Source organism: Onychostoma macrolepis, chromosome 25, assembly GCF_012432095.1.
Source record: "Onychostoma macrolepis isolate SWU-2019 chromosome 25, ASM1243209v1, whole genome shotgun sequence".
Taxonomy (NCBI): Eukaryota; Metazoa; Chordata; class Actinopteri; order Cypriniformes; family Cyprinidae; genus Onychostoma; species Onychostoma macrolepis.
In genome coordinates this window covers 23,495,245-23,567,333 of record NC_081179.1, presented here as the reverse complement: position 1 = coordinate 23,567,333, position 72,089 = coordinate 23,495,245, and the positions used below count along the sequence as shown (strand labels likewise).

At 36.0% G+C, this 72,089-nt stretch overlaps 1 protein-coding gene, 1 long non-coding RNA gene and 2 pseudogenes across 2 annotated transcripts; 1 reads left to right on the top strand and 3 right to left on the bottom strand.

Moving 5' to 3' along the window:
* Positions 1 to 31,711: 31,711 nt before the first annotated feature.
* On the bottom strand, positions 31,712 to 39,783 carry LOC131534148 (interferon-induced GTP-binding protein Mx-like; the record flags this gene model as incomplete). The annotated part of the gene is given in 7 exon segments (XM_058766820.1): positions 31,712 to 31,760; positions 31,841 to 32,039; positions 32,135 to 32,273; positions 34,158 to 34,312; positions 34,611 to 34,748; positions 34,934 to 34,950; positions 39,611 to 39,783. Coding segments are annotated over 7 exon segments (870 nt in total), but the record flags the coding sequence as incomplete, so codon positions are not given.
* A 3,134-nt stretch (positions 39,784 to 42,917) lies between these two features.
* LOC131534147 (interferon-induced GTP-binding protein Mx-like) lies at positions 42,918 to 48,333 on the top strand (annotated as a pseudogene).
* Positions 48,334 to 49,171: 838 nt separating this feature from the next.
* LOC131533990 (uncharacterized) lies at positions 49,172 to 50,657 on the bottom strand. The gene is made up of 3 exons (XR_009269296.1): positions 50,451 to 50,657; positions 49,871 to 49,959; positions 49,172 to 49,296 (listed from the first exon to the last, which is right to left on the bottom strand). It is a non-coding gene; the product is annotated as an uncharacterized LOC131533990 (long non-coding RNA).
* A 9,696-nt stretch (positions 50,658 to 60,353) lies between these two features.
* On the bottom strand, positions 60,354 to 71,079 carry LOC131534260 (interferon-induced GTP-binding protein Mx-like; annotated as a pseudogene).
* Positions 71,080 to 72,089: the final 1,010 nt, after the last annotated feature.

Below are 72,089 nucleotides of genomic sequence, written 5' to 3'. Positions count from 1 at the left end.
CATATCTTGAAAAAGCTGCAGTAAAACGGTTTCATATGAGGTGTGCATATAGTATGGGACGTCCCCTATAAGAATGGACCATTCATTTCTTCTACTTATTAGAAATGGGGTCTTTATAGCTTTCTAAAATGTAATAATGTACCTTATCTTGAAAACGCTGCAGTAAAATGGTTTCATATGAGGTGTGCATATAGTATGGGACGTCCCCTATAAGAATGGACCATTCATTTCTTCTACTTATTAGAAATGGGGTCTTTATAGCTCTCTAAAATGTAATAATGTACCTTATCTTGAAAAAGCTGCAGTAAAACGGTTTCATGAGAAAGAAACATCTTTCTTTTACTTGAGTTTTGCTCTTAAAATTGTATTGAGCAACTTTCTCTCACTGAGAAAGAAGCTTTTCAGCATCTGTGGCCTAGGATTCTCTTCATTTGCTTAGGTGCACTAACACAGCTTTTAGTGCTCTCAGAAGCTCCAAAACAGCGATTCTGAGCATTGAAGCTCTAACATAACTTTCTCAGCAAAAAAGCTCTAACTCATGAAAATCTGTCTTCTGCATTGCAAATTACATGTCATTTCATGAGAAAGAAACATCTTTCTTGTACTTGAGTTTTGCTCTTGAAATTGCATTGTGCAACTTTCTCTCACTGAGAAAGAAGCTTTTCAGCATCTGTGGCCTTGGATTCTCTTCATTTGCTTAGGTGCACTAACACAGCTTTTAGTGCTCTCAGAAGCTCCAAAACAGCGATTTTGAGCATTGAAGCTCTAACATAACTTTCTCAGCAAAAAAGCTCTAACTCATGAAAATCTCTCTTCTGCATTGCAAATTACATGCCATTTCATGAGAAAGAAACATCTTTCTTGTACTTGAGTTTTGCTCTTAAAATTGTATTGAGCAACTTTGTCTCACTGAGAAAGAAGCTTTTCAGCATCTGTGGCCTTGGATTCTCTTCATTTGCTTAGGTGCACTAACACAGCTTTTAGTGCTCTCAGAAGCTCCAAAACAGCGATTCTGAGCATTGAAGCTCTAACTCATGAAAATCTGCCTTCTGCATTGCAAAATACATGTCATTTCATGAGAAAGAAACACCTTTCTTGTACTTGAGTTTTGCTCTTAAAATTGTATTGAGCAACTTTCTCTCACTGAGAAAGAAGCTTTTCAGCATCTGTGGCCTTGGATTCTCTTCATTTGCTTAGTTGCACTAACACAGCTTTTAGTGCTCTCAGAAGCTCCAAAACAGCGATTCTGAGCATTGAAGCTCTAACATAAGTTTCTCTGCAAAAAAGCTCTAACTCATGAAAATCTGTCTTCTGCATTGCAAATTACATGTCATTTCATGAGAAAGAAACATCTTTCTTTTACTTGAGTTTTGCTCTTAAAATTGTATTGAGCAACTTTCTCTCACTGAGAAAGAAGCTTTTCAGCATCTATGGCCTAGGATTCTCTTCATTTGCTTAGGTGCACTAACACAGCTTTTAGTGCTCTCAGAAGCTCCAAAACAGCGATTCTGAGCATTGAAGCTCTAACATAACTTTCTCAGCAAAAAAGCTCTAACTCATGAAAATCTGTCTTCTGCATTGCAAATTACATGTCATTTCATGAGAAAGAAACATCTTTCTTTTACTTGAGTTTTGCTCTTGAAATTGCATTGTGCAACTTTCTCTCACTGAGAAAGAAGCTTTTCAGCATCTGTGGCCTTGGATTCTCTTCATTTGCTTAGGTGCACTAACACAGCTTTTAGTGCTCTCAGAAGCGCCAAAACAGCGATTCTGAGCATTGAAGCTCTAACATAACTTTCTCAGCAAAAAAGCTCTAACTCATGAAAATCTGTCTTCTGCATTGCAAATTACATGTCATTTCATGAAAGAAACATCTTTCTTTTACTTGAGTTTTGCTCTTGAAATTGCATTGTGCAACTTTCTCTCACTGAGAAAGAAGCTTTTCAGCATCTGTGGCCTTGGATTCTCTTCATTTGCTTAGGTGCACTAACACAGCTTTTAGTGCTCTCAGAAGCGCCAAAACAGCGATTCTGAGCATTGAAGCTCTAACATAACTTTCTCAGCAAAAAAGCTCTAACTCATGAAAATCTGTCTTCTGCATTGCAAATTACATGTCATTTCATGAGAAAGAAACATCTTTCTTGTACTTGAGTTTTGCTCTTAAAATTGTATTGAGCAACTTTCTCTCACTGAGAAAGAAGCTTTTCAGCATCTGTGGCCTTGGATTCTCTTCATTTGCTTAGGTGCACTAACACAGCTTTTAGTGCTCTCAGAAGCTCCAAAACAGCGATTCTGAGCATTGAAGCTCTAACATAACTTTCTCAGCAAAAAAGCTCTAACTCATGAAAATCTCTCTTCTGCATTGCAAATTACATGCCATTTCATGAGAAAGAAACATCTTTCTTGTACTTGAGTTTTGCTCTTAAAATTGTATTGAGCAACTTTGTCTCACTGAGAAAGAAGCTTTTCAGCATCTGTGGCCTTGGATTCTCTTCATTTGCTTAGGTGCACTAACACAGCTTTTAGTGCTCTCAGAAGCTCCAAAACAGCGATTCTGAGCATTGAAGCTCTAACTCATGAAAATCTGCCTTCTGCATTGCAAAATACATGTCATTTCATGAGAAAGAAACACCTTTCTTGTACTTGAGTTTTGCTCTTAAAATTGTATTGAGCAACTTTCTCTCACTGAGAAAGAAGCTTTTCAGCATCTGTGGCCTTGGATTCTCTTCATTTGCTTAGTTGCACTAACACAGCTTTTAGTGCTCTCAGAAGCTCCAAAACAGCGATTCTGAGCATTGAAGCTCTAAGATAAGTTTCTCTGCAAAAAAGCTCTAACTCATGAAAATCTGTCTTCTGCATTGCAAATTACATGCCATTTCATGAGAAAGAAACATCTTTCTTTTACTTGAGTTTTGCTCTTAAAATTGTATTGAGCAACTTTCTCTCACTGAGAAAGAAGCTTTTCAGCATCTATGGCCTAGGATTCTCTTCATTTGCTTAGGTGCACTAACACAGCTTTTAGTGCTCTCAGAAGCTCCAAAACAGCGATTCTGAGCATTGAAGCTCTAACATAACTTTCTCAGCAAAAAAGCTCTAACTCATGAAAATCTGTCTTCTTCATTGCAAATTACATGTCATTTCATGAGAAAGAAACATGTTTCTTGTACTTGAGGTTTGCTCTTGAAATTGCATTGTGCAACTTTCTCTCACTGAGAAAGAAGCTTTTCAGCATCTGTGGCCTTGGATTCTCTTCATTTGCTTAGTTGCACTAACACAGCTTTTAGTGCTCTCAGAAGCTCCAAAACAGCGATTCTGAGCATTGAAGCTCTAACATAACTTTCTCAGCAAAAAAGCTCTAACTCATGAAAATCTGCCTTCTGCATTGCAAAATACATGCAATGCAGAAGTATTTCTATAAAGACCTCATTTTTAATAAGTACTCAAAATGAGCGGTCAGTTATTATATGGGACGTCCAATACTATATGCACACCTCATATGAAACCATTTTACTGCAGTGTTTTCAAGATATGGGACATTATTACATTTTAGAGGGCTATAAAGACCCCATTTCAAATTAGTAGAAGAAATGATTGGTCAGTTTTTATAAGGGACGTCCCATACTATATGCACACTTCATAAGAAACCATTTTAATGCAGCATTTTCAAGATATGCGACATTATTCAAATTAGCGGGGTATTAAGACCCCGTTTCTAATAAGTAGAAGAAATGATTGGTCAGTTCTTATACGGGACATCCCATACTATATGCACACCTCATATGATACCATTTTACTGCAACTATTCATGCTTTTGTCTGGCTTTTTTTTTTTTTTTTGTCATAAGAGTGTTTTGTAAACACAGATTTATAACAGCCAAAGAAAAACTAATGTTATAAATTTAAGGGTCAAGAGCCCAACTAAAGCAAACACTGACCACAGTGATGGTGACGTTTTGTGAAATGAAGCTAACATCTAAACCTCTTTTAATTCTCATTAAGCACTTGTTTCTGAGCAGTGTTAATCCCTGAAGGTCCTCCAAATAACGTCGCCCAACCTTTTAAAGAACTCCACATCATGAGCATCTCGGGAAACATTGTGGGAACGTCATTGACACCGGCGGGACGTCCTGGGAACTTTACCTTTCTAGCAGGGTAGATGTTGTTCATTCTAACAGTGCTTGTGAACTACTTTTGTATTATTAATGTTCAGTATTCAAATCACATGTGAAAATTGACTTGGTGTAAATGTAGCAGTCAAGTTTTAATATATATATATATATATATATGTATTGCATTCATTTTAACTAGTTAAGAATAGCATATCTATGACACAAATCATGTGATTTATGACACATTAGTGTGTTAAATTTTAACACACTGCCTGTGTTAAGAAAACATTTTACTGTATCATTTTTATAGAGCATGCTATTTTTTTTCAATTATAGAATTATAAAACTGTACATTTATGCTTTCTAATAAGTAAAAAAAAAAAAAAAAAAAAATCAACAATTAATTCTTATAAGGGACCTCCCATACTATCTGCACCCTTTATGGGACATTATTTTATGGAACAAACATTTTACTGTAGCAATTTCGAGTTCAAAGTCAAAGAAAAAAAATATCCAGTATTGAAAACTAGAAATATTATTTCAAATAAGTAGAACAAGGCTAATTCTTCCAAAGTACCTCCTACTATTTCAGCACACCTAATGAGAAGTACTGTGGCAGTTTGAAGTTGCATACATTCAAATACAAAAATTCTTAAAGACAGTACATTATTTCTCCAATTTTGAGGCTCATATAAACATCAATTTAAATATGTAGATAAAAATAATGGCCTTTGCATGCAAGGCACCTCCTACTCTATCAGCACAGCTAAAATGAAGTCACACACTGTCAGAACTGTCACACTATACACACTGTCGGAACACCTAATATGGAGTCTTTGCTCTGTAGCAGTTTGGAGCATGGATGGATCATAGAGTATGCCCAGTCTTGCTTCTAGAGATCTCACTAAAAGTTCAGCTCTAAACCTAATCGAATTATGAGTCAGGAACATTAGATAGTTACAGGCAGGTTTGTTGGAGCAGGACTGACACTGAACTCTGCAAGAAGGTATCTACTGAAACAGGATTGGGTACCCCTCATGTATTATGTGCCTTTTAAAAAATAGTCAGTGGATCTACTTATTTGTTTAAATAGCAATTTGTTGTATTTGTTGTATTCAGATGCATGCTATGTCCAGTACACATAGCCTTCTAAATCGAGTGATGTGCCATATCCCGAAAACGCTGCAGTAAAATGGTTTCATATCAGGTGTGCGTATAGTGTGGCATGTCCTCTATAAGAACTGACTGTTCATTTCTTCTACTTATTAGAAATGGGGTCTTTATAGCTCTCTAAAATGCAATAATGTCCCATATCTCAAAAACACTGCAGTAAAATGGTTTCATATCAGGTGTGCGTATAGTGTGGGATGTCCTCTATAAGAACTGACCATTCATTTCTTCTACTTATTAGAAACGGGGTCTTAATACCCCCCTAATTCGAATAATGTCGCATATCTCAAAAACGCTGCAGTAAAATGGTTTCATATCAGGTGTGCATATAGTATGGGACGTCCCCTATAAGAATGGACTATTAATTTCTTCTACTTATTAGAAATGGGGTCTTTAAAGCCCTTTAAAATGCAATAATGTCCCATATCTCAAAAACGCTGCAGTAAAATGGTTTCATATGAGGTGTGCATATAGTATGGGACATCACGTATAAGAACTGACCAATCCTTTTGTGTACTTATTAGAAATGAGTTCTTCATAGCCCTCTAAAATGTAATAATGTACCATATCTAAAAAAAGCTGCAGTAAAACGGTTTCATATGAGGTGTGCATATAGTATGGGACGTCCCCTATAAGAATGGACCATTCATTTCTTCTACTTATTAGAAATGGGGTCTTTATAGCTCTTTAAAATCTAATAATGTACCATATCTTGAAAAAGCTGCAGTAAAACGGTTTCATATGAGGTGTGCATATAGTATGGGACGTCCCCTATAAGAATGGACCATTCATTTCTTCTACTTATTAGAAATGGGGTCTTTATAGCTTTCTAAAATGTAATAATGTACCTTATCTTGAAAACGCTGCAGTAAAATGGTTTCATATGAGGTGTGCATATAGTATGGGACGTCCCCTATAAGAATGGACCATTCATTTCTTCTACTTATTAGAAATGGGGTCTTTATAGCTCTCTAAAATGTAATAATGTACCTTATCTTGAAAAAGCTGCAGTAAAACGGTTTCATGAGAAAGAAACATCTTTCTTTTACTTGAGTTTTGCTCTTAAAATTGTATTCAGCAAATTTCTCTCACTGAGAAAGAAGCTTTTCAGCATCTGTGGCCTAGGATTCTCTTCATTTGCTTAGGTGCACTAACACAGCTTTTAGTGCTCTCAGAAGCTCAAAACAGCGATTCTGAGCATTGAAGCTCTAACATAACTTTCTCTGCAAAAAAGCTCTAACTCATGAAAATCTGTCTTCTGCATTGCAAATTACATGTCATTTCATGAGAAAGAAACATCTTTCTTGTACTTGAGTTTTGCTCTTGAAATTGCATTGTGCAACTTTCTCTCACTGAGAAAGAAGCTTTTCAGCATCTGTGGCCTTGGATTCTCTTCATTTGCTTAGGTGCACTAACACAGCTTTTAGTGCTCTCAGAAGCTCCAAAACAGCGATTCTGAGCATTGAAGCTCTAACATAAGTTTCTCTGCAAAAAAGCTCTAACTCATGAAAATCTGTCTTCTGCATTGCAAATTACATGCCATTTCATGAGAAAGAAACATCTTTCTTGTACTTGAGTTTTGCTCTTAAAATTGTATTGAGCAACTTTGTCTCACTGAGAAAGAAGCTTTTCAGCATCTGTGGCCTTGGATTCTCTTCATTTGCTTAGTTGCACTAACACAGCTTTTAGTGCTCTCAGAAGCTCCAAAACAGCGATTCTGAGCATTGAAGCTCTAACATAACTTTCTCAGCAAAAAAGCTCTAACTCATGAAAATCTGTCTTCTGCATTGCAAATTACATGTCATTTCATGAGAAAGAAACATCTTTCTTGTACTTGAGTTTTGCTCTTGAAATTGCATTGTGCAACTTTCTCTCACTGAGAAAGAAGCTTTTCAGCATCTGTGGCCTTGGATTCTCTTCATTTGCTTAGTTGCACTAACACAGCTTTTAGTGCTCTCAGAAGCTCCAAAACAGCGATTCTGAGCATTGAAGCTCTAACATAAGTTTCTCTGCAAAAAAGCTCTAACTCATGAAAATCTGTCTTCTGCATTGCAAATTACATGTCATTTCATGAGAAAGAAACATCTTTCTTGTACTTGAGTTTTGCTCTTAAAATTGTATTGAGCAACTTTCTCTCACTGAGAAAGAAGCTTTTCAGCATCTGTGGCCTTGGATTCTCTTCATTTGCTTAGGTGCACTAACACAGCTTTTAGTGCTCTCAGAAGCTCCAAAACAGCGATTCTGAGCATTGAAGCTCTAACATAACTTTCTCAGCAAAAAAGCTCTAACTCATGAAAATCTGCCTTCTGCATTGCAAAATACATGTCATTTCATGAGAAAGAAACACCTTTCTTGTACTTGAGTTTTGCTCTTAAAATTGTATTGAGCAACTTTCTCTCACTGAGAAAGAAGCTTTTCAGCATCTGTGGCCTTGGATTCTCTTCATTTGCTTAGTTGCACTAACACAGCTTTTAGTGCTCTCAGAAGCTCCAAAACAGCGATTCTGAGCATTGAAGCTCTAACATAACTTTCTCAGCAAAAAAGCTCTAACTCATGAAAATCTGTCTTCTGCATTGCAAATTACATGTCATTTCATGAGAAAGAAACATCTTTCTTTTACTTGAGTTTTGCTCTTGAAATTGCATTGTGCAACTTTCTCTCACTGAGAAAGAAGCTTTTCAGCATCTGTGGCCTTGGATTCTCTTCATTTGCTTAGGTGCACTAACACAGCTTTTAGTGCTCTCAGAAGCTCCAAAACAGCGATTCTGAGCATTGAAGCTCTAACATAACTTTCTCAGCAAAAAAGCTCTAACTCATGAAAATCTGCCTTCTGCATTGCAAATTACATGTCATTTCATGAGAAAGAAACATCTTTCTTGTACTTGAGTTTTGCTCTTAAAATTGTATTGAGCAACTTTGTCTCACTGAGATAGAAGCTTTTCAGCATTTGTGGCCTTGGATTCTCTTCATTTGCTTAGGTGCACTAACACAGCTTTTAGTGCTCTCAGAAGCTACAAAACAGCGATTCTGAGCATTGAAGCTCTAACATAACTTTCTCAGCAAAAAAGCTCTAACTCATGAAAATCTGCCTTCTGCATTGCAAATTACATGTCATTTCATGAGAAAGAAACATCTTTCTTGTACTTGAGTTTTGCTCTTGAAATTGCATTGTGCAACTTTCTCTCACTGAGAAAGAAGCTTTTCAGCATCTGTGGCCTTGGATTCTCTTCATTTGCTTAGTTGCACTAACACAGCTTTTAGTGCTCTCAGAAGCTCCAAAACAGCGATTCTGAGCATTGAAGCTCTAACTCATGAAAATCTGCCTTCTGCATTGCAAATTACATGTCATTTCATGAGAAAGAAACACCTTTCTTGTACTTGAGTTTTGCTCTTAAAATTGTATTGAGCAACTTTCTCTCACTGAGAAAGAAGCTTTTCAGCATCTGTGGCCTTGGATTCTCTTCATTTGCTTAGTTGCACTAACACAGCTTTTAGTGCTCTCAGAAGCTCCAAAACAGCGATTCTGAGCATTGAAGCTCTAACATAACTTTCTCTGCAAAAAAGCTCTAACTCATGAAAATCTGCCTTCTGCATTGCAAAATACATGTCATTTCATGAAAGAAACATCTTTCTTTTACTTGAGTTTTGCTCTTGAAATTGCATTGTGCAACTTTCTCTCACTGAGAAAGAAGCTTTTCAGCATCTGTAGCCTTGGATTCTCTTCATTTGCTTAGTTGCACTAACACAGCTTTTAGTGCTCTCAGAAGCTCAAAACAGCGATTCTGAGCATTGAAGCTCTAACTCATGAAAATCTCTTCTGCATTGCAAAATACATGTCATTTCATGAAAGAAACATCTTTCTTGTACTTGAGTTTTGCTCTTGAAATTGCATTGTGCAACTTTCTCTCACTGAGAAAGAAGCTTTTCAGCATCTGTAGCCTTGGATTCTCTTCATTTGCTTAGGTGCACTAACACAGCTTTTAGTGCTCTCAGAAGCTCAAAACAGCGATTCTGAGCATTGAAGCTCTAACATAACTTTCTCAGCAAAAAGCTCTAACTCATGAAAATCTGTCTTCTTCATTGCAAATTACATGTCATTTCATGAGAAAGAAACATGTTTCTTGTACTTGAGGTTTGCTCTTGAAATTGCATTGTGCAACTTTCTCTCACTGAGAAAGAAGCTTTTCAGCATCTGTAGCCTTGGATTCTCTTCATTTGCTTAGTTGCACTAACACAGCTTTTAGTGCTCTCAGAAGCTCCAAAACAGCGATTCTGAGCATTGAAGCTCTAACATAACTTTCTCAGCAAAAAAGCTCTAACTCATGAAAATCTGCCTTCTGCATTGCAAAATACATGCAATGCAGAAGTATTTCTATAAAGACCTCATTTTTAATAAGTACTCAAAATGAGCGGTCAGTTATTATATGGGACGTCCAATACTATATGCACACCTCATATGAAACCATTTTACTGCAGTGTTTTCAAGATATGGGACATTATTACATTTTAGAGGGCTATAAAGACCCCATTTCAAATTAGTAGAAGAAATGATTGGTCAGTTTTTATATGGGACGTCCCATACTATATGCACACTTCATAAGAAACCATTTTAATGCAGCATTTTCAAGATATGCGTCATTATTCAAATTAGCGGGGTATTAAGACCCCGTTTCTAATAAGTAGAAGAAATAAAGTAGTAGAATAGTAGAAGAAATTATTGGTCAGTTCTTATACGGGACGTCCCATACTATATGCACACCTGATATGAAACCATTTTACTGCAGCGTTTTCAAGATAATGTAAATTATTACATTTTAGAGAGCTATAAAGACCCCATTTCTAATAAGTAGAAGAAATGAATGGTCCATTCTTATAGGGGACATCCTATATTATATGAACACCTGATATGAAACCATTTTACTGCAGTGTTTTCAAGATATGGGACATTATTACATTTTAGAGGGCTATAAAGAGCCCATTTCTAATAAGTAGAAGAAATGAACGGTCAGTTCTTATAGTGGACATCCCACACTATATGCACACTTCATAAGAAACCATTTTACTGCATAATTTTCAAGAAATGGGGTATTATTGCATTTTGAGGACTATAAAGAGCTCACTTCTAATAAGTACTCAAAATGATTGGTCAGTTCTTATATGGGACATCCCATACTATATGCACACCTCATATGATACCATTTTACTGCAACTATTCATGTTTTTGTCTGGCTTTTTTTTTTTTTTTTTTGTCATAAGAGTGTTTTGTAAACACAGATTTATAACAGCCAAAGAAAAACTAATGTTATAAATTTAAGGGTCAAGAGCCCAACTAAAGCAAACACTGACCACAGTGATGGTGACGTTTTGTGAAATGAAGCTAACATCTAAACCTCTTTTAATTCTCATTAAGCACTTGTTTCTGAGCAGTGTTAATCCCTGAAGGTCCTCCAAATAACGTCGCCCAACCCTTTAAAGAACTCCACATCATGAGCATCTCGGGAAACATTGTGGGAACGTCATTGACACCGGCGGGACGTCCTGGGAACTTTACCTTTCTAGCAGGGTAGATGTTGTTCATTCTAACAGTGCTTGTGAACTACTTTTGTATTATTAATGTTCAGTATTCAAATCACATGTGAAAATTGACTTGGTGTAAATGTAGCAGTCAAGTTTTAATATATATATATATATATATATGTATTGCATTCATTTTAACTAGTTAAGAATAGCATATCTATGACACAAATCATGTGATTTATGACACATTAGTGTGTTAAATTTTAACACACTGCCTGTGTTAAGAAAACATTTTACTGTATCATTTTTAAAGAGCATGCTATTTTTTTTTCAATTATAGAATTATAAAACTGTACATTTATGCTTTCTAATAAGTAAAAAAAAAAAAAAAATCAACAATTAATTCTTATAAGGGACCTCCCATACTATCTGCACCCTTTATGGGACATTATTTTATGGGACAAACATTTTACTGTAGCAATTTCGAGTTCAAAGTCAAAGAAAAAAAATTTCCAGTATTGAAAACTAGAAATATTATTTCAAATAAGTAGAACAAGGCTAATTCTTCCAAAGTACCTCCTACTATTTCAGCACACCTAATGAGAAGTACTGTGGCAGTTTGAAGTTGCATACATTCAAATACAAAAATTCTTAAAGACAGTACATTATTTCTCCAATTTTGAGGCTCATAGAAACATCAATTTAAATATGTAGATAAAAATAATGGCCTTTGCATGCAAGGCACCTCCTACTCTATCAGCACAGCTAAAATGAAGTCACACACTGTCAGAACTGTCACACTATACACACTGTCGGAACACCTAATATGGAGTCTTTGCTCTGTAGCAGTTTGGAGCATGGATGGATCATAGAGTATGCCCAGTCTTGCTTCTAGAGATCTCACTAAAAGTTCAGCTCTAAACCTAATCGAATTATGAGTCAGGAACATTAGATAGTTACAGGCAGGTTTGTTGGAGCAGGACTGACACTGAACTCTGCAAGAAGGTATCTACTGAAACAGGATTGGGTACCCTCATGTATTATGTGCCTTTTAAAAATAGTCAGTGGATCTACTTATTTGTTTAAATAGCAATTTGTTGTATTTGTTGTATTCAGATGCATGCTATGTCCAGTACACATAGTCTTCTAAATCGAGTGATGTGCCATATCCCGAAAACGCTGCAGTAAAATGGTTTCATATCAGGTGTGCGTATAAGTGTGGCATGTCCTCTATAAGAACTGACTGTTCATTTCTTCTACTTATTAGAAATGGGGTCTTTATAGCTCTCTAAAATGCAATAATGTCCCATATCTCAAAAACGCTGCAGTAAAATGGTTTCATATCAGGTGTGCGTATAGTGTGGGATGTCCTCTATAAGAACTGACCATTCATTTCTTCTACTTATTAGAAACGGGGTCTTAATACCCCCCTAATTCGAATAATGTCGCATATCTCAAAAACGCTGCAGTAAAATGGTTTCATATCAGGTGTGCATATAGTATGGGACGTCCCTATAAGAATGGACTATTAATTTCTTCTACTTATTAGAAATGGGGTCTTTAAAGCCCTTTAAAATGCAATAATGTCCCATATCTCAAAAACGCTGCAGTAAAATGGTTTCATATGAGGTGTGCATATAGTATGGGACATCACGTATAAGAACTGACCAATCCTTTTGTGTACTTATTAGAAATGAGGTCTTCATAGCCCTCTAAAATGTAATAATGTACCATATCTTAAAAAGCTGCAGTAAAACGGTTTCATATGAGGTGTGCATATAGTATGGGACGTCCCTATAAGAATGGACCATTCATTTCTTCTACTTATTAGAAATGGGGTCTTTATAGCTCTTTAAAATCTAATAATGTACCATATCTTGAAAAAGCTGCAGTAAAACGGTTTCATATGAGGTGTGCATATAGTATGGGACGTCCCTATAAGAATGGACCATTCATTTCTTCTACTTATTAGAAATGGGGTCTTTATAGCTCTCTAAAATGTAATAATGTACCTTATCTTGAAAACGCTGCAGTAAAATGGTCTCATATGAGGTGTGCATATAGTATGGGACATCACGTATAAGAACTGACCAATCCTTTTGTGTACTTATTAGAAATGAGGTCTTCATAGCCCTCTAAAATGTAATAATGTCCCATATCTTGAAAAAGCTGCAGTAAAACGGTTTCATATGAGGTGTGCATATAGTATGGGACGTCCCCTATAAGAATGGACCATTCATTTCTTCTACTTATTAGAAATGGAGTCTTTATAGCTCTCTAAAATGTAATAATGTACCTTATCTTGAAAACGCTGCAGTAAAATGGTCTCATATGAGGTGTGCATATAGTATGGGACTTCCCATATAAGAACTGACCAATCATTTCTTCTACTTATTAGAAATGGGGTCTTTAAAGCCCTTTAAAATGCAATAATGTCCCATATCTCAAAAACGCTGCAGTAAAATGGTTTCATGTGAGGTGTGCATATAGTATGGAACGTCCCCTATAAGAATGGACTATTCATTTCTTCTAGTTATTAGAAATGGGGTCTTTAAAGCCCTCTAAAATGCAATAATGTCCCATATCTCAAAAACGCTGCAGTAAAATGGTTTCATATGAGGTGTGCATATAGTATGGGACGTCCCATATAAGAACTGACCAATCATTTTGTGTACTTATTAGAAATGAGGTCTTTATAGCCCTCTAAAATTTAATAATATACCATATCTTGAAAAAGCTGCAGTAAAATGGTTTCATATGAGGTGTGTGGGATGTCCCCTATAATAATTGACCATTCATTTCTTCTACTTATTAGAAACGGGGTCTTAATACCCCTCCAAATCGATTAATGACCCATATCTCCTTTTCTACGAATCTTGCAATGATTTGAAAGGTAGAAGAATATAGTAGGCTTAAAACAGAAACGTCAAACAGACCAATAAAAACACGAATATGAAAGTAGATGTACAAAAAACAAAAAAAAATCCCCAAAAATGTAATTATATATCTCAATTCTGGGTGTCTAGAATGAAAAGCGCTCTGAAAGCGCGTTTCCTCTGTGTTAGTCCTGCAATTACCGTAATCATAGTAATACGCGCGCACCACAATTCCATTCGCGGCTGGCTTGACCGTGTTTTTCTGAACTGCGGCTGGCTTGACCGCGGTAAAAATGCAAGTGATTTCCCTGGTGCCTCCGTGTCCTGCAGAGCGCGCTTTAGCTTCCACTCTCCGCGCAAACTTGGATATAGGCTAGCACACATTATTATTATAGTGCAGGTTTAACGTTTAAACATGATTATATGCTTGAACTGTTTTAGTATATCTATAGATTTTATTTTAGGCAAGTCGAGATGATTTGAGAAGGCTAAACTGATCAAACATGAGCTGACCTACACTGTAAAACCTAACAGTTAGGGTAACTCAAACCGATTGAGTAAACCGATTGCCTTAAAAACCTGACAAGTTAGGTTAACTCAAATATTTTAAGACAATAAGTTTCCTCAAACGGTTTAAGTTTTTTAAAACTAATAGTTATGAGTACTCTGAACTTATTTCAGTTGAGTTTACTAAATAAGATATATGCCCAACAAGTCACGGTAACTCAAACCGTTTGAGTAAACCAATTGCCTTAAAAACCCAAGTTAGGATAACTCAAACCATTTGATGAAACTTATTGTCTTAAAACTTTTAAGTTTTTAAAACTAATAGTGATGAGTACTCTGAACTTATTTCAGTTGAGTTCACTAAAATAAGATATACATTGCAGTTAAGTAATTAAGTGACCTGCTTTTAACAAACAGAATCACTGAAGAAAAGAGAAACACAAGAACTACAACTGACTTTAGACACATGCTTAGATGAAATCAACTGAAATAAAATGCATTAAATCTCAGAAGCTCCAAAACAGCGATTCTGAGCATTGAAGCTCTAACATAACTTTCTCAGCAAAAAAGCTCTAACTCATGAAAATCTGTCTTCTGCATTGCAAATTACATGTCATTTCATGAGAAAGAAACATCTTTCTTGTACTTGAGTTTTGCTCTTGAAATTGTATGGAGCAACTTTCTCTCACTGAGAAAGAAGCTTTTCAGCATCTGTGGCCTTGGATTCTCTTCATTTGCTTAGTTGCACTAACACAGCTTTTAGTGCTCTCAGAAGCTCCAAAACAGCGATTCTGAGCATTGAAGCTCTAACATAACTTTCTCAGCAAAAAAGCTCTAACTCATGAAAATCTGTCTTCTGCATTGCAAATTACATGTCATTTCATGAGAAAGAAACATCTTTCTTGTACTTGAGTTTTGCTCTTGAAATTGCATTGTGCAACTTTCTCTCACTGAGAAAGAAGCTTTTCAGCATCTGTGGCCTTGGATTCTCTTCATTTGCTTAGTTGCACTAACACAGCTTTTAGTGCTCTCAGAAGCTCCAAAACAGCGATTCTGAGCATTGAAGCTCTAACTCATGAAAATCTGCCTTCTGCATTGCAAAATACATGTCATTTCATGAGAAAGAAACACCTTTCTTGTACTTGAGTTTTGCTCTTAAAATTGTATTGAGCAACTTTCTCTCACTGAGAAAGAAGCTTTTCAGCATCTGTGGCCTTGGATTCTCTTCATTTGCTTAGTTGCACTAACACAGCTTTTAGTGCTCTCAGAAGCTCCAAAACAGCGATTCTGAGCATTGAAGCTCTAAGATAAGTTTCTCTGCAAAAAAGCTCTAACTCATGAAAATCTGTCTTCTGCATTGCAAATTACATGCCATTTCATGAGAAAGAAACATCTTTCTTTTACTTGAGTTTTGCTCTTAAAATTGTATTGAGCAACTTTCTCTCACTGAGAAAGAAGCTTTTCAGCATCTATGGCCTAGGATTCTCTTCATTTGCTTAGGTGCACTAACACAGCTTTTAGTGCTCTCAGAAGCTCCAAAACAGCGATTCTGAGCATTGAAGCTCTAACATAACTTTCTCAGCAAAAAAGCTCTAACTCATGAAAATCTGTCTTCTGCATTGCAAATTACATGTCATTTCATGAGAAAGAAACATCTTTCTTGTACTTGAGTTTTGCTCTTGAAATTGCATTGTGCAACTTTCTCTCACTGAGAAAGAAGCTTTTCAGCATCTGTGGCCTTGGATTCTCTTCATTTGCTTAGTTGCACTAACACAGCTTTTAGTGCTCTCAGAAGCTCCAAAACAGCGATTCTGAGCATTGAAGCTCTAACATAACTTTCTCAGCAAAAAAGCTCTAACTCATGAAAATCTGCCTTCTGCATTGCAAAATACATGCAATGCAGAAGTATTTCTATAAAGACCTCATTTTTAATAAGTACTCAAAATGAGCGGTCAGTTATTATATGGGACGTCCAATACTATATGCACACCTCATATGAAACCATTTTACTGCAGTGTTTTCAAGATATGGGACATTATTACATTTTAGAGGGCTATAAAGACCCCATTTCAAATTAGTAGAAGAAATGATTGGTCAGTTTTTATAAGGGACGTCCCATACTATATGCACACTTCATAAGAAACCATTTTAATGCAGCATTTTCAAGATATGCGACATTATTCAAATTAGCGGGGTATTAAGACCCCGTTTCTAATAAGTAGAAGAAATGATTGGTCAGTTCTTATACGGGACATCCCATACTATATGCACACCTCATATGATACCATTTTACTGCAACTATTCATGCTTTTGTCTGGCTTTTTTTTTTTTTTTTTGTCATAAGAGTGTTTTGTAAACACAGATTTATAACAGCCAAAGAAAAACTAATGTTATAAATTTAAGGGTCAAGAGCCCAACTAAAGCAAACACTGACCACAGTGATGGTGACGTTTTGTGAAATGAAGCTAACATCTAAACCTCTTTTAATTCTCATTAAGCACTTGTTTCTGAGCAGTGTTAATCCCTGAAGGTCCTCCAAATAACGTCGCCCAACCTTTTAAAGAACTCCACATCATGAGCATCTCGGGAAACATTGTGGGAACGTCATTGACACCGGCGGGACGTCCTGGGAACTTTACCTTTCTAGCAGGGTAGATGTTGTTCATTCTAACAGTGCTTGTGAACTACTTTTTGTATTATTAATGTTCAGTATTCAAATCACATGTGAAAATTGACTTGGTGTAAATGTAGCAGTCAAGTTTTAATATATATATATATATATATATGTATTGCATTCATTTTAACTAGTTAAGAATAGCATATCTATGACACAAATCATGTGATTTATGACACATTAGTGTGTTAAATTTTAACACACTGCCTGTGTTAAGAAAACATTTTACTGTATCATTTTTATAGAGCATGCTATTTTTTTTCAATTATAGAATTATAAAACTGTACATTTATGCTTTCTAATAAGTAAAAAAAAAAAAAAATCAACAATTAATTCTTATAAGGGACCTCCCATACTATCTGCACCCTTTATGGGACATTATTTTATGGAACAAACATTTTACTGTAGCAATTTCGAGTTCAAAGTCAAAGAAAAAAAATATCCAGTATTGAAAACTAGAAATATTATTTCAAATAAGTAGAACAAGGCTAATTCTTCCAAAGTACCTCCTACTATTTCAGCACACCTAATGAGAAGTACTGTGGCAGTTTGAAGTTGCATACATTCAAATACAAAAATTCTTAAAGACAGTACATTATTTCTCCAATTTTGAGGCTCATATAAACATCAATTTAAATATGTAGATAAAAATAATGGCCTTTGCATGCAAGGCACCTCCTACTCTATCAGCACAGCTAAAATGAAGTCACACACTGTCAGAACTGTCACACTATACACACTGTCGGAACACCTAATATGGAGTCTTTGCTCTGTAGCAGTTTGGAGCATGGATGGATCATAGAGTATGCCCAGTCTTGCTTCTAGAGATCTCACTAAAAGTTCAGCTCTAAACCTAATCGAATTATGAGTCAGGAACATTAGATAGTTACAGGCAGGTTTGTTGGAGCAGGACTGACACTGAACTCTGCAAGAAGGTATCTACTGAAACAGGATTGGGTACCCCTCATGTATTATGTGCCTTTTAAAAAATAGTCAGTGGATCTACTTATTTGTTTAAATAGCAATTTGTTGTATTTGTTGTATTCAGATGCATGCTATGTCCAGTACACATAGCCTTCTAAATCGAGTGATGTGCCATATCCCGAAAACGCTGCAGTAAAATGGTTTCATATCAGGTGTGCGTATAGTGTGGCATGTCCTCTATAAGAACTGACTGTTCATTTCTTCTACTTATTAGAAATGGGGTCTTTATAGCTCTCTAAAATGCAATAATGTCCCATATCTCAAAAACACTGCAGTAAAATGGTTTCATATCAGGTGTGCGTATAGTGTGGGATGTCCTCTATAAGAACTGACCATTCATTTCTTCTACTTATTAGAAACGGGGTCTTAATACCCCCCTAATTCGAATAATGTCGCATATCTCAAAAACGCTGCAGTAAAATGGTTTCATATCAGGTGTGCATATAGTATGGGACGTCCCCTATAAGAATGGACTATTAATTTCTTCTACTTATTAGAAATGGGGTCTTTAAAGCCCTTTAAAATGCAATAATGTCCCATATCTCAAAAACGCTGCAGTAAAATGGTTTCATATGAGGTGTGCATATAGTATGGGACATCACGTATAAGAACTGACCAATCCTTTTGTGTACTTATTAGAAATGAGTTCTTCATAGCCCTCTAAAATGTAATAATGTACCATATCTAAAAAAAGCTGCAGTAAAACGGTTTCATATGAGGTGTGCATATAGTATGGGACGTCCCCTATAAGAATGGACCATTCATTTCTTCTACTTATTAGAAATGGGGTCTTTATAGCTCTTTAAAATCTAATAATGTACCATATCTTGAAAAAGCTGCAGTAAAACGGTTTCATATGAGGTGTGCATATAGTATGGGACGTCCCCTATAAGAATGGACCATTCATTTCTTCTACTTATTAGAAATGGGGTCTTTATAGCTTTCTAAAATGTAATAATGTACCTTATCTTGAAAACGCTGCAGTAAAATGGTTTCATATGAGGTGTGCATATAGTATGGGACGTCCCCTATAAGAATGGACCATTCATTTCTTCTACTTATTAGAAATGGGGTCTTTATAGCTCTCTAAAATGTAATAATGTACCTTATCTTGAAAAAGCTGCAGTAAAACGGTTTCATGAGAAAGAAACATCTTTCTTTTACTTGAGTTTTGCTCTTAAAATTGTATTCAGCAAATTTCTCTCACTGAGAAAGAAGCTTTTCAGCATCTGTGGCCTAGGATTCTCTTCATTTGCTTAGGTGCACTAACACAGCTTTTAGTGCTCTCAGAAGCTCCAAAACAGCGATTCTGAGCATTGAAGCTCTAACATAACTTTCTCAGCAAAAAAGCTCTAACTCATGAAAATCTGTCTTCTGCATTGCAAATTACATGTCATTTCATGAGAAAGAAACATCTTTCTTGTACTTGAGTTTTGCTCTTGAAATTGCATTGTGCAACTTTCTCTCACTGAGAAAGAAGCTTTTCAGCATCTGTGGCCTTGGATTCTCTTCATTTGCTTAGGTGCACTAACACAGCTTTTAGTGCTCTCAGAAGCTCCAAAACAGCGATTCTGAGCATTGAAGCTCTAACATAAGTTTCTCTGCAAAAAAGCTCTAACTCATGAAAATCTGTCTTCTGCATTGCAATTTACATGCCATTTCATGACAAAGAAACATCTTTCTTGTACTTGAGTTTTGCTCTTAAAATTGTATTGAGCAACTTTGTCTCACTGAGAAAGAAGCTTTTCAGCATCTGTGGCCTTGGATTCTCTTCATTTGCTTAGGTGCACTAACACAGCTTTTAGTGCTCTCAGAAGCTCCAAAACAGCGATTCTGAGCATTGAAGCTCTAACATAACTTTCTCAGCAAAAAAGCTCTAACTCATGAAAATCTGTCTTCTGCATTGCAAATTACATGTCATTTCATGAGAAAGAAACATCTTTCTTGTACTTGAGTTTTGCTCTTGAAATTGCATTGTGCAACTTTCTCTCACTGAGAAAGAAGCTTTTCAGCATCTGTGGCCTTGGATTCTCTTCATTTGCTTAGTTGCACTAACACAGCTTTTAGTGCTCTCAGAAGCTCCAAAACAGCGATTCTGAGCATTGAAGCTCTAACATAAGTTTCTCTGCAAAAAAGCTCTAACTCATGAAAATCTGTCTTCTGCATTGCAAATTACATGCCATTTCATGAGAAAGAAACATCTTTCTTGTACTTGAGTTTTGCTCTTAAAATTGTATTGAGCAACTTTCTCTCACTGAGAAAGAAGCTTTTCAGCATCTGTGGCCTTGGATTCTCTTCATTTGCTTAGTTGCACTAACACAGCTTTTAGTGCTCTCAGAAGCTCCAAAACAGCGATTCTGAGCATTGAAGCTCTAACATAACTTTCTCAGCAAAAAAGCTCTAACTCATGAAAATCTGTCTTCTGCATTGCAAATTACATGTCATTTCATGAGAAAGAAACACCTTTCTTGTACTTGAGTTTTGCTCTTAAAATTGTATTGAGCAACTTTCTCTCACTGAGAAAGAAGCTTTTCAGCATCTGTGTCCTTGGATTCTCTTCATTTGCTTAGTTGCACTAACACAGCTTTTAGTGCTCTCAGAAGCTCCAAAACAGCGATTCTGAGCATTGAAGCTCTAACATAACTTTCTCTTTAAAAAAGCTCTAACTCATGAAAATCTGTCTTCTGCATTGCAAATTACATGTCATTTCATGAGAAAGAAACATCTTTCTTGTACTTGAGTTTTGCTCTTAAAATTGTATTGAGCAACTTTCTCTCACTGAGAAAGAAGCTTTTCAGCATCTGTGGCCTTGGATTCTCTTCATTTGCTTAGGTGCACTAACACAGCTTTTAGTGCTCTCAGAAGCTCCAAAACAGCGATTCTGAGCATTGAAGCTCTAACATAACTTTCTCAGCAAAAAAGCTCTAACTCATGAAAATCTGCCTTCTGCATTGCAAAATACATGTCATTTCATGAGAAAGAAACATCTTTCTTGTACTTGAGTTTTGCTCTTAAAATTGTATTGAGCAACTTTCTCTCACTGAGAAAGAAGCTTTTCAGCATCTGTGGCCTTGGATTCTCTTCATTTGCTTAGGTGCACTAACACAGCTTTTAGTGCTCTCAGAAGCTCCAAAACAGCGATTCTGAGCATTGAAGCTCTAACATAACTTTCTCAGCAAAAAAGCTCTAACTCATGAAAATCTGCCTTCTGCATTGCAAATTACATGTCATTTCATGAGAAAGAAACATCTTTCTTGTACTTGAGTTTTGCTCTTAAAATTGTATTGAGCAACTTTCTCTCACTGAGAAAGAAGCTTTTCAGCATCTGTGGCCTTGGATTCTCTTCATTTGCTTAGGTGCACTAACACAGCTTTTAGTGCTCTCAGAAGCTCCAAAACAGCGATTCTGAGCATTGAAGCTCTAACTCATGAAAATCTGTCTTCTGCATTGCAAATTACATGTCATTTCATGAGAAAGAAACACCTTTCTTGTACTTGAGTTTTGCTCTTAAAATGTTATTGAGCAACTTTCTCTCACTGAGAAAGAAGCTTTTCAGCATCTGTGGCCTTGGATTCTCTTCATTTGCTTAGTTGCACTAACACAGCTTTTAGTGCTCTCAGAAGCTCCAAAACAGCGATTCTGAGCTCATGAAGCTCATGAACTCATGAAGCTCTAACATAACTTTCTCAGCAAAAAAGCTCTAACTCATGAAAATCTGTCTTCTGCATTGCAAATTACATGTCATTTCATGAGAAAGAAACATCTTTCTTTTACTTGAGTTTTGCTCTTGAAATTGCATTGTGCAACTTTCTCTCACTGAGAAAGAAGCTTTTCAGCATCTGTGGCCTTGGATTCTCTTCATTTGCTTAGGTGCACTAACACAGCTTTTAGTGCTCTCAGAAGCTCCAAAACAGCGATTCTGAGCATTGAAGCTCTAACATAACTTTCTCAGCAAAAAAGCTCTAACTCATGAAAATCTGTCTTCTTCATTGCAAATTACATGTCATTTCATGAGAAAGAAACATGTTTCTTGTACTTGAGGTTTGCTCTTGAAATTGCATTGTGCAACTTTCTCTCACTGAGAAAGAAGCTTTTCAGCATCTGTGGCCTTGGATTCTCTTCATTTGCTTAGTTGCACTAACACAGCTTTTAGTGCTCTCAGAAGCTCCAAAACAGCGATTCTGAGCATTGAAGCTCTAACATAACTTTCTCAGCAAAAAAGCTCTAACTCATGAAAATCTGCCTTCTGCATTGCAAAATACATGCAATGCAGAAGTATTTCTATAAAGACCTCATTTTTAATAAGTACTCAAAATGAGCGGTCAGTTATTATATGGGACGTCCCATACTATATGCACACCTCATATGAAACCATTTTACTGCAGTGTTTTCAAGATATGGGACATTATTACATTTTAGAGGGCTATAAAGACCCCATTTCTAATAAGTAGAAGAAATGATTGGTCAGTTTTTATATGGGACGTCCCATACTATATGCACACTTCATAAGAAACCATTTTAATGCAGCATTTTCAAGATATGCGTCATTATTCAAATTAGCGGGGTATTAAGACCCCGTTTCTAATAAGTAGAAGAAATAAAGTAGTAGAATAGTAGAAGAAATTATTGGTCAGTTCTTATACGGGACGTCCCATACTATATGCACACCTGATATGAAACCATTTTACTGCAGCGTTTTCAAGATAATGTAAATTATTACATTTTAGAGAGCTATAAAGACCCCATTTCTAATAAGTAGAAGAAATGAATGGTCCATTCTTATAGGGGACATCCTATATTATATGAACACCTGATATGAAACCATTTTACTGCAGTGTTTTCAAGATATGGGACATTATTACATTTTAGAGGGCTATAAAGAGCCCATTTCTAATAAGTAGAAGAAATGAACGGTCAGTTCTTATAGTGGACATCCCACACTATATGCACACTTCATAAGAAACCATTTTACTGCATAATTTTCAAGAAATGGGGTATTATTGCATTTTGAGGACTATAAAGAGCTCACTTCTAATAAGTACTCAAAATGATTGGTCAGTTCTTATATGGGACATCCCATACTATATGCACACCTCATATGATACCATTTTACTGCAACTATTCATGTTTTTGTCTGGCTTTTTTTTTTTTTTTTGTCATAAGAGTGTTTTGTAAACACAGATTTATAACAGCCAAAGAAAAACTAATGTTATAAATTTAAGGGTCAAGAGCCCAACTAAAGCAAACACTGACCACAGTGATGGTGACGTTTTGTGAAATGAAGCTAACATCTAAACCTCTTTTAATTCTCATTAAGCACTTGTTTCTGAGCAGTGTTAATCCCTGAAGGTCCTCCAAATAACGTCGCCCAACCCTTTAAAGAACTCCACATCATGAGCATCTCGGGAAACATTGTGGGAACGTCATTGACACCGGCGGACGTCCTGGGAACTTTACCTTTCTAGCAGGGTAGATGTTGTTCATTCTAACAGTGCTTGTGAACTACTTTTGTATTATTAATGTTCAGTATTCAAATCACATGTGAAAATTGACTTGGTGTAAATGTAGCAGTCAAGTTTTAATATATATATATATATATATATATGTATTGCATTCATTTTAACTAGTTAAGAATAGCATATCTATGACACAAATCATGTGATTTATGACACATTAGTGTGTTAAATTTTAACACACTGCCTGTGTTAAGAAAACATTTTACTGTATCATTTTTAAAGAGCATGCTATTTTTTTTCAATTATAGAATTATAAAACTGTACATTTATGCTTTCTAATAAGTAAAAAAAAAAAAATCAACAATTAATTCTTATAAGGGACCTCCCATACTATCTGCACCCTTTATGGGACATTATTTTATGGAACAAACATTTTACTGTAGCAATTTCGAGTTCAAAGTCAAAGAAAAAAAAAATCCAGTATTGAAAACTAGAAATATTATTTCAAATAAGTAGAACAAGGCTAATTCTTCCAAAGTACCTCCTACTATTTCAGCACACCTAATGAGAAGTACTGTGGCAGTTTGAAGTTGCATACATTCAAATACAAAAATTCTTAAAGACAGTACATTATTTCTCCAATTTTGAGGCTCATATAAACATCAATTTAAATATGTAGATAAAAATAATGGCCTTTGCATGCAAGGCACCTCCTACTCTATCAGCACAGCTAAAATGAAGTCACACACTGTCAGAACTGTCACACTATACACACTGTCGGAACACCTAATATGGAGTCTTTGCTCTGTAGCAGTTTGGAGCATGGATGGATCATAGAGTATGCCCAGTCTTGCTTCTAGAGATCTCACTAAAAGTTCAGCTCTAAACCTAATCGAATTATGAGTCAGGAACATTAGATAGTTACAGGCAGGTTTGTTGGAGCAGGACTGACACTGAACTCTGCAAGAAGGTATCTACTGAAACAGGATTGGGTACCCTCATGTATTATGTGCCTTTTAAAAATAGTCAGTGGATCTACTTATTTGTTTAAATAGCAATTTGTTGTATTTGTTGTATTCAGATGCATGCTATGTCCAGTACACATAGTCTTCTAAATCGAGTGATGTGCCATATCCCGAAAACGCTGCAGTAAAATGGTTTCATATCAGGTGTGCGTATAAGTGTGGCATGTCCTCTATAAGAACTGACTGTTCATTTCTTCTACTTATTAGAAATGGGGTCTTTATAGCTCTCTAAAATGCAATAATGTCCCATATCTCAAAAACACTGCAGTAAAATGGTTTCATATCAGGTGTGCGTATAGTGTGGGATGTCCTCTATAAGAACTGACCATTCATTTCTTCTACTTATTAGAAACGGGGTCTTAATACCCCCCTAATTCGAATAATGTCGCATATCTCAAAAACGCTGCAGTAAAATGGTTTCATATCAGGTGTGCATATAGTATGGGACGTCCCTATAAGAATGGACTATTAATTTCTTCTACTTATTAGAAATGGGGTCTTTAAAGCCCTTTAAAATGCAATAATGTCCCATATCTCAAAAACGCTGCAGTAAAATGGTTTCATATGAGGTGTGCATATAGTATGGGACATCACGTATAAGAACTGACCAATCCTTTTGTGTACTTATTAGAAATGAGGTCTTCATAGCCCTCTAAAATGTAATAATGTACCATATCTTAAAAAGCTGCAGTAAAACGGTTTCATATGAGGTGTGCATATAGTATGGGACGTCCCTATAAGAATGGACCATTCATTTCTTCTACTTATTAGAAATGGGGTCTTTATAGCTCTTTAAAATCTAATAATGTACCATATCTTGAAAAAGCTGCAGTAAAACGGTTTCATATGAGGTGTGCATATAGTATGGGACGTCCCCTATAAGAATGGACCATTCATTTCTTCTACTTATTAGAAATGGGGTCTTTATAGCTCTCTAAAATGTAATAATGTACCTTATCTTGAAAACGCTGCAGTAAAATGGTCTCATATGAGGTGTGCATATAGTATGGGACATCACGTATAAGAACTGACCAATCCTTTTGTGTACTTATTAGAAATGAGGTCTTCATAGCCCTCTAAAATGTAATAATGTCCCATATCTTGAAAAAGCTGCAGTAAAACGGTTTCATATGAGGTGTGCATATAGTATGGGACGTCCCCTATAAGAATGGACCATTCATTTCTTCTACTTATTAGAAATGGAGTCTTTATAGCTCTCTAAAATGTAATAATGTACCTTATCTTGAAAACGCTGCAGTAAAATGGTCTCATATGAGGTGTGCATATAGTATGGGACTTCCCATATAAGAACTGACCAATCATTTCTTCTACTTATTAGAAATGGGGTCTTTAAAGCCCTTTAAAATGCAATAATGTCCCATATCTCAAAAACGCTGCAGTAAAATGGTTTCATGTGAGGTGTGCATATAGTATGGAACGTCCCTATAAGAATGGACTATTCATTTCTTCTAGTTATTAGAAATGAGGTCTTTATAGCCCTCTAAAATGCAATAATGTCCCATATCTCAAAAACGCTGCAGTAAAATGGTTTCATATGAGGTGTGCATATAGTATGGGACGTCCCTATAAGAATGGACCATTCATTTCTTCTACTTATTAGAAATGAGGTCTTTATAGCTCTCTAAAATGTAATAATGTACCATATCTTGAAAAAGCTGCAGTAAAATGGTTTCATATGAGGTGTGTGGGATGTCCCCTATAATAATTGACCATTCATTTCTTCTACTTATTAGAAACGGGTCTTAATACCCCTCCAAATCGATTAATGACCCATATCTCCTTTTCTACGAATCTTGCAATGATTTGAAAGGTAGAAGAATATAGTAGGCTTAAAACAGAAACGTCAAACAGACCAATAAAAACACGAATATGAAAGCAGATGTACAAAAACAAAAAAATCCCCAAAATGTAATTATATATCTCAATTCTGGGTGTCTAGAATGAAAAGCGCTCTGAAAGCGTTTCCTCTGTGTTAGTCCTGCAATTACCGTAATCATAGTAATACGCGCGCACCACAATTCCATTCGCGGCTGGCTTGACCGTGTTTTTCTGAACTGCGGCTGGCTTGACCGCGGTAAAAATGCAAGTGATTTCCCTGGTGCCTCCGTGTCCTGCAGAGCGCTTTAGCTTCCACTCTCCGCAAACTTGGATATAGGCTAGCACACATTATTATTATAGTGCAGGTTTAACGTTTAAACATGATTATATGCTTGAACTGTTTTAGTATATCTATAGATTTTATTTTAGGCAAGTCGAGATGATTTGAGAAGGCTAAACTGATCAAACATGAGCTGACCTACACTGTAAAACCTAACAGTTAGGGTAACTCAAACCGATTGAGTAAACCGATTGCCTTAAAAACCTGACAAGTTAGGTTAACTCAAATATTTTAAGACAATAAGTTTCCTCAAACGGTTTAAGTTTTTAAAACTAATAGTTATGAGTACTCTGAACTTATTTCAGTTGAGTTTACTAAATAAGATATATGCCCAACAAGTCACGGTAACTCAAACCGTTTGAGTAAACCAATTGCCTTAAAAACCCAAGTTAGGATAACTCAAACCATTTGATGAAACTTATTGTCTTAAAACTTTTAAGTTTTTAAAACTAATAGTGATGAGTACTCTGAACTTATTTCAGTTGAGTTCACTAAAATAAGATATACATTGCAGTTAAGTAATTAAGTGACCTGCTTTTAACAAACAGAATCACTGAAGAAAAGAGAAACACAAGAACTACAACTGACTTTAGACACATGCTTAGATGAAATCAACTGAAATAAAATGCATTAAATCTCAGAATCTGATTAAACAACCCCACAAACAGCATCACCAGCTCCACTTATTAATAACCAGACTGATATCTACAGAAGATCTTATTGAGAATTAACTAAGGTTTAGATGTTGATTTATTGTTTCAATTGAAGTAACCATGTTAGAGATCAGTGTCTGATTTAGTTGGGCTCTTGACCCTTGACTTCTGTGTTAGTAGTTCTGTTTCTTCTTTTTCTCTGGCTGTTGTAACCACGTGTTCTTCAAACATGTTTGTTATAACTCAAAAGCCCGGAGGAAATGATCAGTAGTTGGTTGTTATATATTTATAATGACAATCATCTATTAGTGAGCTGATCTCATAGAGATTTAACATAGATTCATCGTGTCTAATTTCTGATTGAATGAGCATATTGATTATAGTAAAAGCAATTCTAAGAGCCACTGTTTCTGTGATAGTCAGTTAATATAAAGGACTTTCCAAACAGTTTGTCCACAAAAAGTTTTAATCTATGGTAGCAATTAGACTCACACAGACATCAAGAACCAGCTTGTGAACCTCAACAATGGTGACCATTAAAAATGTTTTTTTTTTTAAATCATGCAGCTATGCATGCTGGGAGCCATGGATGAGTTTTGTACTATGCTAGTACCCAGCATGCATTGTAAAATTATTATTATTTGTTTTAATGGTCACCATTGTTGAGGTTCATAAGCTGATTCTTGATGTCTGTGTGAGTCTAATTGCTTCCGTAAATTAAAACTTTTTGTGGACAAACTGTTTAGAAAGTCCTTTATATTAACTGACGGTCACAGAACCAGTGGCTCTTAGAATCGCTTTTACTGTAATCAATACATTAATTTAACCAGAGATTAAACACACAATGAGTTGTGTTTATTCTCAATGAGATCAGCTCACTAATAGATGACTGTCATTATAAATATATAACAACCAACTACTGATCACTTTCTCTGGGCTTTTGAGTTGTAACAAATAAGTTTGAAAAACACATGGTCACAACAACCAAAAGAGAAAACAAAAAAAACTACCAACACAGAAGTCAAGGCTCAAGAGCCCAACTAAAGCAGACACTGATCTCTAACATGGTTACTTCAAATGAAACAATAAATCAACATCTAAACCTTAGTTAATTCTCAATAAGATCTTCTGTAGATGTCTGACAGAAATAAAGTCAGTCTGGTTATTAATAAGTGGAGCTGCTGATGCTGTTTGTGGGGTTGTTTAATCAGATTTTGAGATTTAATGCATTTTATTTCAGTTGATTTCATCTAAGCATGTGTCTAAAGTCAGTTGTAGTTCTTGTGTTTCTCTTTCTGTCAGTGATTCTGTTTGTTAACAGCAGGTGTTCATCACTAATGCTCAATCAGCACTTAATTAATCACTTAATTACTTAACTGCAATGTATATCTTATTTTAGTGAACTCAACTGAAATAAGTTCAGAGTACTCATCACTATTAGTTTTAAAAAACTTAAATGTTTTAAGGCAATCAGTTTCCTCAAACTTTTGAGTTACCCTAACTTGTTGGGTTTTACAGTGTAGTTGGGCTTTTCATGAACATCTTACCAAACTGAAATGTATTGTTTAACTTTTAAGCTTTTTTGTTATTCAGATATTTTGCAGAGCATTTATATTTGTTAACCAAAGAAGGTTAACATTTTTTATAAAAATGTTTAAGTATTAAAGTTGTGTTAAATCTAAAAGGCTAAACTATTCTATGTTTGACTCAAATTGGCTTGACTTGAATTGACTTATTGTATAACTAAGTTACTTTTCAGAAAGAGTAATCAATAAAGTAATTTAAATACAATATTGATGATGTAATTAGTAACTATAATTAATTACTTTTTGAAAGTAACTTACCCAATACTGCACAGAAATCAAGGGTCAAGAGCCCAACTAAAGCAGACACTGATCTCTAACATGGTTACTTCAATTGAAAATAAATCAACATCTAAACCTTAGTTAATTCTCAATAAGATCTTCTGTAGATGTCTGACTGAAATAAGTTCAGAGCACTCATAATTGTTAGTTTTAAAAACTTAAATGTTTTAAGGTTATTGGTTTACTCAAAAGGTTTGTTACCCTAACTTGTTGGGTTTTACAGTGATGAACTGTTTCCTACTAACAATAGAGTTAATGCAGAGGTGGACAATCCAGGGGTCAGAAAGTAAAAGTCCTGCCATATGTTTATTCCACCCATGAACTCAGCAGCTGATTTTACCAGAGGAAGAGCCAATTCATTCCTTTCAAGTCACAAGCAAGTCAAATCCGAAGTCCTCAAAGAGTTAAAGTTAATGAGATAATTAAGTGACTAATTAAATGATGATTGTGCATTAGTGATGAACACCTGCTGTTATTCAGAATTAAAGAGGATCAGATGTTGAGGTTTTATTGGTTAAAATGATGCCACCATCATGGAGATCAGTGTTTGCTTTAGTTGGGCTCTTGACCCTTAACTTCCTGTTTTACTTTTTTCTCTGTAGCAATGCATGTGGTGTTGTAAAGCAGAAAGCTCAATGCTCAGTTTAGTCAATGGCAAACTCTCCAGGGCATCTATGAGACACTAGCACTATGGTGGGAAATGGTTAAAGGATGGACAAAAGAGTTATTTAATAAGATAGGGAGGGGAAAAAAGAAAAAAAATCACATGATGGGGCTGCAGAAGCGTCTACAGAGGTATTTTAATCTTTTAAACAATGGGTTTGATTTTAGCGGAGAAATTAAAGAGCTAAAAAAAGAAATGTCAGTTTTATCCAACATCCTAACGAATGGCATCATTATGAGAAGTAAAGAAAGAGAAATAGAGCAAGGTGAAAAGTGCACAAGATACTTTTTTAAAAAGATAACAAGGGGAGGGGCAGTAACTAAGGTTAAGGTAGGAGGGAGGGAAGTAAGTACAACAGAAGAGAGTTTAAAAGAAGTAGAAGGATTTTATGAAGAGTTGTACAGCCAAAAAGAGGTGCACGAGGACACGGCAAGGGAAGTTTTAAACTTTTTAGCCAAGACAGTCAATAGTCAAAACACGCTTTTATCCCAAGATTTTACCATTTTAGAAATGTATAAAGCTCTTAAAGGTTTTAAACGGGGGAAGTCCCCAGGAGCGGATGGACTCCCCCTAGAGTTTTATCTTACATTCTGGGATATTTTATCACATGAGTTATTGGCCTTTTTTAAAGACTTTGAGACTGTTGACAGACTGCCGGACAGTTTTAGGATAGGGATAGTGTCTCTACTGTACAAAAAAGGGGACAGGACTGACTTAAAAAATTGGAGACCAATTACTCTTTTAAATCTGGACTGCAAGCTTTTTAGTAAGATTTTAGCGACACGGATGTTGACTGTTTTAGAGGACGTGATCCACCCGGATCAAGCTTGCGCTGTGCCCGGAAGAAAGATAACAGACAGCCTAGTGCTGATTAGAGACACCATCTGTTATGCGAGAGACAGAAATATTCGGCTAATAGTCCTAAATTTAGACTTTGAAAAAGCATTTGACCGAGTCTCGCACCAGTACCTTTTTCAGGTACTGCAAAAAATGGGGTTTCCAGAGAGGTTTATAGCCTGGGTGGGACTGCTGTATGAGGGCATAGTCAGCAAAATCCTTGTAAATGGGCATCTTTCCAAGGCTGTGAATATCCACAGCGGTGTCCGTCAGGGGTGTCCTTTATCTCCTCTTCTGTACGTGGCTTGTATTGAGCCACTGGCACAGATCTTGAGAAGGGACAAATGGATCAAAGGACTTCATGTTCCTGGGACGGGCGGACTGACAGCCACTTGTGTTTTATATATGGACGACGTAACCCTTTTAGCCACGGACTTTTTATCAATACGAAGAGCAATGGACTTGACTGACTGGTACGGTCAGGCCTCGGGGGCCAAGCTCAACCGAAGCAAATCCGAGGCCCAGCTCTTCGGGCCGTGGGAGGGAGCGGCCATAGGTGGACTGGACGTGACTTTTAAAGAGACCGATTTTAGAATTTTAGGGGTGAAATTTGACAGAGAGGGAGGTGGAAGGGAAAACTGGACTGACTTGCTAGGGAAAGTTAAGCAAAGACTGGGGTTTTGGGGACTAAGACAGATGACTTTTGAAGGCAAGGTTTTAATTTTTAAATCTGTGATTTTACCCCTGATTTTACTTGTCTGTTCTGTTTTTAGTCCACCCCGGAGATTCCTGGCGCAGCTGGAGAGGGCGGTGTTTTACTTCCTGTGGGGGTCCAAGTGGGAGCGCCTAAAGAGAGAAGTGGTGAAGAGAAGACGGGAGAATGGAGGAAAAGGCCTCCCAGACCCCCACCTGTTTTTAGGCAGCCGCTTCATCGCCCTGCACATCAGCTACGCCACGACCCCATCCAAAGATAACAAGACGGCAGCCATGACACGATTTTGGAAACGCTAAGGATTTTACCTGTTGACCTGAAAACCCCAGTGTCTTTTAATTTGCCAAAAGAGCATTGTTTTATCAAAAAGTTTTTAAAGAAATACCTTTTAGAAACAGAAGAAGTCACAGTTTTAACTAACCACAAGCATCTCGTCTCTCTTGTGCAGGATCGGGAACCGGTGAGTCCAGTTCCAGGCCTCACACTATGTGAGGCCAAGCAGGTTTGGAGGAACGCTTCTCAAACAAAGCAACCTGATCCAAACAGGACAAATCAAGTATCATGGACACATACATTTTAGAAAGCAAAGATTAATAATCTTTTCAGATGTAACCTGAAAAAGTTGTGCTTTTGGAAGAAATCTCTCTCTTTTTGTGCTGCCTCCTCCAGAGAAATTTTCTCATTGATCTGCTGCTGTCCTCTACACTTCACCATGATGTAACCTTTGCGGAGAGGAATTGTTTTGTTCTGGGCAATTTCCAGAATTGTTGTCTCTGTTCCCCTGTCTATGAGGTCTGGCTTGGTCAAAATGGCTGTAAGAATGAACAATAGTTATTTTAAAATCTGCATTTACTGACAGAAGTGCCAAAAGATATTTGGTGACATTACAGATGTTTTGCTTCATTACCAACAGTTCTTTTGCCGTCAGGATCTACTTCTTGTGCCATTTTTAATGCTTCTTTTGTTGCAATGTCAGTATTACAAGGGAGCACAACCAGGTTTAAAGTCTCTTGCTTCTCAATAAATTTCACGATCAGACGTTAGATCTACAAGACAAGACATTTTAAAACATTGTGCAGGTGAATGCAGAGGTGGGTAGTAACGAGTTACATTTACTTGAGTAATTTTTTTGGGTAACTAATATTTTTAGAGTATATTTAAAGATGGGTACTTTTACTCTTACTCAAGTACATTTTTAGGGAAAAAAAAAAACAGTACTTTTACTTCGTTACTGTGGGCAACGCTCCTCTCGTTACTTTATCTTAATGCAATACAAGTTAAAAATGCTTAAATTTATTCCAAACGCGCCTTCTACTTTTCTCTGGGCGATGAGCAATGCCCGTTCGCAAATGATTCATTCTTTTGAGTCAATTCTGTTCAAAGGCTTGATCAAACCAGTGAATTGGTTCGCGAATCAGTTTGAATGATTCGTTCAGTTCCCTGCCACACGTGCTGAGTCGTCTGAAGCGGTTCTCACTCAGAGTTGTAACATCAAGAGCCTTGAAGACGTGGCTTTGTATCTACAGTCAATTGAAAGCAAATCTGCAAAGGCTAATCTGAAAGTTGTAAAGGCAAATCTGAAGGTGCCTTTATTGGATTGAGATATCAGTATTAGCCACTCCTACATATTAACCAGCTGTTTTGGATGATTCAGCAATTAACACTAGTTTAAGAGCACCTGTGTAAGCAATTGATGTGTGTCCTGAAGAAGGCTTTGTGCCAAAGCGCGTAGATCTACTTTTAATTATTTGTAATGCTTTAAGCCCAATATATTAAAGGCTTTTTATTTCACCCTGTGAGTGCCTTGGAAGTATTTCGTCTATACAATTTGATTTCTACCTCCATTATATCCAATGAGCACCAGGGGTTTTATAAAGACACCCGTGTAGCACTCTCTGCTTCTGTTTCCTGAGCTGCAAAGGCTATTGTTTGCTAGCTATGAAGATCTTTAATAGATGAACACCGCGTGTGCTGTCTACGGTTCCGCAGGTATAGATAGGCTACATTCGATCACAGTACACGATACCACTATGACATTACCAGTTTGTTGTATATTAAATACAAACTAAATAAGTTGTCACAGAGTGTTAAATGAACACCCGCCCATCGCAACCTGTTCCAGGAGGAATGCCTATTTTCACAATACATTTGTATACATTTTGCAAAACAGACAGAAGAAGATCCGTCAATGTGCATTTGTTTCGATATGTGCAGATGTTCGGTAGCGGTCATCGTGAGGAGTTTTCACTCTTCTCTGTGTCAGAGGTTATATATATAGGACATATATACATAATTAATATACATTAAAATATAACAATTCAGTGATGCAAATCAGAATTTTCATCAGCTGTTGCTGTCAGCTGTAGCTGTTTTCAGAGTCATATGATCCTTCAGAAATCATTCTAATATATTGATTTATTACCAGTGTTGGAAACAGTTTTGCTGCTTAATATTTTCTGGAACCTGTGACATTTTGTTCAGGATTCCTTGATGAATAGAAGGGTAAAAAGAACAGCACTGATAATAAATCAACATATTGGAATGATTTCTGAAGGATTATGTTGACACTGTGTAAAGGTTGATGAAAATTCTGTTTTGCATCACTGAAATAAATTACATTAAAAAAACATTATATATATATATATATATATATATATATATATACACACACACACATTACATAAATTTAATCTACATTTCTAAATAAAAATAGACTACAGATATACAGTATATGATCCAAAGTAACCAACTACTTGAGTAGTTTTTTTATCCGTTACTTTTTTACTCTTACTCAAGTAACTATTCAAACTATTACTTTTACTTGAGCAAATATTTCTATAAGTACTTTTAATTTCACTTGAGTACAGTTTTTGGGTACTCTACCCACCACTGGGTGAATATGGCCTGCCAAATCAGATTATATAACCCACCTGTTTTTCAATATTCTCTGGTTGTCCTTGTACTGGCACTCGGGCGATTCCAGGTAGATCGATCAGTGTGAGGTTGCACACATCTGGTGACATGACCTCTAAAGTGATGAGCTCATCACATATTCCTACCCCTTTTCCTGCCAGCTCATTCTGACCTGTAAAAGACATACGTTGCAAAATGTGTTACTCAACACTGCCCTGGGTCCTAGTTGGACCCATTTGACCAAATTGTTCATGACACCCTCACTAAATGATTTTTGCTTGAATTTTTCCATTCATTGGTGAAGCCCATGCCCACTTGTGCCCACCCACCTTCAACGGTTTCCCACCCAGTGAGAAGTTGGTAATTTTAAAAATGTATGTAATTTATTAAACAATAACAGTAATAAACATCTTAATTCACTGTAACTTTATATATTTAGTTTAAACCGAAAAACAAAACAGACTGCAAACCTTCTTCGATGTAGTTTTCAACTAATGAGGTATCGACAAATTCTTTTTTCTTATCACGGTAAGACAGAACAGCCTTCCAGTTGACTGCACCTTTTGCCTTCTTCAACCTCAGCTCTAGTGGACATCTGGTGACAATTCCTATCAAATACAGTTGGATATACAGATCTACATCATATATATACAGTATACACACACACACACACACACACACACACAAATACCAGTGCAGGTACTAAACAAAAGAAATCATTATCTTATTGTTAGCAATAAGTTTGAATATATATGAATATCCAGTAGCAAAGGAGAGTAAAATTAGTCCTCACCGCTTCCTCTTGGTAATGTACGGAGCCCCTAAAGGGACATTGGCAAAAAAAAAAAAAAAGATACCTATCGCGTGCGCACGAGATACTAACGCGTGCGCACGAGATACTAACGCGTGCGCACGAGAAACCTATCGCGCGCACGAGATACTAACGCGCGCACGAGATACTAACGCGTGCGCACGAGAAACTACAGTTACAGTTTCCGGTTGCGTCACTCTCTGCAGTCTTATAAGAAAACAAAAAGCATGGATGCACATGAATTCATTGAGATCTATTTTAAACTTGGCCTTCAATACAAAGACATTGTTTCTGTTCTTGCATTTCGACACAGATATGTAATCACTGAGCGACATTTAAAACGCATTTTGAGGTCTTAGACGCCTGTTTCGACGAAAAGAATACTCAAGTATTGAAGACGCTATCGCATTTATTCAGCATCAACTCCAAACGTCAGGCCAGCTCCACGGATACAGGTGGATGCATGCAAAGTGTAAGGAAAACGGATTGCATATTAGAAAAGAACATGTTCGCTTAATTTTGAGCTTGTTAGATCCTGGTGGAGTAGAATCTAGGAAAGCCTGACGTCTCCATCGGCGTAACTATTTTGCAAAAGGACCGAATTACATCTGGCATTTTGATTCCTATGATAAACTAAAGCCATATGGTATTTGCATAAACGGCTGTATTGACGGCTTTTCAAGGAAGATCATTTGGCTAAATGCGTTCACAACAAGCAGTGACCCGAAGGTCATCGGAGGGTACTACGTGGAAACAGTGGAGAGTTCAGGTGGCTGTCCTCGGATCGTTAGAGGCGACTGTGGAACAGAGAACGGCCACGTGAGAGACTTCCAGCGTTTCCTCAGACGCAACATTCTGCAGGACTCCAACATTGACAGCTACATAGAAGGTGCAAGCACAGCCAATCAGCGAATAGAGAGTTGGTGGGGATTCCTCAGGAAAGAATGCATGGAATTTTTCATCTCTTTGTTCGCTGACCTGAAGGACAAAGGATTGTTCAACGGGGGATTTTTGGATAAAAATCTCATCCGTTTCTGTTTTTTGGGAATTATCCAGGTGAGTTTTGTCTTAACAAAAGTTAAAGATGTAGTGCACACTGCACAGCACAATTTAGCTATAAAGCATTGCTTTGGGACTCGTTCACCAAAAGTATCATGTTATTATCCATAACATTGCCCACTTACTCGTTTTATTGTAGAGTTTTTATTGAATTAATATAATAATTCATAGTGTATTGTAGTAAAAACAAAATACAATAAAATACCACATATCCCCCAAAACACAGCATAACCTTATAAGTAAATAATTGTGTAATAAAAATTCACATTAATTAAAAAAAATAGCCTGGCTATGAATAATTTTTTATAATGCAAATTATGAATTTTTCACAAATAGGCATCTTCTGGCTGCCTATATATAAACAAAGTGTATATTGTTTTACAAAGTTGATCTTTTACTGTGTGGGGTCAAACTAACCCCCCAATTCCATGAGTGTGACTTAAGATGAACTATCCCTTTAATTCCAAAACTGAAAATTCTCTCATCCTTTAGTCACCTTATGTTGTTCCCAATATCTTCTTTTGTGTTCAACAGAAGAAAGGAACTCATTCAGATTTGGAACATGTTTTGGATGATCTATCCCTTTAATTCTAAGTCACAGTCATGAAATTGTGGGGTTATAATTACAAGTTTATGCTGTTTTGGGGGTACTTTTTTTACCTATCACAAAATTCTCAACACCAGTTGCTTACGAAATATTACATTTCTATTAAAAAGGTCACTTTAATTAAGACCTAAATGAAATGTGGTGTTTAGGGATATTGATGATCTAGACTAAAAAAAATTACACTCCCAAATGCAGGTTGAATAACGTTAATGCAAACCTTTGTCTATCTTTATTTATTTAATTGCAGGATGAATTGGATGAAACTGCACGTGTGTGGGATGCACATGTAATAAGACCTTCAAAAAACGACAGAGTGCCAAGCGGTAGACCCAATGTCATGTACTTGTTCCCAGAGCTCTACAGAACAGAGAACTACATGTCACCAGTGGACACAGGAGACCTACAGCTGTGCAAGACAGAATGCACATTTCGATCATCTATACCTTGTGACAGTGATGTCTATGACATTTGTAATTTTATTATGACTGAGGCACACTTTGAGATTCCAAAGGACTCATATCAAGCAATAGACTTATACTTGTATCTAAGGAATGCAATACTGACCTTATTGTAACCTGTGCTCAGGCTGAAAATAAATAGAGGGGTTGGTGGCATTTTTTGTTTACAGGATATCTGATGCCAAAATGCTAATGCTAAAGAAATATGTTATTCTTTGTTTAGGCAGGGTCCTTTCTATTACAGTCTTATTAAAGAATGAAAATTCTGCCATTTATTTACCATTGTGTTTATCCAAATTCAGACTTTTTCTTCTGTGAAACACAGAATGTGCATTGAGCAGTTATCAGCATCCTCTGTCACAATGTCAGAATGTTTTCTGAGGCTGTTGATGCCTAATATTATGCTAAACATTTGTGTTCCAAGTCAGTCTTGTTTAGAAGCAACACAAATAAATGGCAGAATTGTGATTTTTCTTGGGAACTATCACTTTAGACTCATGCTGAATCTTTTTTCTCTCTTGATATAATTTAATAAGCATCAAATGCACTGAATACAGAATGATGTTAAGAACGCAGTTGGGGTCATTTTATTGATTATTATACTTTAATACAGACAATGTATTACTGACATCTAACAATGTTTACAAACTCAAACCTAACATGTTTTTCTGCATTACAGTAAATTGTAAAGGAAAGAAAAAAAATGTCAAGGTGGCAAGAATATTAAATAGATTAAAATTACAATGCGTATGAAACTGTGTTTTGTTCCCCCATTACAATTGAACAGGAATAGATTAGAAGACCGTTTGCCTGAAATGTATGAACCTGTTTGTGTATAAAAACACTTCTATACAACAAATTTTGAATAACGAGCTTAACTCCCCTCAAACCAATAGGGGTGAAACAATGATTTACGTTATCTCCTCCATGCTCTTGATTAAACTACCGTTTATTTGCATATTTGTTCTTATATTGAATAACAAAGATAAAAAAAAATAGCTATATTGTGATTGATAAATATATAGTCATTATTATTAAGAAAAGAATTGGAGGAAAATATGCAACGTTGCTTGGTGATTTTGCTTTGTAATCTTTAACTCGATTTTTCTCAAAATCAGATCTGCTGCCCGCCTCTATTGCCTTCAAACGGCTGTAGCTCAGTCATTTTTTGTCTGATTCCAACAAGTCATATATAATTTTTTATATTATATATATTTTATTTTTATATCATTTTACTCATTTTAGAATGTTCGTCACATTCATTTTTAGAATTATTACTTTATTGTAGTTATAGGCTTTCAATAACTGTGTTTCATTTTAGTTTTTCATTTATTTTGAGATTTCTTTCTTTCTTTATTTGCCTGCATGCCTTTATTTCCGTTAAATACAGTTCTTAATACAACATATTTTACTGTTTAAACATGAATACAATATTTATTACATTTAAACTCGTTTAACAAGCATTTTAGAAGTAAATGAAATATCGTATACATATTTAAACGGTAAAATGTTATATTAGGAACTGTATTTAACGAAAATAAAGGCATTTATTTATCAAGAAAGAAAGAAAAATGTCAAAGAAATGTCAAAGAAATAAAAAACGAAAATGAAACGAAACTAACAGCAGTTATTGAAAACCAAACTGAAGTAAAGTAATAATTATCAAAAATAAATTAATCGCTTTCGATTATATACATATTTGACTGGCTATTAAAGTTTTATGTGGGACAATAGGCTATTGCCATATCGAAATCTAAAATTTGAGCTTTTATACTGTAGCTACCAATCCTTCCAGACCTCAAAATGCGTTTTAAATGTCAGAATCAGAAAGAGCTTTATTGTCAAGTGTGTTTACACGCACAAAACACAAGAAATTCGTCTTGGTGACAGGAGCATCCAGTGGAGAAAGTACAGAGAGTGTAGTCATGCATATAATTTAAGGTAATAGAGTGAAATATAAGGCTAATAATAAACAGAATAGACAATGCATTAAAAAACAATAACTATGGTAATAAAACTATAGATAAAATAGAATTATGAATGTGCAGATGTTTTAGGTTATGTACAACATAGGCCTATAGAGAAAATAGAAAGAATTATGAATGTGCTATTTTACAGATGAAAAGTTTTGAGAAGTTATGTACAGATGGACAGTCCTGAGATGTTAGTTATTGCTCAGGTGGAATATAGCCTGAGAGAAAAAGCCGTTCTTATGCTGTTCAGTGATGATTTATCTGTGTCCGAATGCAAGAACAGACACAATGTTTTAGTATTGAAGGCCAAAATAGATCTCAATTAGGCTAATTCATGCACATGCATGCTCTTGTTTTCTTCTGTGTAAGATGGCAGAAGTGATGCAACCGGAAACTGTAACTATAGTTTCTCGTGCGCACGCGATAGTTTCTCGTGCGCACGCGATAGTATCTCGTGCGCACGCGATAGTTTCTCGTGCGCACGCGTTAGTATCTCGTGCGCACGCGATAGGTATCTTTTTTTTTTTTTTTGCCAATGTCCCTTTAGGGGCTCCGTAGTAATGCAATTCCAGACAGCGCTTCCAGCACAGAGCTTTTTCCTGAACTCTGGTCTCCGATCACTGCAATGGTCGGTAATGCCAAGTCCTTATGAATGCCAACTGACCGCAGATTGTCAATCAGATCAATGTATGGACGAATGCTCTCTGCTATATGATTGTGAACCTCTCCTTCAATTTATGACTATTAAGAAGAAAGAAGAAAAAAAATATTCATTTAGTTTATATCCTTCAGTACATACATTTTATTTCCCTTTAACCCCCAAAGACCGAGACAGCTGTCCGCGGTTAAAATAACTATTGTTCTTAAATGTTTAATAACGTTTTTGTTATCTACTTTTTATTTATTTTCAAACACAACACCATAACATCCATTCAAAACAAACAAAACAAAACAATAGACATATAATCAATACTTTAAAAGTCCAGTCAAAAAGGAGAGCAAGAGGGAGGGGAAAAAAAACAAAAACAAGTCATTCCTTTATATAATCGAGTATGTTAAAGAATTATATCATTAACTTTAACACTGCTTCAGTGTTACTGTTTTAACACTCTGAGTGTGGGTTATATATACACTGGGAGCAGGGCCGTAGCTGGGGTTTGCGGGGCCCCATTGCAGGTTGTACCAGTGGGCCCTGTTTGAAATTGTTTAATTTGTATGTTTGTTCTATTTATTTATTTGTGCTATTTACACAATGTTTAAGTTTTTTTCAAGTTTGTAGGTGTCCACTCCAGGTACAGAAACTGAATAATCAAATGTAAAATAGCACTGCATAGTCTTCACTGTAAAAATTAAATGTACATGTCTCACATTATCACAGTTTATTTGCTATAGTTTAGAAAATAGTAATAAAATATGACAAGAACTCAGAGTTAAACTGTGTCAGGAAAAAAAAAAAAAAAACTTGATAATGTCAGATAACTTTGATAGAAAGATCAAAGTTATCTGACATTAATGGATTACAATCAACCAAAAATTCAGACAACTGTTAGTATATATATCAGCAAACAGTTAGAAAATATTTACTCAACTATCAATACTTTGTTGAACAATTACCAAGCAGGTTCAGTCTGTAAAAAGGTTGCATTAGCAATTAAAGAAAATCATCCACTTGGATGATGCGACGGCAGCCATAGGACAACGGCACCAGTGCACTCACCACACACCAGCTACAGGTGGAGAGGAGAGAGTGTCATAGAGCCAATCAAGTGGATGGGGATTATTGGGAAGCCATGATTGACAAGGGCCAGTGGAGGGAATTTGGCCAAGAATTTGCACCAAACATGGCACGGGAATACTCAGTTGAGATTTTCCGCGTGTTGTGTTTGAATGCTTTGAATGTTGAAACTGGCAAGGCTTAAAAACATGTGCAAATGATAAGCTTTCGTGACGATGCGCAGCAGTGGCCCGTCAACTGGGCATCTTTTTAGGCTGGCCTCAGCCAGTTGGTTGAGATCGCCGGGGATCGCCTCAGCCGTGGGCCCCTATAATCGTCACCACCTTTCACCCCACTAGTGACGGCCCTGTCTGGGAGTGTTGATTTAAGACTGGGGATTTTACTGTGTAGTCTATGTCTATTAGAAAAAAAAGTGAAGTCTATTTAGTATTTTGAATTCTCCAAAGATCGATTAAGTTGAGTTCAATGATAAATTTATTCAGTAATTTAGAAGATTGATTGACTGTTGTATAAGATTGAGATTTATCCAAAGCAGGATTTACGACAGCCATAAAATCACCACCCACCACTAGAGGGCAATCAGTATGCTCAAGTAGTGTTTTGGAAACATTTGTAAAGAATTCACTGTCTGTCTCATTCGGACCGTAAATAGAGACCAATGGTAACCTATTCTACCCAAATCTACCCTCCTCATCATTTCCGATACGATCAATTGTTGAATGTAACTTCCTGTTAACAAGGATAAGCACCCCTTAGTTTTATTAAGAGTGCAGGAGAAGGCTGCCAATTTCTAATACTTATTCTGGAAATGTGCCACATCAGATTGCTTTAAATGTGTCTCTTGTATCAGTGCACAGGGAAATCTATTTACAGAAATTAAAAAAATTATGCCACCATCATGGAGATCAGTGTTTGCTTTGGTTGGGCTCTTGACCCTTGACTTCTTGACTCTCTGTAACAATACATGTGGTGTTATCAATCAGAGATCAGTGCTGTTAGCTGCTTTTACCATCAGGCACTGGTCTGATTACATGCAAAATAACTTTATTTCATTTATATGTTTAGATTTTGAATAATCAACCCTGTGAAACTACAGCATGCAAGGAAAGTATTGATCTAATAGTTATAAAGAATTAATTTTAAATCTACTGCACTTAATGCATATAAATATTTGAACTCTTATTCCAATTAGACACACAGAGACATCACGAACCAGCATATGAACCTTAACAATGGTGACAATCAACAAAATGCTTCATACTGCAATTCATGCTGGGTAACACCATAGTAAAAACTCCCATCATGCACTGCAGTATGAAAAATTATTGTCACCACTGTTGAGGATCATATGATAAGTGTTCATGTCTAAAAGCCAGAGCAACATAGTTATTTTTTTCCCCAATATGTCAGTATTATGGTGATGTTTGTTTAACAGGTTTTTTTTCACAGCTTTGTAATAGCTGGACGTCAGTAAACAAACCAACTTCAAATAATTTATAAGCAGAAAGTGTAAAATAATCTACTACCTCAATCTTTTGATTCAGCAATGTACAAATGCTTGCTGTGAAACACTATTGCAATTGCTTAAAAGCAAATTGCTTTGAATTGTTAAAAGGGCCAAGAGCCCAACTAAAGCAAACACTGATCTCCATTATGGTGGCATCATTTTAACCAATAAAATATCAACATTTAATCCTGTGTGATTCTCAATAACAGCAGGTGTTCATCACTAATGCACAATCATCATTTAATTAGTCACTTATTTATCTCACTAACTTTAACTCTTTGAGGACTTGGGATTTGACTCGAGACTCGTTTGTGACTTGAAAGGAATGACTTGGTTCCTCCTCTGGTGAAATCAGCTGCTGTGTTCATGAGTGGAATAAACATATGGCAGGACTTTTACTTTCTGACCCCTGGACTTTACACCTCTGTCTGTAATATATCTGCTTGTTTTACACTCTTTGGCCACCAGGTGGTTTTGTGAGCAAATGAAGCCTCCAGAAATTAACCCTCTTGTGAACCACTTGGCTGGAGGGATATATAAAAGATATTAATAATAAATATGTAAAAATACAGATCACAATGCAAGCAGGAGAAGTCTCATGTTAACGTTACAGTCATTACGATCGCAATGACAACATCTCGGATCAACACTGTTCATATACCTTACGGTAAGATTAAATAAATTTACATTTAACCAGATTAATATGGGGGGGCACTCTAATATAGACCTTCGTTTATGTGTTTTTGACTTTTACTGCACGGTACATGACATGAGAACAGTTCGCTATTTAGGTTTGTACGTTAGCATGGACTAACTTTAACGCTAACGTTATCTAGTTTTATCCCGAGATACCTTGATGAAGCACAATACAACAGTAACTAAGGGGGGTGGGGCTTACCGATTCTTTCCAGAAACATTTTAGGATATACCTGCTGATCTAAAACATTTTCTTTTACATGCCTTAAACCATCATGTGCAAGTTTTCGTCAGACTGTCCTTAGCGACACACCAATACATCTTGCCGTCTCTTCTGCTGGTACGCCCAACGACTGGTGTTGTTCAAGAATGCTTGGAGCAACAATCATTGCGTGACGACTGCTGCATTCCGAGGGACTGATTCGTTGAATGACACTCTGTGCCTCATCAAACTTAACCCAAATCCTTCCATTTACTGTACAACCACAATTATCCGCTGCATTTGCAACATCTTCCCTCAACTCTAAAACTCTTCTGTATATAAAATGATAATCGAGAGGAGAATTTTTTTTCGCAGAAATCAGCTAAAGCTAACAAATCATCAACAATCCCTCGCCAAACACCTTCAGATTCCCCTGACATTTTGCATCCCTCGAACCCTTCTTCAAACTACCGCTGTAATTACGTATAGCTTTTCTAACTGTCCAATGAGAGTGTGTGTTACATATACAAGCGAAAGAGGGGTTGGCTCTTCAAATTGAGGCGAAAGTTGATTGGTTGCTCCCACATGTGTACTATCCAATGGCATTTTTTAACTCGGTTGACAAATGGATAAAGAAAAGCATTTGGCAAATAGAGAGAGAAAACCGTTTGCCAAATGTTTTTTTAAAAAGCGATTTAAAATGATTAATTAATGTACTTTTTATTATTTTATTAATCCACATTTTAAAACATGAATTAAATAAACAGATTAAATTTTTTTCTTTTTATTTACACATTTAAAAAGGAATATGTGATGAGCTCATCACTTTAGATGTCATGTCACCAGATGTGTGCAACATTACACTGATTGATCTACCTGGAATCGCCCGAGTGCCAGTACAAGAACAACCAGGGAATATTGAAAAACAGGTGGATCATATAATCTGATTTTGCAGGCCATATTCGCCCAGTGGTGGATAGAGTACCCAAAAACTGTACTAAAGTAAAAATAATAGTCTGAGTAGCTAAAAAAGTATTGGATTAAAAAACTACTCAAGTAGTTGTTACTTTGGATCGTATATTGTATATTTATAGTCTATTTTTATTTAGATATATAGCTAAAATTTATGTAATGTGTGTGTGTGTGTGTGTGTGTGTATATATATATATATGTATATATAAATAATGTTTTTTTAATGTAATTTATTTCAGTGATGCAAAATTTTCATCAACCTTTACACAGTGTCAACATAATCCTTCAGAAATCATTCCAATACGTTGATTTATTATCAGTGCTGTTCTTTTTACCCTTCTATTCATCAAGGAATCCTGAACAAAATGTCACAGGTTCCAGAAAATATTAAGCAGAAAAACTGTTTCCAACACTGGTAATAAATCAATATATTAGAAGGATTTCTGAAGGATCATATGACTCTGAAAACAGCTACAGCTGAAAGCAACAGCTGATGAAAATTCTGATTTGCATCATTGAATTAAGTTATATTTTAAAGTATATTAATTATGTATATTAATTATGTCCTATATATATATAACCTCTGACACAGAGAAGAGTGAAAACTCCTCACGATGACCACTACTGAACATCTGAACATATCGAAACAAATGCACATTGACGGATCTTCTTCTGTCTGTTTTGCAAAATGTAAACAAATGTATTGTGAAAATAGGCATTCCTCCTGGAACAGGATGCGATGGGCGGGTGTTCATTTCACACTCTGTGACAACTTATTTAATTTGTATTTAATATACAACAAACGGGTAATGTCATAGTGGTATCGTGTACTGTGATCGAATGTAGCCTATCTATACCTGCGGAACCGTAGACAGCACATGCGGTGTTCATCTATTAAAGATCTTCATAGCTAGCAAACAATAGCCTTTGCAGATTTGCTTTCAACTGACTGTAGATACAAAGCCACGTCTTCTTGATGTTACAACGCTGAGTGAGAACCGCTTCAGACGACTCAGCACGTACGGCAGGGAACTGGACGAATCATTCAAACTGATTCGCGAACCAATTCACTGGTTTGATCAAGCCTTTGAACAGAATTGACTCAAAAGAATTAATCATTTGCGAACGGGCATCGCTCATCACCCAGAGAAAAGTACAAGGCGTGTTTGGAATACATTGAAGCATTTTTAACTTGTATTGCATTAAGATAAAGTAATGAGAGGAGTAACGCCTACAGTAACGAAGTAAAAGTACTGGGGGGTTTTTTCATTAAAAATATACTTGAGTAAGAGTAAAAGTACCCATCTTTCTTTAAACATACTCTAAAAGTATTAGTTACCCAAAAACAATTACTCAAGTAAATGTAACAAAGTAAATGTAACTCGTTACTACCCACCTCTGCATTCACCTGCACATTGTTTTAAAATGTCATGACCTGTCTTGTCTTGTAGATCAAACATCTAAGAGACTTTAAACCTGGTTGTGCTCCCTTGTAATACTGACATTGCAACAAAAGAAGCATTAAAAATGGCACAAGAAGTAGATCCTGACGGCAAAAGAACTGTCGGTAATGAAGCAAAACATCTGTAATGTCACCAAATATCTTTTGGCACTTCTGTCAGTAAATGCAGATTTTAAAAATAACTATTGTTCATTCTTACAGCCATTTTGACCAAGCCAGACCTCATAGACAGGGGAACAGAGACAACAATTCTGGAAATTGCCCAGAACAAAACAATTCCTCTCCGCAAAGGTTACATCATGGTGAAGTGTAGAGGACAGCAGCAGATCAATGAGAAAATGTCTCTGGAGGAGGCAGCACAAAAAGAGAGAGATTTCTTCCAAAAGCACAACTTTTTCAGGTTACATCTGAAAAGATTATTAATCTTTGCTTTCTAAAATGTATGTGTCCATGATACTTGATTTGCCCTGTTTGGATCAGGTTGCTTTGTTTTACAACTCCAACCAGTTCTCTAGCTAGGTAGTGTTTTTGAACTAAAGATTGAGATTTCAGTATAACTCAGCTGCACCTCCTATTGGCCATCAAACAGATTTGCTTTAACAAAGCAACAGGTTTTTTTCTTTCTTTTTGGAAATACTTGCTTAAGCTATGCCACCTCACAAAAAGTGCCTTTTCTTTTTCAACAGATGCCTCTTGAATGAGGACAAAGCGACTATCAAAAGTCTTGCCATCAAACTGACTCATCATCTCGTTGATCATATTAAAGTAAGTTTCTAAACGTCAGGGATGCATTTAAATTGAGCATTTTGAAAGCAAAATCTGTCAGAAATTCCCACTGAAGCATTTCACAGCATGACAACTGAGTTTAATATTCTTCTTAACTAAATGTTTATATTGTTTCATATGCAATGTGAACAAGACCTAAAAAATGGAAGTTAGACAGCTCATTCATTTTGAGCCTAAATCCCTGTTCATATAATTTTTTCCCCTCTTTTTTGTCAGAAATCATTGCCACAGCTCAATGAGCAGATAAAAAAGCAGGTGTGGGAAGTGAGGAATGAGCTCAAAGACTGTGAGGCTGGACCACCACAGGACACTAAGGGAGCCAAACTATTTCTTACTGAAGTAAGAATTGAATCTCAATCCATCACATCATCTTGCTTCTCATAATTATTATTTTGGTTCCAAGAACTGATGTGTCACTATATACCAAATTTTGTCAGATGCAGCCACAAGGTAGTATTATAAAATACATTTCTAATTTACATTTTTGCCAATAATTGTTGAACAGTTATGACTAGAATGAATTATTGCGATGCTGATGATACCGAATCCTCCAGTATCACCCTAAACAAATAATTTCAATAATTCACGTCCATTTTTGTCATATTTCTATTTGATTAATGTTATTATAACATAACTTTTAATGTAACAAATGTTATTTTTGCTCTCATAGACTATAAAAGAATTCAATGAACAAATCAATTCCATATCACTGGGAGAGCTGATCATTAAAGAGAATTTGTTCGTCCAGCTTCGGAGGAATTCAAGAAGTGGAACAATCATCTTAATGATTCAAAGATATCCCGTCAGTATATTTTTATATTTAAGAAACAATATAAATTTGAATTCACTGTTGTTGTGTTTGAAAAATTCAATTAATTTAAATAAAAATCTGTTTTGCTCCCAAACAAGTTAACAATTTGACTGAAGAGAAAATAACACGTAGCCAGGATTACAGAGGGAGGGAACTGCTCGGCTTCAGCAACTACCGTATGTTTGAGAAGGTTCTGCAGGGGCATGTGGCCACACTTGAGGATCCTGCCATCTACTTACTCAACACCATCAAAGGTGTCGGCACACATCTACATATTTAACATCTTTCTGATTCCAGCATAAAACCAAAAGATTAGATCACATCTGAATGGCACTTGGAATGTTTTGTAGTTTTAGTGCATCTGGTTTGTGAGACATTTCTGGCTGTTTGTCTTTTTTTTAATGTATGTATTTTTCCTGAAGACATTGTCATCAAGCAGTTTACTGATGCAGTCAATCAGTGTTTCCAGAACTACCCTGCTCTTCTAAAAATCACTATGTTGATGTTTAATCAAAATATTGCTCTTGATTAAAGGTACAGAAAACTGAACGATTGTCCTTACTTGTAAGGAACGATTTTACTGTTTTTTAGCACAAAATTGATAACATTCAGTCAGACCAGCAAGAAAAGGCGGAGCAGAGAATCAAAGAACAGTTCAAGATGGAAAACATGATCTTCACTCAAGATCCCATCCACGTGAAGAGCTTGAATGAGATTGGCGAAGATACATTTTCAGAGGATCAGCTACCTATCTTTGACAAAAAAAGCAAGTACGGTGAAATGCTGAAAGCGTATTATGAGCTCTTCTTAGTTTTCAGTAACAAATATGAAGATTTAATCAGAGACTGAATGGACTGCAGTGCTTAGCAGCTCTTTCATTTTCTTTCAGATTGTGGTGCAGCGGATGTCTGACCAGCTGCCCATGATGATCATGCTTTTCATGCTGAAGCAAACTGCTCATCTCCTGTCTATTGACATGTTGAGTTTACTGGACGGGGAAAATGTGAGCGAGCTCTTGTTCGAGGACTCTGATGTTGGTAGAAAGCGCAGAGACCTACACGCTCGCCTGGACCGTTTGATTATTGCTCAGGAAAAAATTAGCTATTTTGTCTGAGCAATCTGACTATGATATGGAGTTACGCAATAAAATTATATTTGTTTATAAGTCCTTTTAGCATCATTTTGGTGCATATAAAAGCAGTCTCTGTGTCATTCTGTGAAGGTGAAGACGTTCTGTGAGGAACAAAAGGTCAAAAGGGTCTTTTGTGCTTTTGGAAGTGTCGGGGAAACCCAACAAAGTCTTTAACTTGTGATTTTCCTCATAAATTTACATGTGATGATCATGATGTGGTGTCTTTTCGATCATTAACCCTCTGGGGTCCGAGGGTGTTTTGGGGCCCCGGAGAAGTTTTGACATGCCCTGACATTTGTGCTTTTTTCAGTTGCTTATAAATATTTTAATGGCTAAAGTCTAAAAACACTATATTCAGCACAAACTGGGCTACAATAATATGTGAGCAGCATGTACGTACATGATTGTGTTTTTGAGAAAACAACATTTATGCGTGGTTTGAAAAAAGCAAAAATTTTAAAGTAACTGAAATAAGGCCATAAAACACATACAGAACATTTGTTCACAAGACTTTTGAGAACTGGATCTTGTAGCCTAGAATATTTGCTTCAAAATGATCTGAAAATAATCTAACTCACTCATTCAGAGAAAACAATATATTGATTTAAATTTTCTAAGTCACTTTTTGAGTGGAAAGGCTCTATGCGAGAGGACGTGACTCACACCTGAGAAGACAAAGGCCTGCATAATGAGCTCCATAATGAGCCATTCAGTCAGGTGTGTGACTGAGAGAGAAGAGTTACAAGAAAGAATGTGAGGAAAAAAGAAATGTGTATACATATAACTATCACATAAAATAACTTGAGATTCACTTGCGAGTGCAGTTAAACAGTTTATTAGGAACAAATAATCAACAGAAGAGTCAAGACATCGTGGGTGCAATATCCAAAATATCCAAAACAGTGGCAGGAAACTGGAACCCAGGAAAACGGTAGACAGCAGAAACTGCATGAGAAAACACAAAACAGACGTGAGCAACACAATGAACGGACAAAGACAAAGCAAACATGATGACAATACATACACTACCAGTCAAATTATTTAAACAGTAAGATTTGTAATGTTTTTTTTTTTTTAAGAAGTGTCTTCAGCTCATTTATTTGATCCAAAGTACAGCAAAAACAGTACATTATATTTATTATAATACATAGGTCTACATATTGTTACCATTCAAAATAAATAAAGCAACCCTTATACTGTATATATATACACAGTATATTGGATGCAAACAGATAAGCACCTGATGATTACCTCATCATATGAAAACAACTAACAGTTGCTCACTGCACAGCACTGACCTCTCTGCTTTACAACAGCACATGCATTGCTACAGAGAGATCTAACACCGGAGTCAAGGGTCAAGAGCCCAACTAAAGCAAACACTGATCTACATGATGGTGGTATCATTTTAACCAATAAAACATCAACATCTGATCCTCTGTGATTCTCAGTAACAGCAGGTGTTCATCACTAATGCACAATCATCATTTAATTAGTCTCTCAATTATCTCTTAATTACCTCAACTCGTTGAGGTCTTGGGATTTGACTCGAAACTTGCTTGTGACTTGAAAGGAATGAGTTGGTTCCTCCTCTGGTGAAATCAGCTGCTGAGTTCATGGGTGGAATAAACACATGGCAGGACTTTTACTTTCTGACCCTGGATTTGACATCTCTGTTTATCAGGAGCAACTATATTATTACATTAGCAATCACCAATATTGCCCACGTGATTTTATAACATAGATGCACACATGCTTTGCATGTATTATCATACAATACAAAAACAACATTTTATAACTGAGAAAATAAATTATTATTGTTAAGCTTATTATAAACATGTTTGAGCAGGTATTTGCAAACAGAGTAGGCTACTTCACAGTAAAGATTGGTCTAAACTTTCTTAGACATTACTTTTATATCATTGTTTATAGAACATATAACTATCCTCAGGTCATGCAACATTTAAATGCAATGAAAGTTTGCCTATCATATTTCAAAATGTTGCACTCGATTTCACACATTTTATTCTGGAGTTATAAATGCGTTCAACTTTGTCACAACAACACATTATCGAATGCCAATAAGAAACATTACTTACTCGGTATAAAGTATCTCCTCCTCCGCCGGCTCCAGCTGCGCTCGCGCTCGGTTTGTGAGATAAACAAAGCTTTTTCGTCTTCTGGCGGTAAATATAACTCTTTTTCCTCTCAACGCGTTTCTGAGGTAAATACAAGGCTTATTCCTCACAGCGTGTTTTTCCAAAACTGAAAAGTATCAGAGATGAACACGTTGCTGCTTTGTTTACGGTGGTGTGGGCGTTTACATGCTGCGTGGCTCGCCTGGAGGTTTGTAATAACAATAGCGCGAGCAGCGCGTGGGCGTGACCTAATTAGAGATAATGAGACCAGACGGAAAAACTGGACATGTCCTTGGTTTCATACGGATTACATTGCTGCATGATTTTTTATTTTTTTTATTTTATATGGTCACCATTGTTGAGGTTCACAAGTGATTACTTTTTTTTTAACTTGACATGATTAGTTGAAACAACTAATACTGAAAAGTCCAATCAACTTACAAAGAGCAGGTCAGCGCCAGTCAGGATTTTACAAAGTGAGTTGAAATGACTTGTATTTGTAATTTGTTTATATTTAAAAATTTAAGGCAGCTACAAAACTTACGTTTTTATGTTGAAATAGGTGGTAATTTTTTAACAGTGTAGTAGTATTGCTCGCTACTCAGATACAAAGTCTCGCCCCAATTGGCCTAATGGTGGCGCTATAGTGCAAAAACCAAAAATTTTACACATTTTTTGCCGTAGCTCATACACCGTTTGTCATAGACTCGAAATTTTAACATCGGTGAGATCCTTGGGACAGCCCGAAAAGAAAAGTGTACTGATCCAGATTTTCTCTAATACGCATAGTTTTTTTGAAAAATTTAGTTATATCTGAGACTTACTTATGCGAACTAGTCCTAGGTTTTTAACCCGATCAGAACCAAACCACTTCAGAAATATTCCCTGGACACTGAATATCAATAATTATCATATATACTGAATATAATAATTTGATTTTTGCGCGAAGCAGTACGTCAATTAGCGTCTATGCTAATGTTAGCCAAATGTTATTTGAAGCATAACTCTGGAACGGAATGAGATATCTTCACCAAACTCGGTACAAATATGTATGAGCTCAATCTTTGGTCAAATAATAAAAATTGTGCAGCTCTGCCACTTGGGGGCGCTATAAGACTGGAAAAACATATAAACAGTAATAACTAAGCAACCTTTGGTGTGATCGACTTGAAAATTGGTATGCAGCGTCTTGGTCCAAAGGGGCACGAGTGTGTATGAGGTCATTTGCGTATCTCAAAAAACATGGCCGCCATCGGCCAATGAAATTTAAACACCTATTAAACAAGGTTAACGGAGGTCGATCGGAACAAAACTCGGTGGGCATGTTTATAATGGGCATGTTCGACTCATGGCCCTAAAGGTCTGTAAGAATTTTGAAAGAAATCGGCCACTAGTTGGCGCTAACGAGTTTTTTGGCTCTGTAATCACGTGGCGTTTCACAAATCCACACAATATGTATATCATTTGATAGATCTCCTCATAATGAACAAATTTGCCTCAGGAACTACTGCTGTCAATCAAATCGTTCATTAATTATTCACAAATATGTTAAAAACCTACTTTTGTGAACTAGTCCCTGGTTTTTTGCTCAATCTTGATCAAACCACTGCAGTAATAATCTCTGGACTCTCTAGATCAATAATTATCGAAAGAATTTTGAATTTTGTCTCTTGGTTAGCTATAACTGGCTCATTTAAAAAGGGGGCGTGGTCACACATACCCAAAAGCCTATAAAACCTAAACAAAAACTTGAAACTTTAAGAAAGTTGGTGAAAACATGTGTCACGTGACTTTTAACAAGCATGAAAAGTTTCATGGAGATCGGACCATAGGTGGCGCTATAACAGTTAAAAAGGCCTCAAAAACACAAGATTTCTATGGAAAATGACCTCAAACTGTAGAACATGTTCATATATTCACTCAAACACTAGGTCTTCATATCATATGATAGATCTCCTCATTCTGAACAACTTTGCCTCTAGGACTAATGTTGTCAATCAAATCGTTCATTAATTATTCACAAATGCTAAAAACATACTTTTGCAAACTAGTCCCTGTTTTTTTGCTCAATCTTTATCAAACCACTGCAGTAATAATCTCTGGACTCTCTAGATCAATAATTATCGAAAAAATGTTGAATTTTGTCCTTTGGTTAGCTATAACTGGCTCATTTTAAAACTGGGCGTGGCCACATATACCCAAAAGCCTATAAAACCTAAACAAAAACTTGAAACTTTACGAAAGTTGGTGAAAACATGTGTCACATGACTTTTGACAAGCATGAAAAGTTTCATGGAGATCAGACCATAGGTGGCGCTATAACAGTTTAAAAAAAAGCCTCAAAAACACAACATTTCTATGGAAAATTACCTCAAATTGTAGACTGTTAATATATTCACACAAACACTAGATCTTCATATCATATGATAGATCTACTTATTCTGAACAACTTTGTCTTTAGGATCACTGCTGTCAATCAAATTGTTCTTTAAATATTTGAGATTATTTAAAAAAAAAAAAAACTACTGTTTCACTACTTTTGTGAACTACTGCTCGGATTTTAACTTAAAATCAATAAAATCAGTGCAGTACTATTCTCTAGACTCTCTAGATCAATATTTATCAAAAAAATGTTGTACATTTGCCTTTGGACTGCTTTAAGTGTAAATTAATAAAATGGCCTTGATATAGAGTACCCAAAGGCCTATAAATCCTAAAAGAAAGCCCTCAACTTCTCTTAAAACTGTGTAAAATGATGCATAATTTCATTCTAAACAAGCGTGCAAAAATTTAAGAGAGATTGGGCAAAAAATAACACTATAATACTTATAAAATTTAAAAACACAGTGTTGTATGAGAAATTGAAATTTATAACCACTAGATGGCAGCGGAAGACCACTAATGGGCTTATTAAACTCTCAAACAGAACTTTTCATAGCTTTTCTCATGGAGATATTATAAAATCACTGTTATAACATTTAAAATCACATTTAACTCAAGTTTACCATTTTGTAATGTCAGTTTTTACAATTTTGCCATATTATGATCACAGAGAAACCTGAAAATGACTATATAAACTCTTAAAAAGAGAAGACTTAAAAAATATATATTTTCACCTGTCATTTATTTCAAATATCTATATCAGCAACAAAATATGTGTGCATGTATGTCAGTGTATGAGTGTGTCTGTCTGTGTGTGCGTGTGTAAGCAATTATTAATGATAGTTTAACCATTTCATTTCTATTTGTGTGTGTCTGTGTGTAAGCATGTTTATTTATGTAACCTTTTCATGTTTGTGAGGATGTGTTATTTGGCAAAACATACTACTATAATAGTTATAAAGGTAAAAAACACAGTGTTGTATGAGAAATGGCTATTTATAACCACTAGATGGCAGCGGAATTATTACAGTTTTTCTCGATTGCTAACACTATAACTGATTCATTTAGCCCAGTTTTCCAAACCATACATACAGTTCTCAAAACAAAGACACGTTTCTCAAAACGTTTAACAAATCTCACCTGTTTTCACGCACGTTCCAATTTGCTCAGTGTTTTCTGCAAAACTCTACACAAAAACACCATCATTTTGCATAGGTTTAACCATGTTCTCATTCAGAAAACACAAACACACAATATAATTAACTCAAGCATCAAAAAATGATCTCAAACAGCACACATTTATCCATGTGTGAACATTCAATAGCAACACTGATGAAACACAGGTCAAAATCTCAGAATGATATGAACAAGAGCACAAGTGATTATGTGTTTTGGAAAATGAATCCTGGTTGTGGGAGACAAAGAGGAATAGGAGGAGAAAATAAAAATGAAGGGGATTAGGTCAAAGGTCATTGGTTCCTGATGAAATACAAAGCACTATGGTTGACCATGTGGGAAGTTGGCCTACAGGCTCATCTACAAGGTTCCAATACTACTGACACATACAATATAATTACAGTACATAGCAGCAGTACTTCAGATGAGAGAACTTTGTTTATTCTGTATACAGTAAATACTGTAGCACACACCCTCAAAATCATTACTGTTGAATTGATTTGTAGCCAAGTAGTCCTTACATTTACTGTATTTGTGCAGAACTGAGAGACGACTGTCTAGGGGAGGCAGAGAAGTCTTTTCTCAGAAGATCAAGAAACTGCTATAACAAATAAGGATACTGCCAATACTGTAATGCAGTTTGGCAGAGGATGCTGAATGAATTTATTTATTTATTCTTTTATCCATTATTTATTTATTTCTGTAAAACAACTGACAGTATATTCCAATATGTATTTACGGTATATTCTATTGTTTGGTCTTTGAATTTTTCTCTTGTAGTGCTTTTCATCTACTGTAAGATCTCTTTACATTTGTGTAATGAAAGTAAACTTTTCTTAAAGTTTATTGCAGAATTTTACTGTATCTGCACCGCTCTATTTATGTTTTATACTGTAACAGACATTGACTATCAAAAGGATTCCTATTTCCCAAAAGGAGGTTTTGGTAGCAGTGTTTTGAATTGATCTCACTGGTGTTTTCTAGGCAGTAGAGCAGTCTGTGTATTTGGCAGGTTTGTGCATCATCTGAGGCCAAAGTTTGATTTTGACTTAAGATAATATGTTTTTGATTTGAATATTTGGTTTTGAACTGGAAGTTTGAGGTTTGTATAAGTTGGTGTATAGTTTAGAGATTGTGTTTATAGTTGTGAGAAAATGATGAATTGTTTCATGAATTGTGTGTAAGCGATCGAGAAAAACTGTAAACTCTAAAACAGAACTGTTCATAGTTTTTCTCATGGAGATATTATAAAATCAATGTTATAACATTTAAAATAACATTTAATTCAAGTTTACCATTTTATGTCAGTTTTTACAATTTTGCCATATTATGATCACAGAGAAATATAAACTCTTAAAAAGAGAAGACTTGCAAAAACTATTGTCACCTATCATTTATTTCAAATATCACTGAAAAAAGTGATCCACTATATTTACTCAATAAAATTGAGTAATCCACTATATTTACTGAATAAAATTGAGGTAACAATTTGCACTCACTTTGTTTGAGTAGATTCTATCCTATATATTGAGTAAAGAGTACTTATATATTGAGTACCTATATATTGAGTATTTTAAAGAGTAAAATAAAAATCATGCTGCAATGCATGCTGGGTACTAGCATAGTACAAAACTCATCCATGGCTCCCAGCATGCATTGCAGCACGATTTTTATTTTCTTTTAATGGTCACCATTTTTCTTCTGTGTTAGTAGTTTTTTTTTTTTTTTTTCTCTCTGGTTGTTGTAACCGTGTGTTTTTCAAACATATTTGTTACAACTCAAAAGCCCAGAGGAAGTGGGAAAAAAAGACCGTTTTTATAAATATGAGCGTTGGCGTGGATTTAAGCGTACGCACACTCTACGATCAAATCTGTGCGTACGCACACTGTAAAAAATTATGCCGTTAAATAATAGTAATGTACTGGCAGCAGAGTTGCCAGTAATGTACTGTTATTTTACAGCCCTCTACCATTAATTTATAGCTTTTCATTTTTACAGCCTGTTACTGTTATACTACCATGGAAATGAACTCTGCTCCAATTGGTTCAAACAGTTCGAGTTTAAAATATTGGTATTCATATGGCATTAGTAATGTGAACTTATATCATTTGAGTCCACTGAGAAAATATATTTCTTACTATAAAACTGCAAACACTTTAAATAACTAAAAACATGTCTTTAACTCAAATTGTTTCAGTTCATCATCAACTACAGCACATGCGCTGGAGCACTTAACAAAAAGATCATCGCTGCTTAAACAACTGCACAGTTTAAAAAAAAAAAAAAAGCAGCAGAACATCAGTGTTTGTGGCTCATCATTGTCTGAAGCATAGGCTCTACTCTCCAGTACAACGGTGACCCACAAAACTACATTAAACTAACAGATCTCTCTTGTACAAAAACACATTAATACAGTTAAGATTAATATTTACTCTCCTGATCAGTTCATGACTTTGCATTACTGTTTTCTGTGGACCTTCACTAATATTTCAGTAAAAATAACTTTTTTAGTTTGGTTAATCTGACTGTTACGTTTTACAGTAAATTGCTGTTTTTCTTTGAATTAACGGTAATCTACTGGCAGCTCTGGTTGCCAGTAAGTTACTGTTTTTCTACCGTTTGTTGCCGTAAATTAATTACAGTTTATTGCTGTTAAATTACATTTCATGCAGTTTTTTTCTCTTCTTACATCTTTAACCCTTTAAAGTCCACGACAAAATCCTCAGTTTTAAATGAACACTTGTAATGTGTGCACACTACAGAGTGTTAGAGTAACAATGAATCAGTGAAGTTAATGAGATAATTCTGTGATTAATTAAGTGACGATTGAGCATTAGTGATGCACAGCTGCTGTTAACAAGCAGAATCACTGAAGAAAGAGAAACACAAGAACTACAAATGACTTCAGCCACAGCTTAGATGAAATCAACTGAAATAAAGACATTACATCTCTCAATATCTGATTAAACAACTCCTAAAACAGCATTACTTCACACATTACTAACCAGACTGATGCTATTTCTGTCAGAAGTTCACAGAAATGCAAGTTGTTTTTTTAACTACCATGATGGTGATCAGTGTTAGCTTTAGTTGGGCTCTTGAACCTTGACTTTTTAACATTAACTTTTCTTTGGTTGTTGTAAACATGTGTTATAAAACACATGTGTTATGGCAAAAAAACAAAATCTGTAATATTGTTAGTTATGTTAACGACATAACCATCATTAAACATTATATTCACTGATTTTTTTCTTCTCTGCCACAGCCATATCACCCCTGCAGCCCAAGACTGGTTGCCCATGGAAGCTAAGCAGGGCTGAGCCTGGTCAGTACCTGGATGGGAGACCTCCTGGGAAAAATAGGTAGCTGTTGGTAGAGGTGTTAGTGAGGCCAGCAGGGGGTGCTCACCCTGCAGTCTGTGTGGGTCCTAACGCCCCAGTATAGTGATGGGGACACTATACTGTAAAAAAGCACCGTCTTTCGGATGAGACGTTAAACCGAGGTTCTGACTCTCTGTGGTCATTAAAAATCCCATGGCACTTCTCGTAAAAAGAGTAGGGGTGTAACCCCGGTGTCCTGGCCAAATTCCCTCCACTGGCCCTTGTCTATCATGGCCTCCTAATAATCCCCATCCACTTGATTGGCTCTATGACTCTCTCTCCTCTCCACCTGTAGCCGGTGCGGTGAGCGCACTGGTGCCGTTGTCCTGTGGCTGCCGTCGCATCATCCAAGTGGATGCTGCACACTGGTGGTGGTTGAGGAGAGACCCCCCACACGGAAAGCGCTTTGGGTGTATTGCAATACACAATAAAGCGCTATATAAATGCCTCATTCATTCATTCATTTGTGAAAAGTGATGATGTAATAACAGTCTGCTCATTATTTTGCTCTAGTTTATGTTAGATTGTTAAAAACATTACTGAGAATTTAAAAAAAAAAAGCTCAAAAGTGCTATGAAACACACACCTCAAGAATCAGCGTATGAATCTCAACAATGGTGACTATCAACCAAAATAAATAAACAGACAACTATCAACTCTGAACATCACAAAACCCGCTACTAAAACTCAACACAAAAACAAAAGCAATAATAAAAGCAAATAGAAAGAATTAGAGAAAATAAGAGAACCATTAAGTGGCATAATTTATTCATGTCGCAATGCATGCTGGGAGTCATGGGTGAGTTTTGTACTGTGCTGGTACCAGCATGCATTGCAGCATGAAGATTTTGACTCACCATTGTTGAGATTCATATGCTGATTCTTGATGTCTGTATGTGAATTAATTGCTGTAGTACTGAAGGTTTTGTGCATAAGATGTTTTACAATTTTTCATAATAGATTGCTTTGTAGCATTATAGCACATATCAGAACATGAAACTAATAAAAAAAAGCCACACCACTTCATTAAAGGCAGAATAAGGTCAGAGAAGTAGGCCGCTTCATGATGAGTACAATCTGAAAACATTTACATACAATTTTTTGGGGGGGTTTTTGTTGGTACGACATATGCTTTTTACTAACACAATTATAACATCCAAAAAAAAATCTAACTTTAAAAAGTCAAGGGTCAAGAGTCCAACTAAAGCAAACGCTGATCGCCATAATGGTGAGGTATCACAAAATATTTTCAATAAAGTATCTAAATGTCTATTAATTCTCAAGTAATTTTATAGATATATGGCAGAAATAAAGTCAAACTGTAATGCTGTTTGTGGAGTTGTTTAATCATCCTCTGCTGTTTTAGGCTGTGGCTGAAGTCAGTTGTAGTTTAATTTTTCTCTTTTCTCCAGTGATTCTGCTTGTTCACAGCAGCTGTTCATCATTGAACATCAGTCGTGTTCATTCTCTCTGTCAGGTGGGTTATATTAGTAAACTCATGTAGGGAATAGTAAATGAGGGTGTAGGGTGTGATTTGAAACACAGCCTCTTGAGTATCGACTCTGAGCGCTGTTACTTCACAGGACTGCAGAAGGATACTTTCTCGAAAACAACAAATATTACCCAGAATTCATTATTTTTTTACGGAATTTTACTGTTGCAATGAAAAAACAGGATGTTACTGTCAGAATATGGCCGTTTTTTTCCAGCAATTTTTTACAGTGCACGCTTTATACAGTAAATGAGGCCCCAGAGTTAGGTTTGCTTTTGTTGATTACGTCACTGTGAATAACATGAGATCTGGCATTTTCAGTAAAATCAGTCAGATAGTTTTAAAACTTGTTTTGATCAAAAACTTAAAACAACTTCTTTAATTTAGATACACAGACATCAGTGTGAGAACTACAACAACAGTGACCATCAAAAAAGCATGTTGTAGCCAATCAAAACTCATCCATAGCTCCCATCATGCATTGCAGCATGAATAAATTATGAGCAGAATTGTCTTTGTAATTTCTTTTATTCTTACTATTTTCTTTTATTTTTTGCTGTTTTTATGTGACTTTTTAGTAGCTTGTTTTGTGATGTTCAGAGTTGTTCTGTTTGTCACCGTTGTTGAGGTTCATACGCTAATTCTTGATGTCTGTGTGTGCCTAAAAGAAAATGTTTTTTTTTTTTCTTAAGGTTCAGAACAGCTTGTAAGGAAATTTTTCAGAGGTCATAGAAAATGCAGAATCTTTCATTGTGTAATCAACAAGGCTGTTATTATTAATAATAGAAGTTTAATTCAGAGGTTAGACTGGTTCGGGTCAAATAATGGTTATGTTAGAACATAATCATCACCACTTAATGACTTTTGCTCTTTGCAAAAGTCTGCCTGTTATAGTTCAGTTACAGCAGCCAAATAAAATTTAATGTTAAAGAGTCAAGGGTCAAGAGCCCAACTAAAGTAAACACTGACCACTATAATGCTGATAAAATATTGTGATTTTCTTATTTGATGATTCTGCTTGTTCTGGTTGTTGTTTTCAATAATGGTCAATCATTGCTCAATGAATCTCTTAATCACCTCATTAACTTTAACACTGCTTCAGTGTTACTTTTAACACTCTGTAGTGTGGACACATATAGACACCCAGCAGTGTTAATTTGACACTGATGATTTTGCTGTGTGGGCTTTGTAGAAAACGACACATTTGAAAGAGGCGGGGCATAGAGGAACTACAATAATGTACAGTATTTGAAAAATAATGTGTTTTTTAAACATTTAAGCATGTCAACCTATTCTGTCACCAAATACACAAATATGATCTTTAAAAATAGTATTATATGACCCTTCTAAAACAGCCTTTTTTTGAGAGAGGTTCAGAATGAGGATTGAAAATAATAATTTTTCCAAATATTTTTTTTTTTTCTGTGCAAAAAAAAAACTTTATTAACATTATAAGTAAACCTCAAGGAACATATTAAAATTTTTAAAAAATCCATGTCATGACCGCTTTAATGATCAAAAAGACACCACATCATGACCATCACATGTAAATTTATGAGGAAAATCACAAGTTAAAGACTTTGTTGGGTTTCCCCGACACTTCCAAAAGCACAAAAGACCCTTTTGACCTTTTGTTCCTCACAGAACATGTCTTCACTTTCACAGAATGACACAGAGACTGCTTTTATATGCACCAAAATGATGCTAAAAGGACTTATAAACGAATATAATTTTATTGCGTAACTCCATATCATAGTCAGATTGCTCAGACAAAATAGCCCATTTTTTCCTGAGCAATACTCATACGGTCCAGGCGAGCGTGTAGGTCTCTGCGCTTTCTACCAACATCAGAGTCCTCGAACAAGAGCTCGCTCACATTTGCCCCTTCCAGTAAACTCAACATGTCAATAGACAGGAGATGAGCAGTTTGCTTCAGCATGAAAAGCATGATCATCATGGGCAGCTGGTCAGACATCCGCTGCACCACAATCTGAAAGAAAATGAAAGAGCTTGCTAAGTCCATTCAGTCTCTGATTAAATCTTCGTATTTGTTACTGAAAACTAAGAGCAGCTCATAATACCTCATAATATGCTTTCATTATTTCACCGTACTTGCTTTTTTTGTCAAAGATAGGTAGCTGATCCTCTGAAAATGTATCTTCGCCAATCTCATTCAAGCTCTTCACGTGGATGGGATCTTGAGTGAAGATCATGTTTTCCATCTTGAACTGTTCTTTGATTCTCTGCTCCGCCTTTTCTTGCTGGTCTGACTGAATGTTATAAATTTTGTCCTAAAAAAAAGTACAATCGTTCCTTACAAGTAAGGACAATCGTTCAGTTTTCTGTACCATTAATCAAGAGCAATATTTACCATAGTGATTTTTAGAAGAGCAGGGTAGTTCTGGAAACACTGATTGACTGCATCAGTAAACTGCTTGATGACAATGTCTTCAGGAAAAATACATACATTAAAAAAAAGACAAACAGCCAGAAATGTCTCACAAACCAGATGCACTAAAACTACAAAACATTCCAAGTGCCATTCAGATGTGATCTAATCTTTTGGTTTTATGCTGGAATCAGAAAGATGTTAAATATGTAGATGTGTGCCGACACCTTTGATGGTGTTGAGTAAGTAGATGGCAGGATCCTCAAGTGTGGCCACATGCCCCTGCAGAACCTTCTCAAACATACGGTAGTTGCTGAAGCCGAGCAGTTCCCTCCCTCTGTAATCCTGGCTACGTGTTATTTTCTCTTCAGTCAAATTGTTAACTTGTTTGGGAGCAAAACAGATTTTTATTTAAATTAATTGAATTTTTCAAACACAACAACAGTGAATTCAAATTTATATTGTTTCTTAAATATAAAAATATACTGACGGGATATCTTTGAATCATTAAGATGATTGTTCCACTTCTTGAATTCCTCCCGAAGCTGGACGAACAAATTCTCTTTAATGATCAGCTCTCCCAGTGATATGGAATTGATTTGTTCATTGAATTCTTTTATAGTCTATGAGAGCAAAAATAACATTTGTTACATTAAAAGTTATGTTATAATAACATTAATCAAATAGAAATATGACAAAAATGGACGTGAATTATTGAAATTATTTGTTTAGGGTGATACTGGAGGATTCGGTATCATCAGCATCGCAATAATTCATTCTAGTCATAACTGTTCAACAATTATTGGCAAAAATGTAAATTAGAAATGTATTTTATAATACTACCTTGTGGCTGCATCTGACAAAATTTGGTATATAGTGACACATCAGTTCTTGGAACCAAAATAATAATTATGAGAAGCAAGATGATGTGATGGATTGAGATTCAATTCTTACTTCAGTAAGAAATAGTTTGGCTCCTTAGTGTCCTGTGGTGGTCCAGCCTCACAGTCTTTGAGCTCATTCCTCACTTCCCACACCTGCTTTTTATCTGCTCATTGAGCTGTGGCAATGATTTCTGACAAAAAGAGGGAAAAATTATATGAACAGGGATTTAGGCTCAAAATGAATGAGCTGTCTAACTTCCATTTTTTAGGTCTTGTTCACATTGCATATGAAACAATATAAACATTTAGTTAAGAAGAATATTAAACTCAGTTGTCATGCTGTGAAATGCTTCAGTGGGAATTTCTGACAGATTTTGCTTTCAAAATGCTCAATTTAAATGCATCCCTGACGTTTAGAAACTTACTTTAATATGATCAACGAGATGATGAGTCAGTTTGATGGCAAGACTTTTGATAGTCGCTTTGTCCTCATTCAAGAGGCATCTGTTGAAAAAGAAAAGGCACTTTTTGTGAGGTGGCATAGCTTAAGCAAGTATTTCCAAAAAGAAAGAAAAAAACCTGTTGCTTTGTTAAAGCAAATCTGTTTGATGGCCAATAGGAGGTGCAGCTGAGTTATACTGAAATCTCAATCTTTAGTTCAAAAACACTACCTAGCTAGAGAACTGGTTGGAGTTGTAAAACAAAGCAACCTGATCCAAACAGGGCAAATCAAGTATCATGGACACATACATTTTAGAAAGCAAAGATTAATAATCTTTTCAGATGTAACCTGAAAAGTTGTGCTTTTGGAAGAAATCTCTCTCTTTTGTGCTGCCTCCTCCAGAGACATTTTCTCATTGATCTGCTGCTGTCCTCTACACTTCACCATGATGTAACCTTTGCGGAGAGGAATTGTTTTGTTCTGGGCAATTTCCAGAATTGTTGTCTCTGTTCCCCTGTCTATGAGGTCTGGCTTGGTCAAAATGGCTGTAAGAATGAACAATAGTTATTTTTAAAATCTGCATTTACTGACAGAAGTGCCAAAAGATATTTGGTGACATTACAGATGTTTTGCTTCATTACCGACAGTTCTTTTGCCGTCAGGATCTACTTCTTGTGCCATTTTTAATGCTTCTGTTGTTGCAATGTCAATATTACAAGGGACCACAACCAGGTTTAAAGTCTCTTGCTTCTCAATAAATTTCATGATCAGATGTTTGATCTACAAGACAAGACAGGTCATGACATTTTAAAACAATTTGCAGGTGAATGCAGAGGTGGGTAGTAACGAGTTCGTTAAATTTACTTGAGTAATTTTTTTGGGTAACTAATACTTTTAGAGTATATTAAAAGATGGGTACTTTTACTCTTACTCAAGTACATTTTTAGTGAAAAAACCCCCCAGTACTTTTACTTTTTACTTTTACCCCCAGTAACTCCTCTCGTTACTTTATCTTAATGCAATACAAGTTAAAAATGCTTCAATTTATTCCAAACGCGCCTTGTACTTTTCTCTGGGCGATGAGCGATGCCCGTTCGCAAATGATTCATTCTTTTGAGTCAATTCTGTTCAAAGGCTTGATCAAACCAGTGAATTGGTTCTCAAATCAGTTTGAATGATTCGTCAGTTCCCTGCCACACGTGCTGAGTCATCTGAAGCGGTTCTCACTCAGCGTTGTAACATCAAGAAGACGTGGCTTTGTATCTACAGTCAGTTGAAAGCAAATCTGCAAAGGCTATTGTTTGCTAGCTATGAAGATCTTTAATAGATGAACACCGCGTGTGCTGTCTACGGTTCCGCAGGTATAGATAGGCTACATTCGATCACAGTACACGATACCACTATGACATTACCAGTTTGTTGTATATTAAATAAAAATTAAATAAGTTGTCACAGAGTGTGAAATGAACACCCGCCCATCGCAACCTGTTCCAGGAGGAATGCCTATTTTCACAATACATTTGTTTACATTTTGCAAAACAGACGGAAGAATGTGCATTTGTTTCGATATGTTCAGATATTCAGTAGTGGTCATCATGTGAGGAGTTTTCACTCTTCTCTGTGTCAGAGGTTATATATATATAGGACATATATATACATAATTAATATACTTTAAAATATAATAATTCAGTGATGCAAATCAGAATTTTCATCAGCTGTTGCTTTCAGCTGTAGCTGTTTTCAGAGTCATATGATCCTTCAGAAATCCTTCTAATATATTGATTTATTACCAGTGTTGGAAACAGTTTTGCTGCTTAATATTTTCTGGAACCTGTGACATTTTGTTCAGGATTCTTTGATGAATAGAAGGGTAAAAAGAACAGCACTGATAATAAATCAACATATTGGAATGATTTCTGAAGGATTATGTTGACACTGTGTAAAGGTTGATGAAAATTCTGTTTTGCATCACTGAAATAAATTACATTAAAAAAACATTATATATATATATATATATATACACACACACACACACATTACATAAATTTAATCTACATTTCTAAATAAAAATAGACTATAGATATACAGTATATGATCCAAAGTAACCAACTACTTGAGTAGTTTTTTTATCCGTTACTTTTTTACTCTTACTCAAGTAACTATTCAAACTATTACTTTTACTTGAGCAAATATTTCTATAAGTACTTTTAATTTCACTTGAGTACAGTTTTTGGGTACTCTACCCACCACTGGGTGAATATGGCCTGCCAAATCAGATTACATGACCCACCTGTTTTTCAATATTCTCTGGTTGTCCTTTTACTGGCACTCGGGCGATTCCAGGTAGATCGATCAGTGTGAGGTCACACACATCTGGTGACATGACCTCTAAAGTGATGAGCTCATCACATATTCCTACCCCTTTTCCTGCCAGCTCATTCTGAGCTGTAAAAGACATACGTTGCAAAATGTGTTACTCAACACTGCCCTGGGTCCTAGTTGGATCCATTTGACCAAATTGTTCATGACACCCTCACTAAATGATTTTTGCTTGAATTTTTCCATTCATTGGTGAAGCCCATGCCCACTTGTGCCCACCCACCTTCAACGGTTTCCCACCCAGTGAGAAGTTGGTAATTTTCAAAATGTATGTAATTTATTAAACAATAACAGTAATAAACATCTTAATTCACTGTAACTTTATACAGTATATTTAGTTTAAACTGAAAAACAAAACAGACTGCAAACCTTCTTCGATGTAGTTTTCAACTAATGAGGTATCGACAAATTCTTTTTTCTTATCACGGTAAGACAGAACAGCCTTCCAGTTGACTGCACCTTTTGCCTTCTTCAACCTCAGCTCTAGTGGACATCTGGTGACAATTCCTATCAAATACAGTTGGATATACAGATCTACATCATATATATACAGTATACACACAAACACACACACACAAATACCAGTGCAGGTACTAAACAAAAGAAATCATTATCTTATTGTTAGCAATAAGTTTGAATATATATGAATATCCAGTAGCAAAGGAGAGTAAAATTAGTCCTCACCGCTTCCTCTTGGTAATGCAACTCCAGACAGCGCTTCCAGCACAGAGCTTTTTCCTGAACTCTGGTCTCCGATCACTGCAATGGTCGGTAATGCCAAGTCCTTATGAATGCCAACTGACCGCAGATTGTCAATCAGATCAATGTATGGACGAATGCTCTCCTCTATATGATTGTGAACCTCTCCCTTCAATTTATGACTATAAAGAAGAAAGAAGAAAAAAATATTAATTTTTTATTCTAAAACCTCACAGATTGCACATATTATTTCATTTAGTTTATAACCTTCAGTACATAGATTTTATTTCCCTTTAACCCCCAAAAACTGAGACAGCTGTTCGCGGTTAAAATAACTATTGTTCTTAAATGTTTAAAAACATTTTTTTATTTATTTTCAAACACAACACCATAACATCCATTCAAAACAAACAAAATAAAACAACAAACATATAATCAATACTTTAAAACTCCAGTCAAAAAGGATAGCAAGAGAAAGCAGAAAAAAAACAATTCATTTCTTTATATAATTGTGTATGTTAAAGAAAACAAGTATCAATAGTAATAATAGTTTTTCAAAACGCTTTTGACCTCCTGCCTCACAAACACACAGACATCAAGAATCAGTGTATGAATCTCAACAACGGTGACATGATTCATACTGCAATGCATTCTAGGTGCAACACACAAAAGTCAACCATGGCTCCCAGCATGCATTACGTCACCGTTATTGAGATTCGTACACTGATTCTTGATGTCAGTGTGTCTGAAAGATGAGGCAGTTAAAAACCCAAACTCACGATTTCAAATCTGTTTTTTTTTTATCAGGGTTAATAATGCAAAAACTTAATTTGTTAATTTAAAACAACTCTGTTGACTGTTGAAACTGGCAAGGTTTAAAAACATGTGCAAATGATAAGCTTTCGTGGCGATGAGCAACATTGGCCCGTCAACTGTTCTGAGCGTCTTTTTAGGCTGGACTCAGCCAGTTGGTTGAGATCGCGGGGGAGCCCCCTGTCAGCCGTGGGTCCCTATAATCGTCACCACCTTTCACCCCACTGGGAGTGCTGATTTAACACTGGGGATTTTACTGTGTAGTCTATCCTACAGAAAGTCTTATGTCTATTACAAAAAAAAGTGAAGTCTTTAGATTTAGTATTCTGAATTCTCCAAAGATCGATTAAGTTGAGTTCAGTGATCAATTTATTCAGTAATTTAGAAGATGGATTGACTATTGTATAAGATTGAGATTTATCCAAAGCAGGATTTACGACAGCATTAAAATCACCAACCACACGCTCAAGTAGTGTTTTGGAAATATTTGTAAAGAATTCACTCTGTCTCATTCGGACCGTAAATAGAGACCAATGCTAACCTATTATTATGTATTTTGCAACGGATAAAAGCAAATCTACTCTCCTCATAATTTCCGATATGTTTAATTGCTGACAAGAAAGCACCCCCATAGTTTTATTAAGAGCGCAGAAAAAGGCTGCTCTGGAAACATGCCATGTTAAATTGCTTTAAATGTGAAAACACAGCATGCAAGGAAAGCATTAAACTAACATTTATAAAAAAGTAGTTTCAAATCTAGTTTATATAATATACATAAATACTTGAACTCTTGTTCTAAGTAGACACACAGAGACAATCACAAACCAGCATATGAATCTCAACAATGGTGACAATCAACAAAATGCTTCATGCTGCAATGCATGCTGGGTAACACCATAGTAATAACTCCCATCATGCACTGCAGTATGAAAAATTATTGTCACCACTGTTGAGGATCATATGATAAGTGTTCATGTCTAAAAGCCTGAGCGATCTAATTTCCCCCTCCTCCCAATTTTTAAGCATTACAGTGGCGTTTGTTTAACAGGATTTTTTTCACAGCTCAGCGATAGCTGAATGTCAGCAAACAAACCAACAAGAGACACCTTCGTGATGTTCATTCAAATGATTTATAAGCAGAAAGCGTAAAGTAATCTACTACCTCAAGCAATGTATAAATGCTTGCTGTGAAACACTATTGCAATTGCTTAAAAGCAAATTTTTTGAATTATTAAAAGGGCCAAGAGCCCAACTAAAGCAAACACTGATCTCCATGATGGTGGCATCATTTTAACCAATAAAATATCAACATTTAATCCTCTGTGATTCTCAAAAACAGCAGGTGTTCATCACTAATGCACAATCACTTTAATTAGTCACTTATTTATCTCACTAACGTTAACTCTTTGAGGACTTGGGATTTGACTCGAGACTCGTTTACGACTTGAAAGGAATGACTTGGTTCCTCCTCTGGTGAAATCAGCTGCTGTGTTCATGAGTGGAATAAACACATGGCAGGACTTTTACTTTCTGACCCCTGGACTTTACACCTCTGTCTGTAATATATCTGCTTGTTTTACACTCTTTGGCCACCAGGTGGTATTGTGAGCAAATGAAGCCTCCAGAAATTAACCCTTTTGTGAACCACTTGAGAAGGGTATAACTGCAGCCTGGAGATCTCCAAATGGGGGCGGGAACTCCAAAACGGGGTGGGAGCTCCAAAATAGGGCGTGGCTTCCTCCCATTGACAGACAGGCACATGACACGCATGCGCAATTTTTTCTCCCAATCAACTTCAGCGCAAACTCCGCCCCACAGTTGATTCTAAAGATTTTATTGGTTGTGTCACTTACAGTGTTAATTTAATTTCCTACACTATGCTACAAAAAATGCTAACCCCTAAACCTACCCCACACCTGACCCTAACCTTACCCAGTGAAACTGGCTGCACGGCGGGATTGGTGCTGAAAAGAAAGTTGCAGTTCAGGAGATAAGCATTTAATATGATTATGCGATATGAGATCTCCGAGCCGGGCCGTTCATAACTCTCCAACCGGACCTCACCGGACAATGGCACCTTTTTAGTTACATCCAGCTTCACTACCCCATCCTACCCTGTGAATTTCAAGCCCCGGGATGCCCCCGTTGCTTAAAACCAAGCGATAGAGTAAAATCTTTCCCCTGCGCTGCGCTGAGACTGCTCGCGGGAGAGCTTATGAGTGATTCTCGTTTATATCATTAAGCAGAGGTTCAAACTCGGGTCCGAACACCACTGGCCACGAGCTTTGGGCTCTGCTCTCACGGAGAATATTGATTTATATATCATATTTTATTTTAGATAAAACTAGAAACAATGTTTAATTTATAAAGTGTTATTTTGAAATGTAAGTCAATAACAATTGGCTGAAGCCAGAGCCAATGGTGAAAGTCTTTGCGCAAAGAGACCCCACCCCATTTTGGAGGTTCTGCCCACTTTTGGAGTTCACGCCCCATTTTGGAGATCTCCAGTCTGCAGTTATATCCACTTGAACCACTTGGCTGAAAAGCTTAAAGCTGAAAAGCCATTGAAACCACTGAAATTACGAAACGTTTCGAACAGTTATAACGTAAAGAAGCCTTGTTTACTGAAATCACATGAAATCGGTAAGCCCCACCCCCCTTAGTTACTGTTGCTCACTCGGACAAACAATTGGAGTTGCTCACTGTCTTCCCAGGTGTTTCTGATCAATTTGGTACACAGATGGACCTTCACGTGGGTCTTAAATATGCCTTGGAGGGATATATAAAAGATATTAAAATAAATATGTAAAAATACAGATCACAATGCAAACAGGAGAAGTCTCATGTTAACGTTACAGTCATTACGATCGAAATGACAACATCTCAGATCAACACTGTTCATATACCTTAAGGTAAGATTAAATAAATTTACATTTAACCAGATTAATATGGGGAGGCACTCTAATATAGACCTTTGTTTATGTGTTTTTGACTTTCACTGCACGGTACATGACATGAGAACAGTTCACTATTTAGGTTTGTACGTTAGCATGGACTAACTTTAACGCTAACGTTATCTAGTTTTATCCCGAAATACCTTGATGAAGCATAATACAACAGTAACTAAGGGGGGCGGGGCTTACCGATTCTTTCCAGAAACAACCTGCCGATCTAAAACATTTTCTTTTACATGCCTTAAACCATCACTGTCCTTAGCGACACACCAATACATCTTGCCGTCTCTTCTGCTGGTACGCCCAACGACTGGTGTTGTTCAAGAATGCTTGGAGCAACAATCATTGCGTGACGACTGCTGCATTCCGAGGGACTGATTCGTTGAATGACACTGTGTGCCTCATCAAACTTAACCCAAATCCTTCAATTTACTGTACAACCACAATTATCCGCTGCATTTGCAACATCTTCCCTCAACTCTAAAACTCTTCTGTATATAAAATGATAATCGAGAGGAGAATTTTTTTCCGCAGAAATCAGCTAAAGCTAACAAATCATCAACAATCCCTCGCCAAACACCTTCAGATTCCCCTGACATTTTGCATCCCTCGAACCCTTCTTCAAACTACCGCTGTAATTACGTATAGCTTTTCTAACTGTCCAATGAGAGTGTGTGTTACATATACAAGCGAAAGAGGGGTTGGCTCTTCAAATTGAGGACGAAAGTTGATTGTTTGCTCCACACGTATGTACTGTCCAATGGCATTTTTTAACTCGATTGAAAAATGGATAAAGAAAAGCATTTGGCAAAAGGACAAAGAAAAGCAATTGGCAAATAGAGAGAGAAAACCGTTTGCCAAATGCTTTTTTAAAAAGCGATTTAAAAGGTGCATTTAAAATGATTAATTAATGTACTTTTTTAAATTGATTCTTCATTTTATTTTTAAGTGGCACTCTTGGTCCTCCATATCACAATGATAATTCAGGAATGTTATTTCCATTAACGGTAAATGTTTAGCACTCTTTGCTGCCATGCATTTCACCGTGTTTTTTTTTTTTGTTTTTGTTTTTTTTACAGTGTGGAAAATGACTTTCATCATTTAAAAAAAAAAAAAAAAGAAGAAGATATATCAAACTTAAGTAATTTTACTTAACTGGAGAAATCAGGTTACATCTACTAACAGTTATGCTTCAGTAAAACTTGTTTTTTCAGGTTGGTTGAATTCAGTTCTAATCAGTAATCTTAAATCATTTATTTCATTTAAACAAAACCAGTTATTGTAGATGTTACCAGATGAAGTACAATTTCTAAGTTGAACTGACTAAACATTTTTTTTTCAGTGTAGCAGTACTTCAGATGAGAGAATATATATATATATATAATAATTTTACATTTTATACTAACCTTCCATTTTGAGCATGCTGAATGTTGTCATTATCATAAAGAGCACTGCTTCCATCGGAAGATTTGAAATAAGCAAACATATCCTGCCTTGAAAAATATAGGGGAAAAAAATGAAGGTAGTTCTGTTCTTCTTTTTGGGTGCCTCTGAAAAATGTTAGATTTCATCCAAACACAGTGCTTGTTGTAATGTTGAAGAGAACCAAATCTCTTAAGGCTGAATTTATAGTGCAGCACATCCCTTAAATGACTAAAAATAAAAGGGGTGAACAGGAGGGGTTTCATTGTGAGTTCCTGGAAAAAAAGCCTACAGGTTCCAGTTTCACTTTTGACGAGACCGATGAGACCTTTAAACAAACCAGTAACATAAAGTTACATTTAGTCATTTAGCAGACACTTTTATCCAAAGCAACTTAACAATGAGGACAACAGAAGCAATCAAAACCAACAAAAGAGCAATAATATGCACGTTCTGTGTACTGTAAATACTGTAGCACACACACACCCTCAAACTGTTGAGTTTATTTGTAGCCAAGCACTTCTCACATATACTGTATATTTGTGCAGAACTGAGAGTTGAATGTCTAGGGGAGGCAGAGAAAGTCTTTTGTCAGAAGACTAAGAAATTGCTATAGTATAACAAATAAATATATTACCAATACTGTAATGCAACTTGGCAGAGGATGCGCACGTCCTGATTTTGCTGAGTTAGATGTGTTCCTAGGTCAACACATTTTAAAACAACATTTTAATCCGTATTGATCACGTCCATTAGCCCCTGATATTTTGACCACAGCCCCAGATGTTTTCAAATCCCATAAACGCCCCTGATCATGAACAAACATGTGTCAATATAATGGATCTGTGCATTTACTGCATTAATAATGTCACTCACTGCTCTTAATTAAATAACTTATTGCTTCAATAAGTATTTGTGTATATTTACTGAAGAAAGTGGTACAAGCAGTTTGACAACATTAAATATTTTTCATCAAAAATTATCCAGCACAAATTGGTCCATGAGATGTCACCAAAATTAAGTATTTGAACCTAAAAATTAAATACCACACTGTAAAAAGTTGACTTAACTTAAAAAAAATGTTTAAATTTTTTTTAAAGTTAAGTGAACTTAATTCAATTAACTTATTTTTTTTAAATGATCATTTACTTAAAAATTTAAGGCAATGGGTTTCCTCAATTTTTTTAA